Genomic DNA, 72089 nt, shown 5'->3' with positions numbered 1-72089 from the left:
CTGATTGCCATTGTCCCGCAATGCTAGAATTAAAATATGGTTAATGATAATGGTCTCCACTAAAAGTGCATGTCCAGATGACCAGTGAGACCTGAGCAAATTTGCAAAGCTCCTTAGAGACTAAGTCAGGACTAAAACCAAGACCCTGGATTGAAGAAGTTGCTTACCACCAGAGAGTTAAAAGAAGCCCTTGTGCCTTCCTTCTTGCCAATTAAGTTACAATTCATAGGCATTATTCTAGATTCTTGGCCCAGATTTTTCATATTCTTTACAGTTTCGGCACTGATACCTCAGCTGGCTCGCTTTCTTCTTCCTCATCCATCTCTTATCTTTGTTAGAGTGCTTGTCACTATCATCTGTAACTCAAAGACAACTCTAACTCAAAGTCCTCATTTATTCATATTTGTTTCCTGGGACAGGATAAAGAGGCAATAATATTAGATAAATTGAATTTTAACATTTTGGAAACAATTTCTGTCATTACCCAACCAGTCAATGGAACCGAAGGAAGAGATAGACCTTTCTGGGAAAGTAAAATATTACAGAAGGAGAGCACCGTTCTGAGAATTATAATATATGATTTGTCTTCTGATTCTTCTGCTTATGAGTTGTAAGCTGGGACCAGAATGTCAAATTTTCTGAGCCTGGTTACTCACCTAACTAAATTTATTTCTACTATATTGTCCACTGCTCTATTTCTAGCATCCAGCACCATGTCGGGAACTTGAAAAATGCTCAATAATTATCTGCTATAAGCACGCATGCATACACAAATGCATGGCTGACAACATATTACAAAGTAAATTAGTGTTTTTTAAACTATAAAATTTCACTTTAATAAGAGTTTAGCAATTGTTGTAAGATCTCATACAATTTAATAGAAAATATGTGTCTGATATTCTTAGATTAGGTGAAAAATAAAGTGCTACTCGTATTGACTTCCTGAGACTGCTCAGAAGAGATAAGTTTTATCAGCTTCTGACAAGTTCTCCACTAATGACATTTGCTCATGTCTGAATTGCCCCATGGAAAAAAATTAGATGTAAATTTCATTTTACGCAATTGTTAGTATACTGAAATTGTTTGTTACCCAAAATTTGGAGACAGATTAACACATATGATATTTTAACTTAATTTGATATTTTATATATTTAAAATAATTTGTGATAAATTCAGTAAATGCATAATGTCTATATAAATTGTAAGCTACAAAATATAATGAATACACATTAAACCACTCCCTAGAATTATAAGTAATTTCTGTGCATTGTTTAAAGTAAATGCACAATTTAATAATTTTCCCATTTAAATAATCTATAATCCATTAAGCCAATAGTAAATACTAAAATAGTCCCTCTTTCCAACCCTGATCTGAAATGTCATCTTTGTTATATGCCACATCACCTATATACATATAGCTGTTCCTGGACTTTCTATTCTGGAACATTAGTTAAAGTGTATATTTTTTTCCAATTTCATGTCAATAACACACTGTCCTGAATACTGGTTTTACAGCAAATCTTGATATCTAATAAGTAACTCTGCTTATTGCCCTGAGAGATATTGACTCTTCCGGTTATTTTATACTTCCATATAAATATTAGAATCAGCTATTCCACAAGAATTGTGTTTGAATTTTGATTGGAATTTATTTGACTCTATGGATCATTTAGGAAAGACTGACCTTTTTATGCTATTGAATCCTTCCCTTAGTGAACAAAGAATCTCTCTCCATTTTTAGTTCTTTCTTTCTCTTTTCTTTCCTTTCCTTTCCTTTCCTTTCTTTCCTTTCCTTTCCTTTCTTTCTTCTTTCTTTTTCTTTCTTTCTTTCTTCCTTCCTTCCTTTCTTTCTTTCTTTGTTTCTGAGACGAACTCTCGCCTCTCTTTGCCACCCAGGCTGGAGTGCAGTGGCATGATCTCAGCGCACTACAACCTCTGTCTCCTGTGTTCAAGTGATTCTCCTGCCTCAGTCTCCTGAGTAGCTGGGGTTACAGGTGCACACCTCCATACCTGGCTGATTTGTTTTATTTTTAGTAGAGACAGGGTTTCACCATGTTGGCCAGGCTGGTCTCGAACTCATGACCAGAAGTGATCAACCCATCTTGGCCTCCCAAAATGCTGGGATTATAGGCATAAGCCACCACATCCAGCCCATTTTTAAGGCTTTTTAATGTTGTGTGGCAATGGCATCAAAGTGATCACATAATTTATTCTGGGTATATTAGCAGGGAGTAAGTATAGATTGAGAACCTGAAAACATTTTTTAAATCATCTTAGGGTGATTGAGTTAATTCCTTTTATCCTAATGGCTAAACTACACATCAGGGTTAACATAATGGAGGAATAGGAAATTCTTTGATATAGGACTTCTTTATACAGAGATATAAAAGAGCATGTGAGCCAAGCAGGGGACTATAATGTTGGTTCTATGCAGCATGAATGTTGTAAAACAGCAAGAAATTAAAATATAGGAGCAAATTAAAACATAGATTGATACCTCAAAGATAATACATATGAAATTTCATATAGAATTGAGATATTGATGAAGGAGCATAAATACACTTGTTTAACCCAACAGACAGACAGGCTAAATTGGGATGTGCAAATTGGAAAAAATGCTTATAAACGTGTGATATCAATGTTTAAGACTCAAACGAAAGGCTTTATTTACATAAGTTCCCAAAAACTAACTTATAAAACAAAGAACCAATATACACATCACAATGAAAAGCACTACTAAAAACAACAAAATACAAAAATACACCTTTTTAGGTTCAAGACAGTAAGTTGAACTCGGTGAGATATATAGTATATTAGCAGATCACCGAATGGGGATGTATGAGATAAGCATCTCAGTGGGATTAGTCACTTCATCTCTCTAGGATTCAGTCTCTCAATCTTCAGAATGAAGAGCTTTGCCTGCATTATCCTCAAAGTCCTTTCTACCTCTCCATGTAGCTTTGTATGTATATGTAAGCATGTCATTAGAAGTTCTAAGCATTTCAAAATCTCTATTACAATTTAATCTTTAACATATAAGTTATCTAGATTTTTAAAAGAAATTTCCCAAAGCATAAGGATACTTTCGTTTATAATTTTGCATTAAGCCTCCAACTTAATTGCACACTGTGATTACAAATTCAGCCTCAGTGGAAACCACTTGTTGCAAATGTTTAGACTTGCTTCATAGTATAACTGTTCATCTTCAGTTACAGAACTGCTACTGAGATAACATAACTAAAGCCTTTTGGCTCTTTTTATACAAAGCATGATATTTAACTAGGGTTTTAGTGATTTTTAAAAAGTTTCTCTTTCTCCTTAGATAATCAGACCAATGCCTCTCATATGAGATGAAGAAATGTCCAGAAGAAACTATACTGAACTGACAGAATTTGTTCTCTTGGGTCTAACAAGCCGTCCAGAGCTGCGAGTTGCTTTCTTTGCACTGTTCCTTTTTGTCTACATAGTCACTGTGGTAGGAAACTTGGGGATGATTATTTTAATCAAAGTTGATTCTCGACTTCACACTCCCATGTAATTTTTTCTCTCCAGTTTGTCCATTCTAGATCTGTGTTTCTCCACAAATTTCACTCCCAAAATGCTAGAAAATTTCTTATCAGAGAAGAAGACCATTTCCTATGCAGGTTGTTTGATGCAGTGCTATGTTGTCATTGCTGTGGTCCTTACAGAGCACTGCATGTTGGCAGTCATGGCATATGACCGCTATATGGCCATCTGTAATCCATTGCTCTACAGTAGCAAAATGTCCCAAGGTGTTTGTGTCCACCTGGTCATTGTCCCTCATGTCTATGGCTTTCTTCTCAGTGTGATGGAAACCTTAAGGACCTACAACCTCTCCTTCTGTGGAACAAGTGAAATCAACCATTTCTACTGTGCTGATCCTCCTCTTATCAAACAGGCATGCTCTGACACATACAGCAAGGAGCTGTCCATGTACATAGTAGCTGGCTACAGCAACGTCCAGTCCCTTCTGATCATTCTCACATCCTACATGTTCATCCTTGTCGCTATCCTCAGAAGCCATTCTGCAGAGGGAAGGAAAAAAGCTTTTTCCACAGGTGGCTCCCACCTGACAGTTGTCACAATATTCTATGGAACCCTCTTCTGCATGCATTTGAGACGTCCCACAGAAGAGTCCGTGGAGCAGGGGAAAATGGTGGCTGTGTTTTACACCACAGTGATACTCATGCTGAACTCCATGATCTATGGCCTCAGGAACAAGGATGTGAAAGAGGCATTGAAAAAAGCAATAGGAAAACAAACATTGGGAAAATAAAAATGCTAAGCTATCATTAAAAATTTGTGAAGTAATGAGGTATAATATCATTGGGTTAGATGTCACATTTTAGGCTACAGTTGCACAATTCATTTCTAATTTTCTGTTAGGTAGCTGACTCAGTTAAGCTTCCTGAAACCAGCGGGTTGAAACGGGAAGAGTAGAAGATTCCATTTAGGCTTGCACGGTGGCTCACGCCTGCAATTCCCAGCACTTTGGGAAACTGAGGTGGGTGGACCACGAGGTCAAGAGATCGAGACCATCCTAGTCAACATAATAAAAATACAAAAATTAGCCAGGTATGGTGGTGGTTGCCTGTAATCCCAGCTACTTGGGAGGCTGAGGCAGGAGAATCACTTGAATCCAGGAGGTGGAGCTTGCAGTGAGTCGAGATAGTGCCACTGCACTCCAGCCTAGCAACAGAGCAAGACGCTGTCCCCCCACCCAAAAATAGATGCCATTTAGGCAATTTTCTCATTCCTGCTTGTAACAGCAAGTGTCACTTCTTGCAAAATATAGTGGTTTAAACCAAACTGATTTTTTGCTTTATTTTGTTTTGATAACCGTCATTCCACTAAAGTTATTTTGTAAATCATGATGTTTAGGTTTAGTGGTATTTAAATATCAACATGAGCAGGGAGACTCACCCCAGTGCAAGTAAATTACTATATTCTTACTTTCCTTCCATTTCACTTATCATCATACTGTGAAGGATTCTAATATGGCCTCAGCCAAATTACAATATTCCTTAATCTTTAGAGGTTGCTAGAGAAGGGTCAACACTGCTGACGTTAAATCAACAATCAGCAAGTGTGTGCTAAAATTTTCTTATTTAGTTTCTCCATTGATCAACATTATATCTTACAATGTCTTTTTTTTTTTTTTTTTTTTTTTTTGAGATGGGTGGGGTCTCCCTCTGTCACCCAGGCTGGAGTGCAGTGATGCGATCTCGGCTCACTGCAGCCTCCACCTGCTGGGCTCAAGCAATCCTTCCCCCTCAGCCTCCCAAGTAGCTGAGACCACAGGAGCATGCCACCACACCTGGCAAATTTTTGTGTATTTTTGGTAGAGACAGGATTTCAACACATTGCCCAGGCTGCTCTTGAACTTCAGAGCTCAAGCAATCTGACTGCTTCTGCCTCAAAAAGTGGTTGGGATTACAGGCATGAGCCACCATACCTAGCCGTCTTAAAATGTCTTAGCAGCAAAGGCAAATACACCATTATAATCTGTGTCAGAAGAGGGGACTTGTGGTCTTCATGGACCATTGTCATAAGGAAATTTCTCATAAGTGTGAAGCCATGGTGTCAAAAAATTCCAATCCAGCCAGGCACAGTGGCTCATGCCTGTAATCCCAGCACTTTAGGAGGCTAAGGTGGAAGGATCATTTGAGCTCAGGAGTTCGAGGTTGGAGTGAGGTGTGACTATGCCACTCAGCCACTCACTTCAGCCTGAGCAACAGAGCAAGACCCTGTCTCTGAAAAAATAAAATAAAATAAAATAAAATCCAAGTATCAGGAAAGAGTTGGAATCAGATTACTTGGCTGTTTACCCAGCCATCTAAAGATTCTTCTCACCCTCATGGATGATTTGAGGACCTAGAACTCTCCTTCTGTGTTGCTAATGAAAGCACATTATCCAACCATCTAAAAATTGGAAACAGACACAAAACTGGTAGGGCTCACAAGCTGAATTACTGCATAGCAAGAGAAGCAATACCTAGCAAAGATATGCCAAAGATCCTAAGTGCTGACCAAGCCTGATGGTGTTTCTTCTCACATCTAACCCTGCTTTAAAAGTTAAAGGAATGGATAAGGCAGTAATATAAATACAATGACTATCATCATTTTGTTATATTGCTATTAACCAATAATATCTAACCATTAGTTCAATAAAGACATCTTTGGATTTAAAATAATTTTGCCAGTAGAGCTACAATTTGTCGTGTTAATTTTTATGCTTAGGAGAAAAGGGAATATGATCTTCAGTGACCTGTGAGCATTTATTAAAATCTTATTGACTGATAGATGGCCCACACAGTCTTGTGTTCTAGACCTTAATTCTATTGAGTCAATGTTAATGTTCCATGATCACAAATAACTGAAAGAAAATTAAACTGTTTTACCTTCAACACACTCACACACACTTTTATGTGTGTGTGTGTGTGTGTGTTTTCCACAAAGCAATTCTCCAATTCTCTGTGGATATCAACTCTTCCTACAATTCAATTCAGTTCTGACACTATCTACCTGGCATTTGCCTCAGATCACACAAGCTCAGCCCCCACAACACTTCTTTACCTCCCAACCCTTAGCCACTTCAGACACTGATGGCAAATCTGTGATCCACTTTTGCAAGATAGCTCCAAAGTGCTCTATGTTATTTGAAGAAAAAATAGAGTATAAAATTGGAAAAAAAAATTGCCAGGCAGGGTGGCTCATGCCTGTAATCCCAGCACTTTGGGACGTAGAGGCAGGAGGATCACTGAATCCAGGAGTTTGAGATCAGCCTGTGCAATATAGTGAGATATTGTCTGCACAAAAACAAACAAACAAATGCAACAAATCTAGTCAGGAGTGGTGGCACATGTCTGTAGTTGCAGCTACTTGGGAGGCTGGGGTGGGAGAATTCCTTGAGACTGAGAGATTGAGGCCACAGTGAACCTGTATTGTGCCTCTGCACTTCAGCCTGGGAAACAAAGAGAGACCCCATCCCCAAAATAAAACAATAAAAAATTAATAAAATTAGGGAAAAATTAAGAGGACATGATCATCACGTCCTTTGAAAAGATGTCAATTTCATATGCAAATTAGAAAGTCAGGATTATTTGAGGTAGAAGGCCATACTTCTTCATACTTCAAAGATTATTTGAAAATTTGAGGATTTCAATAACTTACAATAGAGTGGGGGTAGGAAGGAGTAGCCTAGAACCAAGTGATAAGTGTGGTGCTGTCAGAGTCCAGGAACAAAACTTTATGTTGGGTTGATTATAAAGCAACATAATCCCAAATCTACTTAACTCTTCAACTATAATATAATAAATGTATTTTTTTCATTTATCCATCCACATGTTTAATGTCTATCATGTGGTTGATATTGTGTGATATTCTTGGAGAACAAACAAAAATATATTCCCTGACTGATACTGCTACCTGATGGTATGAGAAGTAGGCAGAGACCAATCAAAATTTACAAAAATGTTTAATTTTAAAATGAGCTATTGAGGCTTAGGAAGGTTGGATCAGTTCAAAGATGTCCCAGAGGAGAAGGAAAAACAGCCCACCTTCCTGGGCTTTTTAGACAAGGAGACTAATAAAGGCTCATGTAAATGACAGTTCCAAATTGAAGAGTAAAGTATTAGTTTTCTTCAGCTGCCATAACAAAGTAAACACTTAATGGCTTAAGATAACAACAATGTGTTCTTGCACAGATCTGGAGCTAGAAACCCCAAATCAAGGTTTCTGCAAGACCATCCTCCTTTCTGAACTCTAGAGGAGAATCTTGTTTCTTCTTTTTGCTTCTGGTAACCCCAGGCATTTCTTGGCTTGTGGCAACATAATAACAATCTCTGCCTCCATCTTCATGTGGCTGTGTGCTATGGTTTCAATGTTGACTCCAAATCTCATATTGAAATTTAATTTTCATTGTGATGGTGTTAAGAGGTATGACCATTAAGAAGTGATTCAATCAGGAAGGCAAAAAGAGTCAAACACTGTAAAATATTTGAAACAATTTATTCTGAGCCAATTATGAATGACTGTGGCCTGTGACACAGCCCTCAGGAGGACCTGAGAACATGTGTTCAAGGTGGTCAGGGTGCAGCTTGGTTTCATACAATTTAGGAAAACATGAGACCTCAATTAATTTATTAATATCATTGTTTAATTTTAGTGATATACAATATAATCTCAAATTTCTAAAATATTTTGCAGATAAAATCCTACAAATGTCAAACCACAAAACCTTATAAATGTATATACCATTAAAATTAATAAATTAAAAACGTCTGAGTTGCCCTGGATCCTGAGACAGATGCTGCATCTTGGAGTACGTGCTAGAGGCACGGGATGAGTTTGGTGGGTCAGTGTGGTCTGTGTATATCTCTGGGTGTGTGAGGGGTGAGTCCCAAGGTAAGCAAGTAGGATGGGAAATATTATGCACCTTACTGGACTTTCTACAGTATCTAGCAAAATACTTAATATTATGTAATCATCAAAAATGCAATAATGTTTAAGACACTGTGTTCGGTTTCAACCTATTCATAGTCTAGCATTATGAAACATGCACTTAAAATGAACTGTAATAAAATGTGGTAGCTACAATATGAGCAATATGAGCTAAGGGCTGTCAAAATGCAGGAGTAGAGATTATTAATTTTACATGGGAGCCTCCAGGAAGTGTTTAAGAGAAGACAACATTTGCATGATTCAAGTAAGCAACCCTTGAGTTAAGTTACCTTCTTTCTATCTTGGAGAGGACTTTAATTAGGACTAGAATAAGACAAGCTTACTTTCTTTCTATATGGAATGAGTCTTATCTATATTTCTGTGTGCATGTAATGTGTATGTAAAAAATGTTGACTTTCCCCAGCTTATCAGTCACTGATAAGCGTATTTACATCATAAAACCCAGAAAAACCACGAGGCTATTTAGTGTCTTGTAGAGACTGACCTTAAAAATTAAACCTAACACAATATTACTACAGATCAAAATTATTTAATTTGCAACTGAAAAGCAGTCTGTGTTCAGAGAACTGCAGGTTACCCTTTATAATGTGAGGCCCATGACCTCTGTGGATAGTAAACTCTTGGCAATAGGTAGCACAATTATTCTCTTATGCCAACAATTATTCTCTCTAGATGCACTCAGACCTCTAACTTTCACAGTCTTAACCAAGGTTCTTCAACCAAGGTTCTACAACTTCATTTTGTGTCTGAAACATCTCAACATTATTCTGAGAATTACTTAGGAATACTTAGATGTGTACCTCTCCTATCTATTTAGTCATCTATTGAAAACTCAATCACTTTAACCATTTTCGTCAGTTAACAAATATTTTGTGAACACCTACCATGTGCCAAATACTGTTATAAATACTGGGGCAGGGCTGGGGCAATTCAGTCAATGGCCCTTTTATCAAAATTGTATTACCATGGAGAAGGAAAAATGTATGTGTAGAGAAACAAGCAATTTTCTCCAATACTTCAGAAATGAGAATCAACTTTTTTTTTGTGGGAATGTAAACATGGCTGGTGTTAATGCAGTGCAGTGGGGAGGCCAGAAGAGGGAACAAGTTTGAGCTGTGGGAGAAAATTTTCAGGCACCCAAGTAAAGTGACAAGTGCACATGACACTGAAGCAATCCACAATTTTTTGCTATACAAAAAACAGATTTGTGTTCCCTTAAGTCCACAAAGACCACGATAGAATGCATCATGTACACCAGTCATGTAATGAAAATGAGAGTCTTTTAGGATTAGGAAATAAGAAATTTGGTCTCTTTTCCTGTAATGGTTACTTGTTGGACAAAAGGATGAGATAGTTAATGGTACAAATTCTGGAATCAGGAGTCTGGTTCATTGAAAGTGTGACATTGATCAAGTCACTGAACCTCTGAAAGACTCAGTTTCTTGTCTATAAAATGAGAATAATAATAATTGCCTCAGGGTTGAGTTACAATAAATGAGCACAGTATCTGGTGTGTGGTACTTCAAAAATGCATTATTGTTGCTATTATTATTACTACTACTTGGAGTAATATTTTTGTTATTTATAAAATGAGGGAATTGAAGAAAATATATTTTTTTCTGCTTTGATATGCTATATTTTTAATTAGAGGGAATAATACTTGACTTATCTTCCCTGCAAAACCTAGCGGCAGAGAATGTGAAGTATAGAGCATGAACTTGATATATACAGTTTAGGTAACCCCATAAACAGGTTTAGTGTGATACAAATCCCCCCCGCCACATTTTACTTGATTCTAGCACCCATTCGAAATAACTGGAGTTTGGGGAAAAATAAAATTGTAGAAAACTCTAATGAAAAAAACCCACACACTCAACAGCTCGCTTTCTCTCTAGAGATTCATTTCCCATGGGGCCATTTCTACGGGGAAAAAAAAAAATCTTAATTGCTCCTTGCTTTCTAAGGCAAGCAGTTAAGGGAGGCTTCCACTGTGGACTTTTCCCAGTTTCTCTTTCATCAGGTTGAAAGTGTTTACCATTCCCATATATAGCATGCGCTTTTCAACTCTGCAAGCACATTGGGAATATTTCTCGTCATTCTTAGGTTGGTGAAAAATGTATCTATCTGGAATTGTCAGATGGAGCTTGCATTGGAGATTTTATTTTCTTTTATGATTTATAGAAATGCATTAATGATTTTATCTGTTTTGTATGTGTTGAGATACACAAAAGAGAGACACATTTTCAATAGGATTATATTATTTGATAATTACAAGTGAATAATGGAGTGTATCTGATAATTGTTTTCATATTTATTATGTGTTAATAATGTATCTTTTCATATTCACAAACACACAAAGAAATGGATATTATTATTAAGTCCTACTGAGGAACATAAAAAGTAAAAGCAAAACAAAACAAGAATAAAACATGTCCAGTTTTATAAAATAAGTCATAGAGCCTGGATCCAACCAAGCTCTGATGATAGAAACAGAACTTTTTAACTAGGATACTTAATATTGCTTTATACCTGATCTGGAAAAGAATCCATATTTATTGGCATTTTAATTTGAAATAAAGTAATTCAATAAGGGAAGGTCATGTGTGTATTTTTAAATTTAGGTGATGAGGAAATTCTCCAAATACTCTTGACGTCCCCTAATCTCTATTTCTTTGTACACTTTGCACCCCCCAGGATGAAATCTAACCCCTAGTTTCCTGTAATTTTACGATTGCTATTTATCACCTGGATAACCATCACTCAGGGCTCTTGGTATTTAGCTTGAAGGGAGTACTAACAATGCCATCTTCTACATCCTTGTTCGTGCTGAATCACCCCTGTCACTACAAAATGAGATATGACTTTCCAAATAAGAATCCCTCTATTGCCAGCAAGAACATTTCAGGCAGCCGCAGACATAAACTGTTGAATCAGAAATCTGGAGTTATCTGTTGACATGTCTGTAATCTCTGTTTGGATATGAATCTAAGGATCTTAAAGATTTTAACAACTCTGTAACAGATTTTGCAGTCTATATATAAATATATTCTAAGGCAGTATACACAGTTTTTAGATCTTTAACTATTATTCATTTTTAAAAATGTACCCACTAATTAATCCTTCAAATTTTTATTAATTAGACCAAACCTCTGGGGCCACGTAGAATGTAATCTGTTTCAATTAGTAATTTTCTCCTCTAGTCATAGAAAAATGTTCTTTCCAAGTTTGTGGTTGAAAAGTTTTGGATTATTACTATGGATAAATGTTCACTTATTTTCACTATCCATTGAGATTTACCTTCTTGACTGCTAATTTTCTGGGTAACTGCTAACCAGTAATAATATGGATAAATTTCATCAAATTGTGATTGAATACAGTTTAACATTGCAGATTACAAGAAGGGTCTTGGGAATAATTGTTTGCTCTAGAGATAATATATAGCCATTAGAAGGTTTGACACAATCCCATCTCCAACAAATGTATTTCCTGCTGAAAGGCTATCTCAAGATTCTTATTAGATAGATTTGCACTCTGTTCTGCAGAATGTGAATGCTCATTGACAAACTATCCAATTAATGGATATGAGAGAAATATACATAAGCTTTATGTATGTTTATATATATATGTGTGTGTATATATACACATATGTATATACATAAATAGAGGTGTGTAAGTGTGTGTGTGAGTGTAAATTTCTATGTTAAATGAATGATGTGTACAGTAAATAACTTTACTAGGTAGATTGTGAATCACTAAGAGATTTGACAGGACACAAAGATGTCCCATTTGATGGAGAAAAATTTGTGGATTATTCTCCATTATATCTAGTAAGATCATGCCAAGCACTAATGTTTTCTTAGAAATATAATTTGAGAAACATTTTCTAGAAGAAGTTTCCTATATGATACATCTTATATTTGAAAATAAATTTGCAAAATATACAAGAAACCTTCCTAGAATTCCACTGAACCCTTAAAGAAGAATAAATCACTTCCTAAATTTCTGTCCCTATTATACCTCTATGAGAATACATTCAAGTTTTAAAAAGTATTTATTTACATTAGTACCTTCATAAATACTGACATTAATCTGTATGTTTTACCTATTTTTGAATCTCTAGAACACAGCAGTATATGATATCTAGTGGATTATAATTTCATGTTAGAGTTGGGAGTCCATATCCAGGAAATGATTATATAGTGTGAACATGGACAAATAATTCACCCTTTAACTTGACTTTGATGGCTACTATCATCTTTTTTTTGTTCTTCAGTTGAAAATAATGCAAATATGAGATTAGATTAAAAACATTTTTATAACATTTTAGGCTGATGAATTATTTCATCATATGATTTTCTTCTCTAATCATTGAGAATGAAATGATTATTTCATTTACAATGAAAAAGAGATTAGGTAAAAATGTACACTTTTTAAGTTCTATTACAAAGAGAACTATAATCCACTGTAATTATCTTTAAAATATAAAACTCCAAACATGCCGTCATTGGAAATGAGGGATATTTAAGAAGTAATGAAATAATCTTGGAAATATGACTACTCACAATACTTACTACCAGTATATTTCAGTCACTAAACTTTGTATAATTGTTATATAATAGGGACTGTCTACATTTATTCATCACAGAGCCTATTACATAACAGGCACTGAGAAAAGATCTGTGAAAATAATGCAAAGTGTGCTAATAGATATTGTATAAAGGGAGCATCTGAAGGTATAAATTAATAAATAAACATTCTAATATTTCCTTTATTTTACTTTAGTTTTCAAAAAGTTTTGTAACTGATATTGACTTAGAATTCAGAAAATGCTCAATTTCACCGATGTGACAGAGTTCATTCTTTTGGGGCTAACGAGCCGTCGAGAATGACAAGTTCTCTTCTTCATCATCTTTCTTGTGGTCTACATTATCACCATGGTGGGCAATATCGGCACGATGGTGTTAATCAAGGTCAGTCCTCAGCTTAACAGCCTCATGTACTTTTTCCTCAGTCACTTGTCATTTGTTGATGTGTGGTTTTCTTCCAATGTCACCCCTAAAATGTTGGAAAACCTGTTATCAGATAAAAAAACAATTTCTTATGCTGGTTGTTTAGTACAGTGTTTCTTCTTCATTGCTCTTGTCCATGTGGAAATTTTTATTCTTGCTGCGATGGCCTTTGATAGATACATGGCGATTGGGAATCCTCTGCTTTATGGCAGTAAAATGTCAAGGGTTGTCTGTATTCGACTGATTACTTTCCCTTACATTTATGGTTTTCTGACGAGTCTGGCAGCAACATTATGGTCTTACGGCTTGTTCTTCTGTGGAAAAATTGAGATCAACCATTTCTACAGTGCAGATCCACCTCTCATCAAAATGGCCTGTGCTGGGACCTTTGTAAAAGAATATACAATGATCATACTTGCCGGCATCAACTTCACATATTCCCTGACTGTAATTATAATCTCTTACTTATTCATCCTCATTGCCATTGTGCGAATGCACTCAGCAGAAGGAAGGCAGAAGGCCTTTTCCACATGTGGGTCCCATCTGACAGCTGTCATTATATTCTATGGTACTCTGATCTTCATGTATCTCAGACGTCCCACAGAGGAGTCTGTGGAGCAGGGGAAGATGGTGGCTGTGTTCTGTACCACGATGATCCCCATGTTGAATCCCATGATCTACAGTTGGAGGAACAAGGACGTGAAAAAGGCCACGATGAAAGTGATCAGCAGATCATGTTAAACAAAATAAAATCAAATTTGATTTAATTTTATCTTCTATTATTTGTTTGGAAAAAGTTTATTACCCAGTACCTAGGAACATTAAGATAAAGATATTCTGTGGGTTGAAAAGAAAAATAAAAGTGGTACAAATTGAGAAAATATGAGGAGGAATGATTCATTTCTGTTGATGTGAGTATGGAGATTAATTACATACAAATAAATTAATTGAAACTGTGCCAAAGTTCATAGGTGTACTAAGGGAAATTGCTCAAATAGCTGCAACCAAACGACTTTTTCTTATTGAAAAGTGCAGTTGCATGAATTTAAGAAATATTTATTTGCCCACTTAAAAACAAATGTGGGGCAGAAAAAAAAAACCATGATATTTAATTTGGTTTTCCAACATGAAGACATAAAGTATTGGTCTCTCTAATTGTTATGAGATTGTTTATTGTTTAATGCATCTTTCATTATGTTGGGTAGGGTCTGTTCAGAGACTGCTACTTTGAAAATAGCAATACTATTGTATTTTATGTTTTTTAACTTTTTGGTGTTTCTTAAGAAACACAACATGGTAAGTGTCTCTGTTTCACAGACCCCAGGAACAGCTGTGTTTCTACTCTATGATTGCCAGTCACCAGACTGTGGTTTGCCCCTGCTGGTGTCTTCACTCTGACTGAGGAGTTGAAGAATTAGTGGAAGAAGCTGTCGTTGTAAAACCATTGCTCTCCAAATTCCACAGAATAAATTACATTCTACTCATGTGGGATATTTGGTACACCTGTGACCAAGACATGGCACTTACATATTCTAGTTAACTTTTGCATTTAAAATAAATTCAGTATTTAGCATGCACCATTTGTTGTTATCAATAACATTTTATGACATAATAATGGGAACATAATTTCACATCTCTCTTGCACCATATTTCGTGAAGCATAAGGATGAAGCTACAACTTAACTTATTTCATCAAGTCTACATCCTCAGGCCAAATAAATAAATAATCACCTTCTGTTTTGAGGCAAACAATATATAGCTAAAGAAATGTAATTTATACATTTTATATTATACATTTAAATAATTAAAATTATCTGCAAAGATGTGAATATAAAGCAAGATTGGTGTCATCTGAGAGAAAAGCATTCTTTTTTTATTTAACTTTTATTTTAAGTTCAAGGGTAGGTGTGCAGGTTTGTTCTATAGGTAAACTTGTGTTATAGAGGTTTGTGGTACAGAATATTTCATCACCCAGGTACTAAGCCTAGTACCCATTAATTATTATCCTGATCCTCCCCCTCCTCCCAATCTTCACCCTTTCATAGGCCTCAGTGTGTGTTGCTCCCCTCTATGTGTCCTTGTACTCTCAACATTTAGCTCAGACTTCTAAGTGAGAACATGAGGTATTTGGTTTTCTGTTCTGCATTAGTTTGATAAAGATAATGGTCTCTATCTCCGTCCATCTTCTTGCAAAGGACAAGATCTCGTTTTTTTCCTTATGGCTGCCTAGTATTCCATGATGTGTATGTACATTTTCTTTATCCAGTTTATCACCGATGGGCTTTTAGGTTGATTACCTGTATTGTGAATAGTGCTGCAGTGAATATACATGTACATTTGTCTTTATAGTAGAACAATTTATATTCACTTGGGCATATACCCAGGCATGGAATTGCTGGATATTTCTGTTCTGAGGTCTTTGAGTAATCCCCACACTGTCTTCCACAATGGTTAAACCAAGATACATGAGGCCAAGAATCATAAGAAAAAGCTCAACATCACTGATGATTAACAAAATGGAAATCAAAACTACGAGATACCTTCTCACACCAGTCAGAATGGCTATTATCAAAAAGCCAAAAAAATTAGATGCTGGCAAGGTTGTGAAGAAAAAGAAATGTTTATCTGCTATTGATGAAAGTATAAAAAAGCATTCTTCTTTGTCCAATATTGAATTTTATTTACCTCAAGAGAACCTATAAGTGAAATGAACTCATTTCGACATACATACACATAAATCATGGGCAGCATGGTTGAAAGATGTCAAACCTCTAGAGACTTTTAATATCTAAGGTACACAACTTCTTTTGGGATTACTCCAAAGTTGAAAGTAATTTATTTTGTCAATAAAAACATTTATTTGCCATTTTTGGGGAACCCTTGATATGCCAAATTATTTTCTTGTTATTAATAAATTTCAAAATGTGTTTTGAAAGCATTTTATCACCTGCAGCATATTGGCAGGTAAATTTGAACCATCTTTGTTACCTCTATTTTTCAAAGGCGAAATGCGTTTCTGTTTATTCTTTTGAGAGTTAGTTTAGTGTTACATAAAGAATGATGACTCCAGGTCAGTGGTCAAACCATGTTTCTGGTTTGAGTTTCCAAATTTCAAGTGAATTTGTGGATGACCTTGGACAAGTCACTTTTTGTCACCCATCCAGTTACTTTTAAGGTTGTAAACTCTGATCCCTATGTATTTTCTGCCTAATAATTTTCATGAGTCTCGATTTTTTGGCAGAGCTTAAAGCAATTTTCCCATCTGAACTTCAAGATATTTCTGTAAAGTACTTTTAAAAATAGATAGTATTGTCACACTTATTTCTACATCTGTGAGCTTAATCATATTTAAGCATTTCCAACGTCTAAGCATGAAGCCAAGTTATCTCTTTCTCTATTTCTCTTCTGTATTTTTTTCTTCCTGTCTCTCTCTGTCTCTCTCTCTCTCTCTCTCTCACACACACACACACACACACACACTCTTTCTTCTTTTCCAATCTACATTTTCTTGAGATATTGCATATGAAGTCAAAATTCCCTAGTGTCAAACTCATCTAATAGACTTTCTCAATAATAGGTGAGAAGAAATTAATAAATTCTGGGTACTTTCACACTGGAAAAAACTTTGCCCAAACACAATTCTGTTGATGATTTTTCAGACTAAATTGAGGAAGTATATGCTTTAGAGTTTAAATAATCTAAGTTTGCATCCATGTATCCATGTTCTTTGGCTTGATAGTATGTAAACTTGCCAATACTGCATGTTCTCACTTATAAGTGGGAGCTAAACAACAAGAATACATGGACACATAGCAGGGAACAACAACAACATAACCACGGCCTACTTGAGAATAGGGGTGAGAGGAGGGAGAGGAGCAAAAAAATACCTAAAATACCTATTTGGTGCTATGTTTGTTACCTGGTGATGAAATAATCTATACATCAAGCCACTTTGTGTATGTAACAAACCTGCATATGTACCCCAACCCTAAAATTAAAAAAGGAAAGACTTAAAATCATACTTCTCTTTTTTTTTTTCTTGAGATGGAGTCTTACTCTCTTGCCCAGGCTAGAGTGCAGTGGCACTGTCTCGACTCACTACTACCTCTGCCTCCAGTTCAAGCGATTCTCTTGCCTCAGCCTCCCGAGTGGCTGGGATTACAGGCACCCGACATCATGCCCAGGTAATTTTTGTATTATTGTAGAGACGGGGTACCACCATGTTGGCCGGGCTGGTCTTGAACTCCTGACCTCAGGTGTTCTACCCGCGTTGGCCTCCCAAAGTGCTGGGATTACAGGTGTGAGCCACCAAGCCTGGTACATCATACTTATTTCACATAGGAATACTTTTATTCTTCAAGGTAAGGATAATATTAGAATACTAAAGAAGTAGTAAGATAATACTAGTAAACTGTTTAGAGGTAAAACTGCACAAATAATGACAACTTTTTGTGTGCTTCACATGCAACAGCCATTGGGAAGAGAGTTATCCCTATATTATTCTAAGATCATCTCAACCAAAATGTAAGATAGTCATTTCCCTATTCTGCAGATGAGTACACTGAGGCTCTGAAGTACATTGCTTGTCCAAGGTGGCATAGTGAAAGTGGTATACCAAAGGTATAATCCCAGACCTGACTGACTTCAGTAATAGCTTCTACTTGTACTCATTTTACCAATGATTTATTCTTTGAGGCATCTGACATTGGAACACAACCATGAGATGCATAGGACGTGCATTCCTATGATCATCTATCCTGACAGACAGCACTTTTTAGAACAATTGTCCAACCAGAAAGAAAGGGACTCACTGAAATTTTATATGATGCAAGCCAATATTTTGCTGAAATGCATAATTGTCAATGTGTAAATAAAAGAAGACAGAACCCATGTGAAAGTGAGAGATAAGATTATATTATTGATCAAGAATTTTGATCTATTTTATTTAAAAAATCTTCTTCTCATCCACACTCCTTAACTGCTCCTATACCTGAGCTGTGTCTAGAATTTTACTTATTATTTTTTTCATAATTACCTGAATCGTCCTTTAGGGAGATGATCCCAGTGTTCCTAATGTTTAAGACATTATTATAAATAGTGAGAAGTTATCATTTGCTACTCTCTATGCTGAAGGTAGGTCGGCAAGTTTTTCACTCATTACAATAGAGATTGATGTAGTCAAATATTTTAATTTCACTCTCTGTCTTGAAGAGGCAACTAATACCTTATTCACAGACTTATTTTGTTATTAGAGTGTCTTCTTGTATGAAATTATATTATTGGGAACTTTTTGTATTTCTATCCCTGGTTTGTTGAAAACTTTGTAAGAATGAGCTTATTATAATGAAGATTTCCAAAACTCTTCATTTCTCATTTTTTGTCCTCTCATTCTCCTTTACAGACAAAAACTATTAACTTTCATAATATTGTTTAAATATATGTATGAATGGAGTTGGGGATATAGGGTCAGTTGGCATGATTGGTCCAGTAATTTATGCCTTCACTGGTTTTCTTCATGAAAAATTCCTGAAGTGTTAATAGAAATGAATTTCGGGTTTTATTTGTCGATTACAAATTCAACCTTCTTGATTATTTTGATAGATGATACACATTTAGGTATTAAATTAATTTTCTCCCAGAAATCATTATCATCTGATCCTGGGATGATAAACTTGGACAAGCAGAGAGTTGCAGTGATTTACTATCTCAGTGGTTTAGGCTGCCCTGGGGTAACCAAAGCTCTTAAAAGTCCATTAAAGATGAACTATGAAAGAGATAACTTTCACCTATTGTGGAGGATGAGCAAACTGAATTTCAAATGAAAAGAAATATAATGGTAGAAGAGGCTGTCAAAGATGCAGCAATAGAAGATTGTTTGGTTTTTTGTTCTTGCAACTCATAGGTGGGAATTGAACAATGAGATCACATGGACACAGGAAGGGGAATATCATACTCTGGGGACAGTGGTGGGGAGGGGGGAGGGGGGAGGGATAGCATTGGGAGATATACCTAATGCTAGATGATGAGTTAGTGGGTGCAGCGCACCAGCATGGCACATGTATACATATGTAACTAACCTGCACAATGTGCACATGTACCCTAAAACTTAAAGTATAATTAAAAAAAAAAAAAAGTTTTCAGTATACAGAAAAAAAAAAAAAAAGAAATGGAAGGGAGAAAGATATCAAAAAAAAAAAAAAAGAAGATTGTTAAAGACACAACACTAAAATGATTTTGTTTGCATCCCAATTCTGCTAATTAGTAGACCTCTGACCCAGGGAGACTTTCTTAATCTCTCAGTGTTTAGCTTCCTCATTTGTAAAATGGTCATGCAAATAAAACCTGTTTTACAGGACATTTGCATAGAAGAGTTTTCCTGAACATTCAATAACAGCTATTCTTATAAGTATTACAAGGCTGGGACTGTTGCCTCTAGAAAAATATTTCTTAGAGAGTTTTAATTATACTGGATTATTGTATTATGTTTAGTGGATCTAGAGATCATGCATGTAGAAATCATATGTATAACTATTTCTGAATTACTGTTAAATGTAACTACTAAGCAAGACAGTTTAAGGAGTTTCAAGGTAAACAAAACAAACTAATATTAGGTTGGTACAAAAGTAATTGCATTTTTGCCGTTGAAAGTAACGGCAAAACCCACAATAACTTTTGCAGCAACCTAAATGCTAAAGCGCTAATGATTTTGTGTAAAATAAGAAAAGTACATCACACTGTGACTGAAACAAAATGTAGTGTTAGTTTATGTTTCTTAGATGCCTTGATGCTTTATTTCATATATTTTATACTTAATACAGTAGTAACACTAACCCAAGTCAAATTCTGTTAGTAACAGGAAACCAGTAGAGATCAGAAATTTTTACATAGGAAAATCTCTGACCACAGCATCTGCAGCTCTTTACCTAGTTTGACATTTATAACGAGCCAAAAAAGTGAAACTACAATCATGGACATCTATAGCAAAGGAAAGTTGGATCAGAACTAAAACTGCAATGTCTATTATGTTATATATTCAGTTCATTTTATGTATAGTATATTTAAACCCTGTATTGTACATTTTTGCAAAGTGTACATTGTTTTTAAATTATTTGAATTAAAATAAGGACAAACGCAACTCAGTTTCAAGAATAAAACAAATTCATTTACTTTCCTTTTGAAACAATTTCTCCATAGGCAACACAAACTTGGCCTATACTAAGGCAATGCCTAATTTCACGGATGTGACAGAATTTACTCTCCTGGGGCTGACCTGTCGTCAGGAGCTACAGGTTCTCTTTTTTGTGGTGTTCCTAGCGGTTTACATGATCACTCTGTTGGGAAATATTGGTATGATCATTTTGATTAGCATCAGTCCTCAGCTTCAGAGTCCCATGTACTTTTTCCTGAGTCATCTGTCTTTTGTGGACGTGTGCTTCTCCTCCAACGTTACCCCCAAAATGCTGGAAAACTTATTATCAGAGACAAAAACCATTTCCTATGTGGGATGCTTGGTGCAGTGCTACTTTTTCATTGCCGTTGTCCACGTGGAGGTCTATATCCTGGCTGTGATGGCCTTTGACAGGTACATGGCCGTCTGCAACCCTCTGCTTTATGGCAGTAAAATGTCCAGGACTGTGTGTGTTCGGCTCATCTCTGTGCCTTATGTCTATGGATTCTCTGTCAGCCTAATATGCACACTATGGACTTACGGCTTATACTTCTGTGGAAACTTTGAAATCAATCACTTCTATTGTGCAGATCCCCCTCTCATCAAGATTGCCTGTGGGGGAGTGCACATCAAAGAAATCACAATGATTGTTATTGCTGGAATTAACTTCACATATTCCCTCTCGGTGGTCCTCATCTCCTACACTCTCATTGTAGTAGCTGTGCTACGCATGCGCTCTGCCGATGGCAGGAGGAAGGCGTTCTCCACCTGTGGGTCCCACTTGACGGCTGTTTCTATGTTTTATGGGACCCTCATCTTCATGTATCTCAGGAGACCCACTGAAGAATCCGTAGAGCAGGGCAAAATGGTGGCTGTGTTTTACACCACAGTAATTCCTATGTTGAATCCCATGATCTACAGTCTGAGAAATAAAGATGTAAAAGAAGCAGTCAACAAAGCAATCACCAAGACATATGTGAGGCAGTAAAACTGTAGTGGATATTGTTGTCCCTATTATAAATAGGGTCCTGTTATAAATGGTCACATGTAAAAGTCCTAGCTCAGAAAACAGTATCAAAAGGTAACTCTTTCACACACTAAGAGGTCTGATGTAACAGGGTGATGTTTTACCCCTTGTATGGACTCTAATTACTAAGCATATTTTCTCCTATATGTGCGCCAATATTATGAAAGATGACACAATGTTCATTCACAATGTGCTTAAAATTGGGCTAAGTTTAGTCACTGGAGGAACTCACAAATGAGTGTACATACATATATGTTAAGTTGGAAGTATGCTTGTTAGTGTTGGATGTTATTTTGCAGAGTACTTTATACATATACATATTCCTCAAACTAGATTTCATGTGAAATATACAAATTCTCAGAAAAAAGTAAATACTTCATTTCTTTTTCATGGCCATAGAATACTGATGAACAGTTTACCTAAAAAGTGTTTAAAATTTTGAAAATGCAATTATATTTAGAATTTTAAACTAGTGTCTTAACATAATCCTGTTTGTCATCATTTCACATAATTTGATAGTTAATAATGTTTTGTTTCAATGGTCTGTTTTCTTACCCTAACTCTACTCCTTGATGGGTACTCATTTACACATTCTCTTATGTTAGTAGGGTGAACTCTCTCTCACAAAAGATTTTCCTGCCCTAATCATAATGAAAAGATGAGCCAGTATACATTTTCTGACACAAAGTCTGAGCTTTGGCAATACCATATTGTCTTATTAAACCATTGATTGATAATATGATTTGAAAGTTTTCTTTGCTTCCAGCTCTTTTCACTAACATTAAATTCTTTGACTTTGTATATAGCAACTTAAATCAAGCTTTTAATGTCTATAGTTGATAAACCAGATAAGAAGAACTGTTCAACTAAATTGTATGGGACCCTCACTCAAAGGTGACCAACAGAGTTCTAAATTGCATCCCATTTGGGCCTGGTTAAAAATTTTTAAAAGCTCACTGTTTGTCTAGATTGGTGCTTCCATAGCTTACTTGTTCTACATTATATTCTTGTTAAAGACAACAATGGAAATTTGTTTGCCCCAGATGACTCTTGCTAAGTTAACTGCATAAAGGCAAGTGGGAGATAAAGGTGATTGCTGATGAGTGAGTTTATTCGGGATGTGATAATCCAACTACGAGGGTGCACAATTCAATTAGTATGTACAAGTTGACTCTGAGAAGTAAAATATAGTTGTGGTAATGCTTGTAGGAAGATGGACTAATTCAAACACAGAAAGCATTGTTATTCATGCAAATTTACCATGGTTCACTTTCCTAGTAACTTAGAATGGATCTGAGTAAAGGTAGATGGGATACATACTCTTTCATAAATTTACATTCTGAAAGTAAAGTATGATCTGCTTGTATTGAAAATTGTGTTAACACTATGTTTATATTTCTAAACCACCCAAATTTGCTTCTAAAAAGTCAGGATGAAGAACAAAATGCAGGGCTACTCAAGCAACAACTTCTTTTACAGAGATTGGCGTCACAACCTGACATTCTAAGGCCTTATTTTTTGGGTCATTATGGCAGAGCTATTCCTCATTCTCCACTAGTTCATTTTTCCTTTTAGAAATATAAAACCTGCTATCCAACTGTATGTCAGAGTTCTAATCTCTCCTTATTATCCTGATATACATTTGTGGGGGTTTGGGCTTTTTTTTTTTAACAACTTAAACAGCATAAATTTATTATTTCAGAATTGCCATGGATTATGAGTGCAGGGAAAGATAAAATGGGCCTGCTGTTCAGGGTCTTCTCAGGCGGAAATCAATTTCTTGGTCAGGTCTGTGGTTCCACCTGAGACTCTGGGTCCTCTTTCCAGTTCATTCAATGTGTTTTCAGTTTTTATTACATTTGAGGGGCTCATGTCTAAGTTTGTTACATGGGTATATTGTGTGATGCTGAGACTTAGGATACAAATTATCTCATCACCCAGGTAGTGAGCATGGTACAGAACTGTTAGTTTTCCAATCCTTGCCCCACTCTTTCCTCCCCACTCTAATAGTCTCCAGTGTCTATTGTTCCCATCTATATGTCCACAAGTGTCCAATGTTTAGCTCTGGCTTATAAGTGAAAATATGCGGTATTTTGTTTTCTGTTCCAGCATCAATTTACCTAGGATTATGTCCTTCAGCTGTATTTATGTTACTGCAAAGGACATGATTTCATTCTTTTCTAAGACTGTGTAGTATTCCATGGTGTATATACACCACATTTTCTTGGTGATACATAGTGTATATTTGCCACATCCAGTCAACTGTTGATGGACACCTCGGTTGATTCCATGTATTTGCTATTGTTAATTGCTCTGTATTCAACTTACAAATGTATATGTCCTTTTGGTAGAATGGATAACAACAGGAGACAGACAAATTCCTAGGCTGACAGGGTTGGGTCCAGGTGAAACTCCACCTTCAAGCCCAGGACAGTCTAAAGCCTGAAAGCCAACCTGCTAGTTCCAGACAGAATCCACTGACAGAGGGAGAACTCCCATCCCCACCTTACCCACGCTCTTGATTGATTCTTTCTGAATGATGCCTTTTAACCAATCGAATGGTGTCTTTTCCAAGCCCACCAATAAAACAATCAGCATGCATTCCCCAGTCTAAGCCCATAAAAAGCCCAGACTCAGCCTCACATAAGGCTACCCACTTTTGGGTCCCCTCTCACTGTTGAGAGTGTTTCTCTCACTCAATAAATTTTACTGAGCCTTACTTACTCTCCAGTGTCCATGTACCTCATTCCTCCTGGTCTCGAGAGAAGAACTTGGAACTCATGGAACTGCAGAAATGAAAGAGCTATAACACTTCCTCTCACTTGCCAAACTATGGGAGTGAAGAAGCTGCTGGGCACCACTCCCTCCTGCTCACCAAACGACAGGAGTAAGAAAGCCGCAACAGAACAATTTGTTTTCTTTTCAATATATACACAGTAATGCGATTGCTGGATTGGATGGTAGTTCTGTTTCACATTCTTTGAGAAATCTCCAAAGTGCTTTCTGCAGTGACTGAACTGATTTACATTCCCACCAACAGTGTATAAATGTTACCTTTTGTTGGAAGCCTCACCAGCATCTGTTGTTTTTTTGGCTTTTTAACGATAGCCATTCTGACTGGTGTGAGATGGTATCTTATTGTGGTTTTGATTTATATTTCTGTGACGATTAGTGATGTTGAGTATTTTTTCATGTGTTTCTTTGGCCACTTGTATGTATTTTTTAGAAAAGTGTTCATATCTTTTGATTACTTTGTAATGGAGTTATTTATTTTTTGCTTGTTGAATCATTTAAGTTTCTTATAAATTCTGGATATTAGACCTTTTGTCATAGTTTGTGAATATTTTCTTTCATCCTGTAGGCTATCTGTTTCCTCTGTTGATAGTTTCTTTGACTGTGCAGAAACTCTTCATTTAATTAGGCCCCACTTGTGAATTTTTGTTTTTGTTGCAGTTGCTCATTTAGCAATTGCTAAATTGCTGAATGTATTTAGTCACAAATTCTTTCCCAAGGCCCATGTCCAGAAAGATGTTTCCTAGGTTTTCTTCTAGGCTTTTTACTTTTTGAGCACTTACATTTAAACTTTAATTCATCTTAAGTTAATTTTTGTATATGGTGAAAAGTAGGGGTGAGGTTTCATTCTTCTGCATATGAATGGCCAGCAACATTTAATGAATAGGAGGTCACTTTTTTTTTGACTTTCACAATTGTCAGATGGCTGTAGGTGTGCAGCTTTATTTCTGGAATCCCTATTCTTTTCCAATGTGGTGTATGACCATTTCTGTAACAGAGCCATGCTCTTTTGGTTACTGTAGCTATACAGTATAGTTTGAAGTCAGGTAATGTGATACTTCTGGCTTTGGTTTTTCTCTTTTCTTTTCTCTTTCTTTTTTTTCTCACTATTCAGGCTCTTTTTGGTTGCATAGGAATTTAAGAATAGTTTTTTTCTAATTCTGTGGAGAATGACATTGGTAGTTTGATAGGAATAGTGCTGAGTCTGTAGATTGCTTTAGGCAGTATGGCCATTTTAATGATACCAGTTCTTTCAATCCATGAGCATGGACTGTTTTTCCAATTCATTGTGTCATGTATGACTTCTTTCAGCAGTGTTTAGTTTTGTAGTTATTATAGAAATCTTTCACCTCCTTGGTTAGATGTATTCTTATGCATTCTATTTTTTTAGTGGCTATTGTAAATGGGATTGTGTTCTTGATTTAGTTCTCGGCTTGGACGTTATTGATATATAAAAATGCTGCTGATTTTTTTTTACATTTATTTTGTATCCTGCAACTTTACTGGAGTCATTTATTTGTTTAAACAAACTTTGGCAGAGTTTTTAGTGTTTACTAGGTATAGAATCGTATTAGCAGCAAAGAAAGATTGTTTGACTTTTTCTTTTCCTATTTGGATGCCTTTTGTTGCTTACTATTGCCTGATTACTCTGGATAGGACTTTCAGTAGTATGTTGAATAGGAGTGATGTGTGTGGGCATCCTTGTCTTGTTCAGTTTTCGAGGATAGTGCTCCCAGCTTTTGCCCATTTAGCATAATGTTCACTATGGATTTCTCATAGATGGCTCTTATTATTTTGAGGTATGTTTTTTTGATGCCCAGTTTGTTGAGGGTTTTTTTATCATGAAGGGATGTTAGACTGTCACCAATTGTGGGCCCCTCAACTTTAGATTTCCCAGCCTCTAGAACTATAAGACACAAATATTTTTTCTTATTAATTACCCAGACTATGGATAATTTATATGTTATAGCAATGCAGATGAAGAAATTTTTTTTAATTTTTTTAAAATATGTATATGCAAATATCTCTCTTCTAATAAGGATATCAGTCACATTGGATTAAGGGCACACGCTACAATATGACTTCATCTAGTCACATCTTTCATGACTGTATTTTCAAATACATATCATTCAGAGGGATTGGGCTTTAGAACATGTATTTTTAGAGAACACAATTTAACCCATAGTAAGTAACAATAGCTTAAGATCTGTATTGGTTAAAAATGTATAATGGAGGTTCGCCTAGTTTATACCTAGCTAGAAACATGGTGCAGAGAAAATAACTAAGAATTACTGAACCCAAGAAAGAGCTTGTATGAAAATGCTAACAGAGAGAAATAGCCTTGAAGTAGGACACAGTATTAACTAATGTGTCACAGTGTGGCCAAGGACTCACCAAGTGTTAAAGTAAAATGAATCCTATCTAATTATTAACTTGCCCTAGGAAGGAATCTTACGCTGAGATAAAGTGCCAAGAATCAAGTATCTGAAAAGTATTATAAGAACAATTAAAAGGAGGATTAGGGTGCTAAATGCAGTAACTAATGAACCACCAAAACAAAGTAACTTAAAAAGATAGGTTTATATTTCTTTTTTATGCAATCAGGTGATTATGAGTATTAAATAAGGCAATTAGACCCTCAAGATGTGTCTCCCATAATACCATCTAGGGAGTTCAACTCAGTGGCCACATTTTGGAGTATGAAAATGAGGAGAAAGTTCAGGTTTAGTGGCTTTGGCCTTTAGGAGATTATTCTTAACTTTACATATAACTTTCTTCTGATCTATTGTCAAAACTTAGTAACAAATGTATACTTCTGTTCATAACAGTCTCTGAGGATCTTTTGCATTTCTGTGGGATTGGTTATATGCACACAACCTAGAAAATTTAGAGGAAGTGGATAAATTCCTGGAAACACACACCTTCCCCAAATTAAATCAGGCAGAAATTGAAACCCCGAACAAACCAAATTATGTTCTGCAATTGAATCAATAATAAAAATTCTAGCAACTTTTTTTTTTAATAAAAGCCCTGGAACAGATTGATTCACAGGTGTACCAGATGTACAAAGAAGAGCTGGTTACCAATTCTACTGAAACTATTCCAAAAAATTGAGGATGAAGATATACTCCCTAACTCATTCTTAAGCCAGCAACACCCTGACACCAGACTCTGTCAGAGGCACTCACACATACACAAAGGAAACTTCAGGCTAGTATCCTTGAAGAACATAGATGCAAAAATCCTCAACTAAATACCAGCAAAGTGAATCCACGAGCACATTGAAAAGTTAATTCACCACAAGCAAGTAGGTTTCATTCCTGGGATGCAAGGTTGTTTCAACATGCATCAACCAATAAATGTAATTTACAATATAAAGAGAATTAAAAATAAAAACTATACAATCACCTCAACATATTCAAGAAACTATTTGAGAAAAATCTAACATCACTTCATGATAAAAACCCTCAACAAACCGGGCATCAAAACAACATACCTCAAAATAATAAGCGCCATCTATGAGAAATCCACGCTGAATGGGCAAAAGCTGGAAATGTTCTCCTTGAGAACTGAACAAGAAAAGGATGCCACCACTCATCACTCTTATTCAATATACTACTGGAAGTCCTAGCCAGAGCAATCAGGCTAGAGTAAGCAATAAAAGGCATCCAAATAGGAAAAGAAAAAGTCAAACAATCTTTCTTTGCTGCCAATGTGATTCTATACCTAGAAAACACTAAAGACTCTGCCAAAATGTTCCTTGAACTAATAAATGACTTCCGTAAAGTATCAGAATACAAAATAAATGTAAAAATCAGTAGCATTTTTGTATACCAATAACATCCAAGCAGAGAGCTTAATCAAGAACATAATCCCATTTACAATAGCCACCAAAAGATAAAAAATAAAATACATAAGAATACATATAACCAAGGAGGTGAAAGATTTCTCTAAGAACTAAAAACAAAACACTGCCGAAGGAAATCATACATGACACAACTAATTGGAATCAGTATCATTAAAATGGCCATACTGCCTAATGCAACCTACAGACTCAGTACTATTCCTATCAAACTACCAACATCATTCTTCACAGCATTAGAAAAAAAAAAAAAAACTATTCTTAAATTCCTATGGAACCAGAAAGAGCTTGAATACTAAAAAAAAAAAAAAAAAAAAAAAAAAGAAAGAAAGAAAGAAAAAAAGAAAGAAAAATAGAAAAGAAAAGAAAGAAAAAGAAAAAGAAAAAGAAAAAACAACACCAGAAGCATCACATTACTTAAATTCAAACTATACTATATAGCTATGGTAATCAAAAAGCAAGGCACTGGTACAAAAACAGACATATACACCAGAGAAAAAGAATAGAGAATCCACAAATAAAGCTGCATACCTACAGTCATCTGACATTTGAGAAAGTCAGAAAAAAAAACCCTCCTATTCATTAAATATTGCGGGGAGAGCTGGCTATTCATATGCAGAAGAATGAAACTTGACACCTACTTTTCACCATATACAAAAATTAAGGTGAATTAAAGTTTAAATGTAAGAAGTCAAAAAGTAAGAAGCCTAGAAGAAAACCTGGGAAACATCATTCTGAACATGGGCCTTGGGAAATAATTTGTGGCTAAATGCATTCAGCAATTTAACAATTGCTATGTTAGCAATTTGCAACAAAAACAATAATTCGTAAGTGGGACCTAACTAATTAAATGAACAGTTTCTGCACAGCCAAAGAAACTGTTGACTAAGGAAATAGCCTACAGGATGAAAGAAAATATTCACAAACTATGACAAAGGCCTAATATCCAGAATTTATAAGAAACTTAAATGAATCAACAAGCAAAAATTAAATAACTCCATTAAAAAGTGGTCAAAAGACATGGGCAGTTTTCTAACATACACAAGTTGCCACAGAAACATATGAAAAAATACTCAACATCACTAATCTTTGTAGAAATGTAAATCAAAACCACAGTAAGACACCGTCTCACACCAGTCGGAATGGGTATCATTAAAAAGCCAAAAACAACAGATGCTGGAGAGGCTGCCAACAAAAGGTAACATTTATACACTGTTGGTGGGAATGTGAATTAGTTCAGTCACTGTAGAAGGCACTTTGGAGATTTCTCAAACAACTTGAAACAGAACTACATTCAACCCAGCAATCCCATTACTGTATATATATCCAAAAATAAAAATAAAAAATAAATTGTTCTGTTGTGGCTTTCTTACTCCTGTAGTTTGGCAAGCAGGAGGGGGTGGTGACCAGTGGCTTCTTCACTCCCATACTTCAGTGAGTGGGAGGGAGTGGCACCCATTAGCTTCTTCACTCCCACAGATTGGTGAACTGGAGGAAGTGTTACAGCTCTTTGACTCCTGCAGTTCCATGAGTTCCAGGTTCTTCTCTCAAGACCAAGAGGAATGAGGTACATGGACACTGCAGAGTAAGTAAGGCTCAGTAAAATTTATTAAGTGAAAGAAACACTCTCAACAGTAAGAGGGGACCCAAAAGTGGACAGCCTCACATAAGGCTGAGTCTGAGCTTTTTATGGGCTTAGAATAGGGAGTGCATGCTGACTGATTTATCGGTGCGCTTGGAAAAGACACCATTCAATTGATTAAAAGGCATCATTCAGGAAAAAAAAATTGAAAGAGTGGGTAAGATAGGGATGGGAGTTCTCCCTCTGGTCAGTGGATTCTATCTGGAACTAGTGGCTCAGTTTTCAGGCCTTAGACTGTCCTGGGCTTGAAGGTGGAGTTTCACTAGGGACTGAACCCTGTCTGCCTACGAATTTGTCTCTTTCCTGTTGCTAAAAGTTCTACATGTTGATAATTATGCATTTTGGCAAAATATTGGTTTGCATCATATAAAATTTCAGTGAGTCTCTTTCTGGTTGGACAACTGTTCAAAAAAGCACCATCTGTCAGGATAGATGATCTTAGCAATGCATGTCCCATGCATCTCATAGCTGTGTTCAGATGTCAGATGCCTCAAACAATAAATCACTGGCAGAATGAGTAAAAGTAGAAGTCATTACTGAAGTCAGACAGATCTGAAATTATACCTTTGCTATACACACACTTTCATTATGTTACCTTGGACAAGCGATGTACTTCTGAGCCTCAGTGTACTTATCTGTAGAATAGGGAATCTATTATCTTACATTTTGGTTGAGATGATCTTAGAATAATATAGGGATAACTCTCTTCCCAATGCCTGTTGCACGTGAAGCAGACAAAATGTTGTCATTATTTGTGCAGTTTTACCTCTAAACAGTTTACTATTATTATCTTACCACTTCTTTAGGATTGAGGTTAATATTATCCTTACTTTGAAGAATAAAAGTATTCCTATGTGAAAAAACTATGATGTTAAATTTTCCCTTTTTTAAATTTAGGTTTAGGGGTACATATGCAGGTATCTTATTCAGACAAACTGGTGTCACAGAGGCTTGGTGTACACATTATTTCATCACCCAGATAATAAGCATAGCACCTGATAGGTATTTTTTTGCTCCTCTCCCTCCTCCCACCCTCCATTCTCAAGGAGGCTGTGGTGTCTGTTGTTCCCCTCTATGTGTTCATGTATTCTTGTTGTTTAGCCCCCACTTGTAAGTGAGAACATGCAGTATTGGCAAGTTGAGATACTATCAAGCCAAAGAATACGGATGCAAACCTACATTATTTAAATTCTAAAAAGTATACTTCCTAAATTTAGTCTGGAAAATCATGAACAGAATTGTGCTTGGGAAAATTTTTTTTCAGCTCCAAAGTACCCAGAACTTATGAATTTCTTCTCACCTATTATTGAGAAAGTCTATGGGATGAGTTTGAAACTAGGGAATTTTGACTTCATATGCAATATCTCAAGAAAATGTAGAAATCAGAGTCTACAACCTTAAAAATAACTAGATGGGTGACAAAAAGTGACTTGTCCAAGGTCATCCACAAATTCACTTGAAATTTGGAAACTGAAACCAGAAACATGATTTGACCACTGACCTAGATTCATCATTCTTTATGTAACACTAAACTAACTCTCCAAAAGAATAAAGAGAAAATGCATTTTACCTTTGAAAAATAGAGGTAACAAAGATGGTTCAAATTTACCTGCCAACAGGCTGCAAGTGATTAAATGCTTAAAAAACATATTTAGCAATTGATTAATAATAAGAAACTAATTTGGCATTTCAAGAGTTCCCCAAAAATGGCAAATAAATGTTCTTATTGCCAAAATAAATTACTTTTAACTTTAGTCCCAAAAGAACCTTGTGTACCTTAGATATTAAAAGTCTCTAGAGGTTTAACATTTTTCATCCAAAGACACAGTGACACTATAATTGAATCTAAATTAGCAATTTGTTTATCTATGCAAAAGGTTTTAAAATGTTGCCCATGATTTATACGTATGTATGTGGAAATGAGTTCATTGCATTTTTGGTTTCTCTTGATGTAAATAAAATTCAATAATGGACAAAGAAGAATGCTTTTTTACACTTCCACCAGCAGTGTACAAACGTTCCTTTTTCTTCCCAATCTGGCCAGCATCTGATATTTTTTTGGGTTTTTGATAATAACCATTATTACTGGTGTGAGAGAGTATCTCGTTGTGGTTTCAATTTGCATGTATTTAATTATCAGTGATGTTGAGCTTTTTCATATGATTCTTGGCCTCATGTATCTTAGTTCAACCATTGTGGGAAACAGTGTGGTGATTCCTCAAAGACCTAAAACAGAAATATCCAGCAATTCCATTCCTGGGTATATGCCCAAAGGAATATATATTGTTCTACTGTAAAGACACATGTCCATGTATATTCATTGCAGCACTATTCACAATAGCAAACACATGTAATCAACCTAAAAGCCCATCAGTGATAGACTGGATAAAGAAAATGTACAGATATGCCATGGAATACTATGCAGCCATAAGAAAATAAAAAAAAATGAGATCTTGTCCTTTGCAAGAACATAGATGGAGCTAGAGACCATTATCTTTAGCTAACTAATGCAGGAGTAGAAAACCAAATACCTCATGTTCTCACTTAGAAGTGTGAGTTAATAGTTCAACCATTGTGGAAGTCAGTGTGGCGATTCCTCAGGGATCTAGAACTGGAAATACCATTTGACCCAGCCATCCCATTACTGGGTATATACCCAAAGGACTATAAATCATACTGCTATAAAGACACATGCACACTCATGTTTATTGCGGCACTATTCACAATAGCAAAGACTTGGAACCAACCCAAATGTCCACCAATGATAGACTGGATTAAGAAAATGTGGCACATATACACCATGGAATACTATGCAGCCATAAAAAATGATGAGTTCATGTCCTTTGTAGGGACATGGATGAAATTGGAAAACATCATTCTCAGTAAACTATCGCAAGAACAAAAAACCAAACACCGCATATTCTCACTCATAGGTGGGAATTGAACAATGAGATCACATGGACACAGGAAGGGGAATATCACACTCTGGGGACTGTTGTGGGGTGGGGGGAGGGGGGAGGGATAGCATTGGGAGATATACCTAATGCTAGATGATGAGTTAGTGGGTGCAGTGCACCAGCATGGCACATGTATACATATGTAACTAACCTGCACAGTGTGCACATGTACCCTAAAACTTAAAGTATAATAATAAAAAAAAAAAGAAGTGTGAGTTAAATGTTGAGAGCACATGGACACATAGAGGGGAGAAACACACACTGAGGGCTATGAGAGGGTAGAGGTTGGGAGGAGGGAGAGGATCAGGAAAAATACCTAATAAGTACTAAGCTTAATACCTGCATGACAAAATAATCTGTACCACAAACCTCTATGAAACACGTTTACCGATATAACAAACCTGCGCACCTACCCTTGAACTTAAAATAAAAGTTAAAGAAAAGAAGAATGCTTTTTTCTCAGATGGCACCAATCTTGTTTTATATTCACATCTTTGCAGATAATTTTTAATTTTTTAAATGTACAATACAAAATATGTAAGTTACATTTCTTTAGCTATATATTGTTTGCATCAAAACAGATAGTGATTATTTACTACTTTATTTAGCCTAAGGACGTAGACTTTGATGAAATAAGTTAAGTTGTAGCTTCATCCTTGTGCTTCATGAAATAAGGTGCAAGAGATGTGAAATTATGTTCCCATTATTATGTCAGAAAATCTTATTGATAACAACAAATAGTGCATCCTAAATACTGAATTTATTTCAAATGCAAAAGTTAACTAGAATATGTAAGTGCCATGTCTTGGTCACAGGTGTACCAAATATCTCACATGAGTGGAATGTAATTCATTCTGTGGAATTTGGAGAGCCATGGTTTTACAATGACAACTTCTTCCACTAATTCTCCTACTCTTCAGTCAGAGTGAAGACACCAGCAGGGGCAAACCACAGTCTGGTGACTGGCAATCGCAGAGTTGAAACATGGCAGTTACTGGGATCTGTGAAAAAGAGACATCTACCACGTTGTTTCTTAAGAAACACCAAAAGTTAAAAAACATAAAATACAATAGTATTGCTATTTTCAAAGTAGCAGTCTCTGAACAGACCCTACCCAATATAATGAAAGATGCATTAAACAATAAACAATCTCATAACCATTAGTGAGACCACTATTTTACATACTCACACTGGAAAACCAAATTAAATATTTTGAATTTTTTCTGCCCCAAATTTGTGTTTAATTGGGCAAATAAATATTACCTAAATTCATGCAACTGCACTTTTGAATAAGAGAAATTCTTTTCATTGCAGCTAAGTATTTGAGCAACTTCCATTAGCACACCTATGAACTTTGGCACACATCACCATTTCAACTAATTAATTTATTCATATTTAATTAATCTCCATACTCACATGAACAGAAACGAAACATTCTACCTTATGTTTTCTCCATTTGCATCACTTTTATTTTTCTTTTCAACCCACAGAATATCTTTGTCTTAATGTTCCTAAGTACTGGGCAATAACATCTCTCCAATCAAATAATAGAAGACAAAATTAATTCAAATTTGATTTTATTTTGTTTAACATGATCTGCTGATCACTTTCATCATGGCCTTTTTCACATACTTGTTCCTCAGACTGTAGATCATGGGATTCAACATGGGGATCACTGTGGTATAGAACACAGCCACCATCTTCCCCTGCTCCACAGACTCTTCTGTGGGATGTCTGACATACATGAAGATCAGAGTAACATAGAATATATGACAGCTGTCAGATGGGACCCACATGTGGAAAAGGCCTTCTGCCTTCCTTCTGCTGAGTGCATTCGCACAATGGCAATGAGGATGAATAAATAAGAGATGATAATTACAGTCAGGGAATATGTAAAGTTGATGCTGGCAAGTATGATCATTGCATATTATTTTACAAAGGTCCCGGCACAGGCCATTTTGATGAGAGGTGGATCTGCACAGTAGAAATGGTTGATCTCAATTTTTCCACAGAAGTACAAGCCGTAAGTCCATAATGTTGCTACCAGACTCGTCAGAAAACCATAAATGTAAGGGAAAGTAATCAGTCAAATACAGACAACCCTTGACATTTTACTGCCATAAAGCAGAGGATTCCCAATCGCCATGTATCTATCAAAGGCAATCAGAGCAAGAATAAAAATTTCCACATGGACAAGAGGAATGAAGAAGAAACACTGTACTAAACAGCCAGCGTAAGAAATTTTTTTTATCGGATAACCGGTTTTCCAACATTTTAGGGGTGACATTGGAAGAAAACCACACATCAACAAATGACAAGTGACTGAGGAAAAAGTACATGGGGATGTTAAGCTGAGGACTGACCTTGATTAACAACATCATGCCGATATTGCCCACCATGGTGATAATGTAGACCACAAGAAAAATGATGAACAAGAGAACTTGCCATTCCCGACGGCTGGTTAGCCCCAAAAGAATGAACTCTGTCACATCGGTGAAACTGAGCATTTTCTCAATTCTACGTCAATATGAGTTACAAATCTTCATAATAACTAAAATGAAATAAAAAATTAGGACTTTTTATCTATTAATTTACACCTTTATCTCTGCTCCTTTTATATAATATCTATGATCACACTTTGACATTATTATTTTCAGCAAATCTTTTCTCAGCTCCTGTTATGTAATAGGCTCCACAATGAATAAATGTAGACAGTCCCTATTATATAACCGTTAAACAAAGTTTAATGGCTGAAAACTGGTAGTAAGTACACCTTGGAAATACACCTTTCCAAGATTACTTCTAAATATCCCTTATTTCCAATAATGACATGTTTGGAGTTTCATATTTTTAAGATAATTACAGGGGATTATAGTTCTTTTTGTAATAGGACTAAACAAGTCTGCTTTTTAAACCTAATCTCTTTTTCATTATTAGCATATTCTCAATGATTAGAGAAAAAAGCCATATGATGAAATAATTCATCAGCCTAAAGTGTTATCAAAATATTTTTAATCTAATCTCATATTTGCTTTCTTTTCAAGTGAAGAACAAAAAGCAGATGACAGTAGCCATCAAAGTCAAGTTAAAGGGTGAATTATTTGTCCATGTTCACACTATATAAACATATCCTGGATATGGACTCCCAATTCTAACATGAAATTATCATCCACTAGATATCATATACTTCTATGTTCTAGAGATTCAAAAATAAGTAAAACATACAGATTACTGTCAGCATTTATGAAGGTACTAATGTAAATAAATACTTTTCAAAACTTGTATGTATTCTTATAGAGTTATAAGAAGGACAGAAATTTAGGAAGGGATTGATTCTTCTTTGGGAATTCACTGGAGAGTTTCTTTGATATTTTGGAAATTTATTTTCAAACATAGGATATATTACATTTGAAAAATTTTTTAGAAAATATTTCTCAAATTATGTTTTAAGTATATTAGAAATATAATCAGTGCTTTGCATGATGTTAATAGATATAACGGAGAATAATCCACAAGTGTTCCTCCATCAAATGGGACATCTTTGTGCTCTGTCAAATCTCTTAATAATTCACAGCCTCCCTAGTAAAGTTATTTACTCTACACATCATTCATGTAGCTTACAAATTTACATGCACACACACTCACACTCACACACATACATGTCTATATATATGTCTATACATATGTGTGTATATACATATACACACACCTATATGTATATTCGCATACTGATAGCTTATATATTTCTCTCATATTTATATGAGAGAAATTCCATGAATTAGATATTTTGTCAATGAACATTCACATTCTGCAGAACAAAAAGTGTAAATCAATCTAATAAGAATCTTGAGATAGCCTTTCAGCAGGACAATATATTTGCTGGAGATGGGGTTGTTTCATACCTTCTGATGGCTATATCATCTCTAGAGCAAACGATTATTCCCAAGACCCTTCTTGTAATCTGCAGTATTAAACTATGTTCAACCACAAGTTGATGAAATTTATCTATAATTATTACTGGCTAGCAGTTACCAGAAAATTTAGAAAGCAGGCAGGAAGGTAAATCTCATTGCATAGTGAAAATAAGTGCAAACTTACCCACAGTGAAAATCCAAGTTTTCAACCACCAAACTTGGAAAGAACATTTTTCTATGGATAGAGGAGAAAATTACTAACTGAAACAGAGTACATTCTACATGGCTCTAGAGGTTTGGTTTAATTCATAAAAATTTGAGGCATTAATTAGTGGGTAAATTTTTACAAATGAATAATTGTTAAAGTTCTAAAAACGATATAAAGTGCCTTAGAATACCTTTATGTTTAGGCTGCAAAATCTCTTACAGGTTTGTTAAAACAGTCTCTAAGATCCTTAGATTCATGACTGAACAGAGATTACAGACATGTCCACAGATAATTCCAGATTTCTGATTCAAGATTTTATGCCTGCAGCTGCCTGAAATATTCTCCTTTATGTAATTTTCAAAGACTGGCAATAGAGGGATTCTTACTTGGAAAATCATATCTCATTCTGTAGTACTAAGGATGATTCAGCACAAACAGGAATGTAGAAGATGGCATTGTTAGTACTCCCCATAAACTAAATACAAATAGCCCTGAGTGATGGTTATCCAGGTGATGAATAGCAATAGTAAAATTACAGGAAACTAGGGGTTAGATATGATCCTAGGGGGTGCAAGGTGTACAAAGAAATAGAGAATTGGGGACCTCAGGGGTATTTAGAGGATTTCCTCACCACCTAAATCAAAAATACACACGTAACCTTCCCTTATTGAATTACTCTATTTCAAATTAAATTACCAATAAATATGGATTCTTTTTTAGACCAGGTATGAAGCAATATTAAGTATCCCAGTCAGGCCAGGCGTGGTGTCTCACGCCTCTAATCCCAGCATTTTGGGAGGCTGAGGGGGGTGGATTGCCTGAGGTTGGAGTTCAAGTTCAGCCTGGCCAACATGGTGAAATTCTCTCTCTACAAAAATACAGAAATTAGCCAGGTGTGGTGGTGCACTCGTGATCCCAGCTACTTGGGAGGCTAAGACAGGATAATCACTTGAACCCAGGAAGCAGAAGTTGCAGTGAGCTGATATTGCACCACTATACTCCAGCCTGGGCAACAGAGCGAGACTCCATCTTAAAAACAACAGCAACAACAAAAAAGTATCCTAGTTAAAAAGTTCTGTTTCTATTGTCAGACCTTGGTTGGATCCTGGCTCTGTGACTTATTTTATAAAACTGAACATGTTTTATTCTAGTTTTTTGTTTTGTTTTTAAGTTTCCTGTTCCTCAATATGACTTAATAATATCAATTTAATTGAGTGTTTGACTATGTTGACTATGAAAAGAGGCATCACATATTAACACATAATAGATATAAAAAATAATTATCAGATGCTCTCCATTAATCATTTGTAATTATCAAATTATATAATTTTATTGAAAAATATCTCTCTTTTATGTATCTCTCTCACACCCTACACACATAACATAATAGATAAAACCATGAATGCATTCCTATAAATCATAGAAGAAAATAAAATCTACAATGCAAGCTCCATCTAACAATTCTAGATAGATGCATTTTTCACCAACCTGAGAATGAAGAGAAGTCTCTCCAATAAAGATGCAGAGTTGAAAAGTGCGTGCTATATATGAGAATGGTAAACACTTTCAACCTGACAAAAGAGAAACTGGGAGAGGTGCAAAGGAGAAGACTCTCTTGTTTTCCTTAGAAAGCAAAAAGCAATTAAGATTTTTTCCTTAAAAATGACCCTGTGGGAAGTACATCTCTAGAGAAAAAGCCAACTGTTGAGTTTGTGGTTTTTGTTTTTGTTTTTTTTTTTTGACTGTTCTACAATACTATATTCCCCCAACTCCAGTTTTTTTGAATGGGTACTAGAATTAAATAAAATTTGGGAGGGGATTTTTATCATACTAAACCTGTTTATATGGTTACTCAAACTGTACATATCAATTTCATGCTCTATGCTTCACATTCTCTGCCATTTGGGTTTTCCAGGGAAGATGAGTCAAGCGTTATTTCCTATAATTAAAATTATAGCATATCAAAGCATAAAACAAAATCTGTTTTCTTCAATTTCCTCATTTTATAAATAACAAAAATATTACTCCAAGTAGTAGTAATAATAATAGCAACAATAATGCATTTTTGAAGTAGCATACTTCAAATATTTGTGCTAATTTAATTATTGTAACTCAACCCTGAGGCAGTTACTATTACTCTCATTTTATAGACAAAAAACTGAGTCTTTCAGAGGTTCAGTGACTTGATCAATGTCACACTTTCAATGAATCAGGAACTAGATTCCCGATTCCAGAATGTGTACCATAAACAAACGATTCTTCTCTAGAGTTCAGAAAGGAGGATGGCCTTGCAGAAACCTTGATTTGGGGTTTCTAGCCTCCAGACCTGTGCAAAAACACATTGTTGTTGTCTTAAGTCATTCAGTGTGTGGTACTATGTTATGGCAGCTGAAGAAACTAATACTTCACTCTTCAGTTTAGAACTGTCATTCATATCAGCCTTTATTAGTCTCCTTATCTAAAGCCTAGGAGGGTGGGCTGTTTTTTCCTTCTCCTCTGGGATCTCTTCAAACTGATCCAACTCTTGGACTGTGGTTTTTCTATACCTCAACTCAATTTAGGATGCTACCTACTAGTGATGGGGACAGAGGGCAGAAAAATTCTAGACAGATGGGGCAGGTCCCTAGTGAATTCCCACCTCAAGCTGAAAAGCTTGAGACCATGGCCCAAAGTGAGAACTTCCATCCTTGTATTCCTGATGGAATGTTTGCTTTTCCTAAACTATCCATGGCCCAGCCCTGCCCCATCCTGTGCCTATAAATACCCCAGACTCAGCCGGCAGAGTGGATAAGCAGCTGGATGTTGGGGACTATAGCTGGACGTCGGAGAGAAGTGGCTTGACTTCAGCTTGATGGTGTAACTTTGGAGAAGAATCCAGCTGGAGTGGGCTGGACTTCAGAGGAAGATTACCTACCCTCCCCATCCTCTTCTCAGCTCCCCTTCCCACTGAGAGACACTTTCACTGGCAATAAAATCCCCTGCATTTACCATCCTTCAATTCACTTGTGTGACCTCATATTTCCTGGACACTGGACAAGAACTCAGGAGCCATGATTATGGATACAAAGGGCTGTCACACTCGCCTTTGCCCTCCCTGGTGGAGGGAAGCCACAGGCCCAATGAGCTGTTAACACTTAAGCTATCCATGGAAGACAAGCTAAAAGAGCACTGTAACACACCCTCTGGGGCTTCAGGTGTCACAGGCACCCAGCCTGAATGCTGCCGTGTAGCCTGCACAGAGTTCACTCCTGCTGGTGCCCAAAATTGTTTCTCCAGCTCCTGCACGTGTTCACCTGTGCACTCTCTCCCATGAAGAGTGGAATTCATTGGGGACCAAGTAAAGGGAGTTTGATCTCACCAGCACTGAAAAAGCCAGCTGGTCCCAGTGCTCCTGCACTCCAGTTCCTGCCTTGCTCACTCCTGCACTCCTCCCACAAGGAGTTGAGAGTGGCAGGCTGAGTAAATGAGGCACACCTATGGCGAGTCCTGTGAAGGCGTCAGGGAAGTATCCTGCTTCCGTAGAAGGGCAGTAGAATCTCTTTTCAACGATTCAATAGCCTTTAAATCCTACCCATGTTGCCAAATTCAGGTTCAACCCTTATTGCCTATGATTAGAAAAATCGTTATTTTGTCATTATAAGTGTGTTCTCACTCTGGCTTCAAAATTAATTTTCTGCTTTTTACACTACCTCTGCAAAATAAACTTTCGAGCCTAATGTCATAATTATAGCTCATTCCTTTTGTCCAGAATTTGTACCTTGACAGTAATTCATTTAGAACACCTCCTTTCTGCTTTTATGATAATGTTCAGATTGGGTAAGGCAGATATAAAAATGCTTTTAAAAAATACATAATTTAATACAATAATATTAATGTCTTCACATTAGTATCTAAATTTAACCATAAAACCTGTTTTAAGATAACTTGAACTAACTTAAGCTAATGTGATTTTCAAAGACTTCTAATTAATTCCTAATACAGCAATTTTTGCCAATATTTACTAAAATATCATATGAGATTTTTATGTATAGCACACAGACATTTTGGTATTTTCAATATTTGAAAATATATAATATTTGTTGCTTTCTATTTGTGACAATTGGCACAGAATTATCACTTGCAGTGGCTATATAAAATTTAGTTTCGGATTTATTTAAATAAATGTGATTTAATTTAAGATAAATATGCTTAGCACACAACAGTCCATGTGATTTGTCAATGTAGGAAAAAAGAATGTGGAAAAAATGTTCTGAAAACACAACTCTAGGCCAAGTTAACATAGTCACATACATATACACACAAACACACATGCACACACCAGCCTGTCTTATGTATACAGAGTCAGTGTGGATGTATTGTTCATAGAATAATATATATGCATATATAATATACAAAGTTTTACCATATACAGTAACTTCAGGGGATATTATCTGCCTCATAGGCACTGCTTCTCATGAGTTTTATATGTTATCCACCTTGCTTACAATGTTTCAGAGATCAGTAATTTCCGTAATGTTCAGAACTATTAAGTAGTATAATTAAGGCTTGAAGTCCAGTACATCTAATGTGAAAGTTTCTGTTTTTATATTACCGATTAATTTCAGTCATATAATATGCAAACGTGTTAGGAGGGGACTCAGATGTACCATGTGCTTCCTACATTGTAGAATGAAATGTTTTCCGGGACAGAGCCAGCTTTGAGTTTCTGAGTTTTATGAGCACCATTCACTCAGGAGTTCATAATGTTAAAGCAGCTTTGCCTCTTTTGCCCACCATTCAGAACTGGTTTTGAGGAGTCCATTTGAGAGAAGTCAGAATATTATCTAATTTAACTTAACCAGTACATGGTACAAATGAGCTTTGACATCAACACAGTAAGATTCCAAGAGCTACCTTCTTCCTGCTTAGCTAAGGTGCCACCCTTGGAATGCTGGCAAATTTTAAGTACTAATCATACCTGGATCTGAATCATGAGCTTGTTGGTGAGATGATAGCAATAATAGAGTGAATAACAAGGTTAATCAGGTCAGGATAGAAAAGGGATTGTCTGTTACTATAACACACACTTTTAGCATGGCTTTTTTTAGAGTACAATTAACATGTCAGAATGAGTTGCTAAATCCATTCTAACACTATCAGAATATGTAGGTCATAATAATGCAGTATTATAATTCAGAACATGGATTTAATTAAAAACTAAATAAATCTACTGCGGCACAACATATTTTGGCATTTTGTGATTTTTCTCTAATTAGTAAAATAATAAGCTATTATAAAATATTTTATTCTTAACTTGTTAGAAATAATCCAACATTTTTAGAACAAAATACTAAAAAATATGTGTTGAACAAGACAATATGGCTACTGTAAAACTTTTTACTTATTGCTAAATTAACTTTTTCTGATAATACTCCTTAAAGTGTTGTGTCTTTACATGTTGCTTCCAGTTTGTCTCCTTTCATTTTTTTTAAAATAACTTCCATAGCCTTTTACACCCGCCTCCTCCACCACTCCACTGAAAATCTTACCAAGGCCATACACGACCTCTATGTTGCATAAAACGATTGTCAAGTCTCCATCACATGCTGTTTATCCTGTCAGCAGTATTTGCCAGAGCTAGTCACTCTTTGATTATCTTTCCTTATGTGGATTCCTACACTCTCCTGATTTTCTCCTACTTCTCTGGATGTACCTTCTCGATTTTATTGCTGTTCCTTCTTCATTGCCTTCTCTTGTTAATATTGGAGAGACACAGATCCAGTCACTTCTCTGCCATTTTGTCTTTTTATAGCTGCACATCTTCCTTTCCTCAATAATTTCATTCAGTTTTTATACACACCACACACACACACACACACACCCAACAGGTCCTAGAATAACAATCTTTTGTTCAGCATCATTTTATTATAAAGTTGACTAAAAATTAAACATCAATCTTTGGCCAGAGCCACTGTCTGTGTGAAGTTTGCGTGTTCCCCTCATGTCTGTGTGAGTTTCCTCTGGGTAACCTGTGTGTTCCCACATCCCAGAGATGTGCACGTTAGACGAATTGGCACATCTACATGGTCTCAGACTGAGTGTGGGTGTGTGAGTGTGCCCTGCCATGGAATGGCATCCTGTCCAGGATCAGTGCCTGTCTTGTGTCCTGAGCTGCTAGATAGGGTCTGGCTACCTGCCGCCCTGAACTGGAATAAGCAGGTAAATAATTATCTTACTTGCTTTTATTAATGTTTCTTAAATCTATCTATCTATCTATCTATCTATCTATCTATCTATCTATCTATCTATCATCTATCTATCTATCTCACATTTATTTTGTGAGATAATTAGAAGTGTATTGGTATTTATTTTAGAAATTATTCTACCATAAAGACATATGCATGTGAATGCTCATTGCAGTGCTATTCACAATAGCAAAGATATGTAATCAACCTAAATGCCTAACAATGACAGATTGAATAAAGACAATGTGGTACATATACACCATGGAAAACTCTGCAGCCATAAAAAAGAATGAGATCATGTCTTTTGTGAGACTGTAGATGGAGCTGGAGACTATTATCCTTAGCAAACTAACACAGGAATCGAAAACCAAATGCCCCATGTTCTCACTTATAAGTGGAAGCTAAATGATGAGAACTCATGGACACAAAGAAGGGTACAACAGACACTGGGGTCCACTTAAGGGCAGAGGGTGAGAGGGGAGAGAGGAGCAGAAAAGACAACTACTGGATACTGGACTTAATACCTGCTTACAGATGAATTAATCTGTACAACAAACCCTCATGACACAAGTTCACTTATATAACAAACCTTCACATGTACACCTAAACCTAAAATAAAAGTTAAAAAAATCAATTTATAATGTATCCAAAAGAATAAAATGCCTAGGAATATGTTTAACCAAGAAAATCAAAGATTTGTGAAATGAAAATTATAAAACATGGCTGAAAGTTAATAAAGGCCTAAATAAATGGAAAGTCCTCTCATGTTCATGGATTGGAAGACAGCGTTATTAAGATGGCAATAAAAAGTGATCTACAGATTCAATGCAATCTCTATCTAGATCCACTTTTTTCCAGCAATGAAAAAGCCAGTCCTCAAATTTACATGAATTTGAAAAAGAAGAAAAAAAAGAAATTTGGTGATGTTTTTGTTACCAGAAATATGCCGTAGGAAGTTAACTCTTGTTTACATCAATTAGCTTCTGATAAAATTGATCTCATTATACTTTGTTTTGTGTCAAGTCACAGTTTCCAAGAACCTATCATTGAAATTAAGTGAGGACCGTGTATGTGTGTGTGTGTGCATGTAAAATTTCCCAATTACTTCCTTATGTCAACACACTCCTCTGAATTCTATACTCCTATATTCAACATCCTATTTGACAACTTTACTTGGAAGCATATTAAACATCTCAAATTTATTGTCCAAACTGAACTCTTGGTAAACCACCTCAAATCGGCTTCTTTTTAACTTTTCCTATCTCAGTGCATGGAAACTTCATGGTTGCATCAGGCAAAATTGTTAGAGTAAGGCTTGACTCCTGTTGCTCCTATCTCACATTCACTCTGGTAGGAATTCTGGCTCCAGCATTCAACTACATTTTACCAACTGCACTCTTATTCTGTGGTCTTGCTTACCATTTTTTGTAATACAAATATTTTTCCAAGTAGGTTTGTAGTTTCTATGCTTTCCGCCTACAGTCGACTGTTTTTGTTTTTTTGTTTTTGTTTTAACACTGTAGCCATAATAATCCTTTTAAACAGAATTGCCTCCACACAGAAATTCTGCAATGGTTGCCCTGTTTCACCCAAAAATTCAAAGTCCTTATGACAGCCTGTAAAATCTGGCATGATCTGGCCCCTGTTAACTTTCTGATTCTTGATCTCTTAGTGCTACCTTGAAATCACCATTCTTCTATCCACTCTGACCTCAAACACTCCGGGGCCAGGGCAGCCGTGAGTATTTGTACTTGCTTTCCCTCCCTGGAATAAGTCTTTCTCAGATATTGCTATGCTTTCTCTCACTTACTGACACTTCCATGGTTATAAAGTGTGAGAGCCCTGGAGGTGGACTATCTGGCTGTAAATCTGGCTCTGCCATTACCTTCTATAAGAACTTGGTCACATAACATCTCTGTGTCTTATTTTCATCATCTTTAAAAGAGTAACAGTAATAGTAAATGCCTCAAGTGCTGCTTTGAAGACTGGGTTAAACTGTGTGAAGATCTAGAATCCTGCTGTATAAGGATTCATTATAATAGTACTACCACTGTATTCCTTCCCATATACCTTTTTTCTCATAACATTATCACTATATAATATTCTAAAATTGTTAGCTTATTTGATGTCCTTTTGATATTTTATTTTATTTTTTTAGATGGAGTCTTGGTCTGTCTCCCAGGATGGAGTGCAGTGGCGCAATCTCGGCTCACTGCAACCTCCGCCTCCCAGGTTCAGGTCACTCTCCTACCTCAGCCTCCTGAGTAGCTGGATTTACAGGCATACACCACCACACCCAGCTAATTTTTGTATTTTTAGTAGAGATGGGGTTTCGCCAAGTTGGCTAGGCTGCTCTCGAACTCCTGACCTCAGGTGATTTGCCCTCTTCAGCCTCCCAAAGTGCTGGAATTACAGGCGTGTTCCACCGTGCCTGACCTCTTTTTGATATTTACTGTGTCTGCAAACATTTTGGTCTCCTTTTCACTGTTTTCTGTAGTGTCTGACACAAACTAGGGACTCACTATGAAATTGTTCAAATGAAAGAATCTCTTAGAAAGCTTTGACAATTTCACTCACAGAACTGCTGTAAGAATGCCCATTTTTTTCTGCACTATTATTAAGCATTATAAATTTGCCAAGTTGATTACTTAAAAATGCTGTTTCTTCTTTTATGTGTATATGTTTGATCATTAATAGAAATTGATATTTCATGTTTGTTATTTATTCACTTTTTTCTATTTGAGATTGTTCATGATTTCTATGTATTTTCACATTGTTTTTCAGATTTATTTAGTGATTTATAATACTATGTTATTTTAAAATATCGGAATATGTTTTCATTTACTGAAATCTTCTCCTTACTGTTTCCTGTGCATAAATTTTTGTTGTTGAGTTTCAAAACAGAGAAGCTTAAATGAGTGCAAGTATACCCATTAAGTTCTTTGTTCTCTCCCCTCTTTTAACTCTTCTTTCTCTCTCTTTCCCCTCTTTCCTTTCTTCTCTCCCTCCTATCTTTCCCTCCCTCCCTTCCTTCCTCCTTTCTTCCTCCCTTCCTTCCTCTTTTTCTTTCTCTTGGCTATGCTTGAGTTTCTCCATCATAACATTGTATCAATATTAATCTGGAGCAATTTTATGTCTTTTAAAAGTATAATTAACTCTTTAATTAGTCATAATTATTTTTATAATAACTATAAATAACTCATTAATCAATAATTTATTTTACTATGGGGAATAAATCAAGGATTCCACATTTTAACTTTATTTATTTCCATAAAACTGGTTGATGATCAGAGCCTCATTTGGTGTTTAAGACACCTTTTTCTGTTTATTTAAAATAGTGAGTACCTACTATGTGTCAAACACTATATTATATGCTTGAGACACAATGGCAAGTAAATACAGAGAAGACCCATGCTCATATGTCACATATTTTGATGGGGAAGGGATATTAATGCACAGTGAAATAAATTTTCCCAAACTATAATCAATTATGAAAAAAAAATTGTGTTGTACTAGGAGAACCTGTAACAGAAGGGCCTGGTCTAAAATAGAGGTCAGTATCATTCTCTTGAGGTATGATTATGAGTAGGAGCTCACAAAGCAATAATAAAATTATTTGAAGTACTCCTACAAACCTGGTTTGCTTCTCTGATTTCTCTATTGTGCCATTAACAGAGCGACTCTTTCCCAACTCTTCCATCACAGTTTAAAGATTATTATAGATTGAAAATGACTTACTAAGTGGCAGTGTATTTTCTCACCTAATATTCTGTTTTTTCAAAAAAATATAGTCAAGATCATACATTATATTTTTTTAAATAAATATCTGTGTATATACACCCCCTGCATATATGTGTATGTGTATATGTATATACACACATAATTTTAGAATCTCTGTTATTTTCTAAAAGAAAACTCATTTTGTTATTATAATTGTACCACATTTATAAATTAACTAGAAGGTAGAATTGAAATATTTATGATATTAGGTATGTTCCTTCATGAAATGTACTGGGCTTCTTTATTGTATGTCCCACAGTAAACCTTTTAAAGTGTCTTTGTGTTAGTCCTATCATTTTTTATTATAACAATATTCTGCTCATTTTCTCCTTAGTATAATCAGAAGTATTTTTTATTGACAATGATGCAAGATTAAGCTATTACATGTAGAGTTGTATATATATATGCATATGTATGTGTGTGCATATATATATATTTTTATATATATATATATTTGTAACTGGCCACATTAATAAAACTTTGTTAATTTATATACATTGTATTGGCTTTTATATATTGCCCAGAAACAATAGAATACCTGTCTCCTTTTTGTTAATAATTATTTCTTTTATTTGTCTTCTTATCTTTATTGCATTTGGTTTCTTTCTTTATTTCATGTGGCTTCTTACTTCCTAGTCTCTATTTTTCCTACTGCCTACCACCCTCATAAAAATTCTTAGGCTATAATTTTAAAAGAAAATTAATTGAGGTAAAAGGAATCTCTCTCTTTCCTGATTTTCATTAAGACATTTCTACTTTTTCTCCATTAAATATGATAGTGACTACTAATTTGTGACAGATCATCTTTATTATTATGTTAATATTTTTCTTATTTCTGTTTTCCTTGGAGCTTTATTTATGATGAGGAATTAATTTTTATTAAACACTTTCTAAAAAATGTATTAGGGGAATAATGCATTTCTTTCATCTCATTAATTTTTTGAATCACACCACTAAGTTCAACAATGAAAACTCATTAGCACTTAGAATAATCTTTACATTTAAAAATACCAAGCAAATAGATATAGCGTCTTAAAAATTAATTTAATTTTTTTACCATTTAATTATATCAGTGATAGCAGCAGGAGGCAGACAAATGTCTAAGCAGATGGAGAGGGTTCTCAGTGAAAGGCCACCTCCACACCAAAGACAGTCTAAAGCCTGAAAGCCAAGCTACAAGTCAAATCCATGAACCAGATTAAGAAACTGTCTTCCCATCTGGCAAGGTTTTCTCTGATTCATCTTCACCCATCACCTATTTTACATATGCCTACCCTTCCTTATTTGTTTTCTTACACTGTCATGCTCAACTTTGAGTCATGCCTTTGTTTTAACTTTTTTTCATACTCACAAACCAATCAGCACACTCTCCCCTATTCTGAGCCCATAAAAGCCTTGGACACAGCCACACTGCAGAAACCACCCAACTCAGGGGTGGGGGACCGCCCCCTGACACCCATGTCCCCTCTCTGGTGAAAGCCATTCTGCCTCTCAAAAAAATTCTTCACTCATCCTCACTCTTCAATTTTCAGCATATCCTCATTCTTCCTGGACATAGGACAAGAGCTTGGGAACCACCGAACATGGGTACAAGCTATAGCACAGGTGGGCCAAGTTGGTGGGGTACCTCCAGCAGAAGGCCCAGGGCTGAGCGTGGCCCACATGTGGGGGCATTGCTGGCTGTGGAGGTCCCTGGATGGCAAAGTGGCCTAGAAAAATCCTGTGTCAATAGTATTGTTAATATCTATCTTTTCTCTCTGACAATATCCTTTCTGCTGCTAATACATGAGCATTTTTGTTGAAAATATAATCATGTTTGCTAGTGTGGACCATTGCTAATGTATAGGCAGTGTGCTTGGCTAATATATTGAAACTTTTCTAATAACTTTTCACAAATTATGTCAACTTACCCTTTATAATAACCCTTGATTTCAGGTTTTAATATTAATAATATATATTTTCTTCTGCTCTTTATTTACATGTGAATAAAATAAGGTCAGTAGAAGGAAGACTAGGTGCTCAATGTCACACAAGTTGTGTAAGTTTGAAACAGAGAATATAGTTTTCTCACCACCTCCCCCACATCAACCACATGAATCTTTTAACCATTTGTTATACAGATTTCCATATTAATGTTTTATTTTATTTCTAATTTGAAACTCAGCTTATCTCAGACTTTTTTTTCTTTTCTCAATTTTTGCAACTGAATTTCTAATGCACCTTGTTATAGTCTTTCTTATTTAATTACAAAGTGGTATAGCACTGTGCATGAATAACGCTCTGCGTATACCTTCATTTGTAAGTAAACACATTCAGAAACAATTATGGCCCTGATGTTTTAAACTGCAAAATTAAGATTTTCCTTCAAGAACATTTATTTTAGTAGTTTTAACTAGAGTGATTTATTTTGATATGTTTTAGTACAATATTTGTTATGCAATAAGATATTTGTGGCCTGTTATATTTCTAGAAAATAATTAGACCATAGTTATAAGCATTTTATCTTAGTTCAGTTTATAATGTATACTCTCAAAATATGCAGTAACCAATGATCTGCCCAACTGTTGAAGCTAATAAATCATCAACCCCATTGAAACTGTGCAGATGTGGCATATGCTATGTTATGTTACTAACATGTGTGTCTCCACATTTGATATTTACATCCTATCTACATGTGAGTAGGCCTTTAACTTGTTGTCTGTCTTGTATTTCTTGTTCAAGAAAGAATGAAACAGCCCTTAGTTTCCTTTAATGCGTTCTAATAGGGCATTCTTACCATAGAACATGTCAAAAATTTTTATTGTGATAAAAGTTATAGTTTGCCATTGAATGTAAAAACATTAATTGGTGATTATATTCCCAAATTACTTTATACAGATTAATATACACTGGCTCACCAAAGAATTTAAGAGCACCAGTGTAAAAGGAATTAGTTTAGCAATTCTATTTCTAGCCAGACTTCAAAAAGTCAAAGTATCTGGAAAAATTAAGAAAAATGCCATTTTATGTAACTGCCATTCTTCCTCTGTTGATTTTAATTAAATAATTGCTGATCATTAGGTAAAGATAAATGAAGTCAGAGTTTGCTTACACATTGATGATGAAACTGTCTCTCTGGGTCTCATTACAAAATTCTTCATTGCAGACACAACTCCTTACCGTAATTGCTATAAAAATTTGATTTACTTACTAATCAGTTTCCAAGGGCCTTATTAAAAGGATTGGTTTCTCAGCTTTTTCATGGGGACATATTAACTGGAACCAATCTCAACAAACACAAAGTTTCAACTTTTTCATTAAGATTAATGAATATGCAGTTTAATTTGAAAGTGTTGAGATAATTATCTTCTTCCTCAGGGATGGTCATTTCCTCTACTTTGAAGCACCTTCCTTTGGGAGACAAGGTATTGTAGTGGGAAAAGAAGAGGATTTGGAGCCAAACCTAGGTTTGTGCCCAGGGTCTTCTCCTATTTACCCATGCGCTCTTGGGAAAGATATAAACTCAGAGGCTCAATTAAGAAATGAAAATACTACTTACAGCAGAGGACTATTTTAAAATGTACAGTTATAGTGAATATTAAATTACTTTGCAAACTAGAAATTAATGATATTATATGGATTGTGAATAAAATAACATTAATTATGATGACAGTGTTTAACATTTAGTCAATGCTTATTGTGTCTTACACAAGGTGCTAAAATATTTGTATATATTATATCATTAATCTTCATAAAAACATGAAGATATAGGTAAAATGAGTCCACATTTTGAGTAAGAAAAGAGGCTCAGATAATTTAAATACTTTGCCTCAAGCTACAGCTGATAAGTGTTAGCGAGAATCCAGATGTGAATATAGATTAGATATTTTTGGCTACTATTGTGCTTATTCTCTCCCTTTCTATTTTATTTTTTCAAAATTTATTCTAAGATACTAAAACATGCATTATGATTGTGTCTCAGTAAACTGTAACAAATTTGCCATTCTCATGTTGTTTGTAATAATAGGATAAACATTGTATTAGACATACAGATAAGAGACAGACAGATATATACATACATACCTACATACATACATGCACATGACAACAATTCTTTGCCTGGTCAAACCTTTGTGTGGCTCCTGAGCCTTCTCCTAAGCCCATCTATGTACCTGCTTGTAAAATTCAATTTTAGCAAATAACCCCGCTAAGTCAGTTTAACAAGAATCCCCCCACCCATGATATCTGATCTCTTTCAATATCTGATCAGGTTCGTTATCTTCCACCATTCCCTACGTAATGTCTGATCACCCTGGCCTGTCTTCTGCAAGAATCCTGTAAGGTTGGTTTAGCCAGAAGCTTCTTTAACAATTATGTTTTCTCTTAGTCATTTTCCACTCACTGACCTCCACTCTGCCCCCTGGCTATACATTTCTACTTGCCCATGCCCTACTCAGAGCTGAGCTCAAACTCTCTCCCCTGCTGCAAGACCCCATTGCAGTCATCCCTGTATCTCTGCCAGTGGTCCTGGATAATTTCTTCCTTACTGTTGTTTAACAAGTGTCATTAGATATTGTTTTTTAATTTAATACATGCACACACTTATGCATATATTATTAAATTCCTCAACTAAGACTATCAGTCTTCTAACTATGAATCCCAGTAACACAATCCAGGGAATAGTAAACTAAATACATAAATATCAAAATTTTCACTTTTTTTAAGTTTCATACACACAGCCTGTAATGTTTTTTTTTAATTTTGAATTTTATTCTGTTTTTCTTAATTTTCCCACATTTTAGCCTCTTTGAAGGTTACTACATTGTATTTCATTGTGTTAAGCCCCTATTTCATTGAAGGACTTTTTGAAAATGCTACTTCTGATTATATCAATCTTATATATCTGGTTGGTGCAAAAGTAATTGCAGTTTTGCACCATGAATTTTAAATCATTATAACTAGGCTCAAACAAATCTTTATTAATCAAACTAGAAACAACTATAATCAACACATTTTTGCCAATGAGACATAAATTTGCTTATTCCTGTAGTGTAAAAATCCATGCTTTGGGATTCGACGAACTCTTAGAAAGCATTTTCTGCATCCTGCTGGTTGTGGAAGCGTTTTCCTTGCAAAAAGTTGTTGAGATTCTTGAAGTGGTAGTCAATTGGCGAGAGGTCAGGTGAATATGGCCGATGAGGCAAAACTTCATAGTCCAATTCGTTCAACTTTTGAAGCGTTGGTTATGTGATGTGCAGTCAAGCATTGTCGTGGACAAGAGTTGGGCGCTTTCTATTGACCAATGCCGGCTGCTGGTGTTGCAGTTTTTGGTGCATCCCATTGATTTGCTGCGCATACTTCTCAGCTGTAACGGTTTCCCCGGGATTCAGAAAGCTGAGGTGGATCAGACTGGCAGCAGACCACCAAACAGTGACCGTGACCTTTTTTTGGTGCAAGTTTGGCTTTGGGAAGTGCTGTGGAGCTTCTTCTCAGTCCAGCCACTGAGCTGGTTGTCACCAGTTGCCATATCCACTTTTAATCGCACATCACAATTCGATTGAGAAATGGTTCGTTGTGTGGAATGGGAAGATGATACTTCAAAATGATGATTTTAAAAAATTTTTTGCTCAGCTCATGTGGCCCCCACTTGTTGAGGTTTTTCACCTTCCAATTTTCTTCAAATGCTGAAGGACCGTAGAATGGTCGATGCTGAGTTCTTTGGCAACTTCTCATGAGGTTGTAAGAGGATGAGCATCGATGATTGCTCTCAACTGGTCATTGTCAACTTCCAATGGTCGGCCACTGTACTCCTCATCTTCAAGGCTCTTGTCTCCTTTGCAAAAGTTTTTGAACTACTACTGCACTGTACATTCGTTAGCAGTTCCTGGGCCAAATGTGTTGTTGATGTTGTGAGTTGTCTCTGCTGCTTTATGACCCATTTTGAACTGGAATAAGAAAATTGCTCGAATGTGTTTTTTTGTCTAACAACATTTCCATAGTTTAAAATAAATATAAAATAAACAGCAAGTAATAAGTCATTAGCCAAAAAAAAGCAAGAAATGCACATTAAAATGATGTATAACATAATCACATTTATTTAAGAATGCATTCCAACATCAAACAACAAATTTCAACAATGCAAAAACCGCAATTACATTTGCACCAACCTACTATATAGCACTATACAGCTTCTCTCTGCTATGGGACTTAGACTACACTCAGGGGTATGACTTATGAGGCTTTATGTTGCCATAGTCCTTTCTTTGTAACTTCTTTCCCTAATGTTTTCCTCCTTGCCTACCACAAAACTTCTCCTTCATTGGCTGTGGCTGCATTTCTTGTCTTTGCACTTGCTGTGTCACTTAAATACTTTTTTTTTTTTAAATTATACTTTAAGTTCTAGGGTACATGTGCACAACGTGCAGGTTTGTTACATATGTATACATGTGCCATGTTGGTGTGCTGCACCCATTAACTCGTCATTTATATTAGGTATATCTCCTAATGCTATCCCTCCCCCCTCCCCCCACCCCACAACATGCCCCGGTGTGTGATGTTCCCCTTCCTGTGTCCAAGTGTTCTCATTGTTCAATTCCCATCTATGAGTGAGAACATGCAGTGTTTGGTTTTAAAGCCTAACATTTTCTCATCCTTCTAGTACAAGCTCAGAAGTTAACTTTTTAGAAGAAATTTACCATATGCACTCACCCTTCTCCTTACCTGATCTCCAATAGAAAAAAAAATTTAATTAACCATTTTTCAGTGTATTATCAGTGTCTTCTTGTGTCACTGTTGTATTTTCATACTGTGTTATAATTCTCTCCACATCTGTTTCCCTTATTAGGCTAGGAACTATCTGAGGACAGGAATTCTGACCGAGTTATCCCTTTCTTTACCTCCAGTGTCTTATATATTATGGTGACTCAGTTTGTTATTCTTATTTATCTATTTATTTTAGCAAATAGTGGACCCATTTGAAAGGCATTCAAAAAACCCTTATAATAATAAAATATTATCATTTTAATTAAATTTTCAAGCCAAATCATTTTATTTCTTTAGGGCCTTTTTTTATTTTAATATTTTTGATGTTTAATTCAACAGGCACTTTACCTAATAGATCCCACTCTAAGTAGTTTTTTTCCCACTGTATTTTAAAATTTGTTGTCTGCAATACATAGGGGTTTCATTTTTATTAAAATTTCAACATTCTGATTTGTTGATTTCCTTAGATTTTACTGATCACATAACTTGTAAAACATATTTTTATTTTTTCTTTAAAAAATCTGTGTCTTACTTTTCCTTTGTGTAGATTTGTCAGCCTCTATGATAATACTTTTAACAGAGAGGTACTGATATTTCAAACCCCAAACTAATACAACTATTTTAAAAGTTGTAATCTCTTTATGTTTTTACTATATAAACTACTTATTATATAAAAAACTATTAAAAACTTTTTTGTGGACATTTTCAAACAAATATAAAATTAGAAGAACTTTTATAGAAATCTCCCTATAACAATTAACCAACTTAAATTTTTCTCAAAGGTCTTAGAATGCACCCACCTGCACCTAAATACATAGAGGTGATATTATTTCTAAAAAAATTCCCAAAGCATTTAATTATCAAGAAAAATGTTAGATAAATTGCAAGGAAATTAGAGAATTATTGATCAGATTCCTGTGAAGAAACAACCCACAATAATTCAAATAAAGAGAAATAAACAAACATGGGATACTGAGTACCTGGGATCTAACCATGAAACTATTAGCACCTCAGTGGCTGAAGGGACTCAATGGGAATCCAGAACCCAGTGATAGGTAGGGTGTGAGTGAGAGGTTGCCTGAAAGGAAATGAGGACAGGGATGCCTCTACTGCCAGGCATCACTTTAGAACTGTGACAGCCATAGTTCAAGAGCAGAGAGAGAGCAGGGATAATGTATCCTGGTCTCTCTCTCCTCATCCCATCTGATCTCCTGTTACAGGTTCCAATTGGCTGCAACCTATTGAATCCAGCCATCAAGTATTCCTTAGAGATGTAGTCCATGGAAATCAGTAACTTGATGTTTAGAGAAGAGCAAGAAAGAAAAGTGTAAATTAGTAGTTATGTTTCTGGAGTTAGTGAAAGTCCCAGTTCGCTGCTGTGTGGCCTTGAGCAAAGTGCCTGACCTTCCTAGACTTCAGTTTTCACCTTTGTAAATAGGGATGATAATACTACTTATAGTGTTGCCAGGACTAAATATGCTAATATATGGACCTCTTAGAATAGTGCTTGGCACAATATGAGTGACTATAAATGAGTTTATAGTCTTATTTACAGTGAATATTATTACCAGAGTGAATATTATTACTACAAAAGACTGTGGTGTCCTATTCTTCACTCATAGATGAAATTAAGAGAGATAATTGTGAGAGCTCGAGGAGTCTTGGTTTCCCCATCTGTTTAAATAACCATGTTAAATTAGATGATCTTAGAAGGCCAGATAGAGAATGATGCAAATAATTACTTGTAAGACCTACCTTAAGAAATTAAAAGCAAGGTTTAAAACACACTTTTTCTCTCATTTGATTTCAACTGGGTTTGTGTGTGCTTATATTGTACAGAACAAACTACTTTTAAAATTGACTGATAGATAAGTCAATTTTAAAATATTTATTTTCATTTTTTTATAGTAAGACCTGTGCTAGGATGCAGGAATACAGTGGTGAGCAAATTGGAAATGGTCCCTGACCTCACAGATCTTACAATTGACTGAGAGAGACTTAAAATAAATGGTCACAAAGGAGCGTATAATTATGACCTGTGATTATTCCTTCCAAGAAGAGATGCATGATGCTGAGAGAATTGGAAGAGAAACCCAAACTAGTTCAGTTTTCAGCAAAAGTTTCCCTGGTAAATGATGCTTAGTTTGAATACCAAAGGATTGGCAAAAGGGGTGAGAGTAGGGACAACATTTAGGGAGAAAGAAAACAATATTCTGAATCTTGAAGCAGCAAGAAACTTGCAACATCAGAAGAAATGAGAAAAGCTACTGTGTCTAGAACAAAAGTGAATTTGAGGGAGAGCAAGGTAGAGCTGGAGAAGAAAGTCTTAGATCATGCAGGAACCTGAATACGATTGCATAAAATTTCATCTTTATTCTAACAATATTTGGAAGTCATTAAAACTTCTTAAATCAATATGATTATTCAATGGGGTTTATGTTTCAATAAATTTATTAGAGACAATTAAAATGATATTTTAGCCACTTTAGAAAAGATGATGTTAGTTGGGATTGGAGGATGGCAACGGAGAGGGAAGGAAAAGCATGAATAAGATGAACATCTAAGAGGTAAAAAATTAGACATAAAACGGGGGAAGTAAGGAAGACAAAGAAGTGAAGGATAAATACTAGCGTATGACTTGCCTAGTAGGATAGACAATAGGGATAAAGCACACAGGACACTGACTAAATTTGAGGTCAAGATATTGGGAACTTGGCCTTGGGAATGTAGAATTTTAGTTGCCTTTGAGCCATGCAACTTAAACTCAATACTAGGTATTTGGATATAGAGCTCTGAAGCTACAGGAAGTGGTAAGATAGAGAAACAAATGTAAGAATCATTGATAATTGAAGTTGTGGGTATAATAAAACGGTCTACAAAAATGAGGAATGGGAAAAACTAACAGCTGAACTGAGGATGCCAAATCTGCAATTAGTGAGGTAAGAGAAAAACAAAGAAAATGTGGTGGCATCACACAAGACAAGTGAGACATTGTACAACATTTCCAAATTTCAGAAGAAATTCAGCTAAGAATGGACAATTTTCCATTGTATATATCCATAGTGAGACAGTCGGTTAACCTAGAAAGGATTGGTCTCAGTGATAAGTGGGAAGCTGGATTTGAAAGAGCAAAGGATTGTGAAAAATTGGAAACAATAAACAACTTTTTTGAGAATTCTGACTAGTGCTACAGGTTGTGTTTTACATCCACATACCTAATTCATATATAATAGTTTCTTAGTTTGTAATTTGAGAAGAAACTGAACTTCACCATTAATAACAAATAATATATTTTTCAATATTGATTTAGAAAAAGCATGAAATGAGTCAACAGGACTTCTTTTGTTCAGGTATACTTTTTTTTTCTTTCTTCTGTTTTTTCTTTTAATTTTTAGGTTTATGGGTACATGTGCAGGCTTGTTATATAGGTAAACTTGTGTCACAGTGATTTGTTGTACAAATTATTTTGTCACCCAGGTACTAAGCCTAGTACCCAACAGATAATTTTTCTGATCCTCTCCCTCCTCCCACCCTCCCAGGGTCTGTTGTTTCCCTCCATGTGTCCCTGTATTCTCATCATTCCGCTCCCACTTACAAGTGAGAAAAGGTTGTATTTGGTTTTTTGTCCCCGTGTTAGTTTGCCAAGGATAATGGCCTCCAGCTTCATCCATCCATCTTTTATATGTCTCACATTTCCTTTATTCAGTCTACCACTGATGGACACTTAGGTTGATTCTATGTCTCTGCGATTGTGTATAGTGCTGCAATGAACATATGTGTGCATGTGTCTTTATGGTAGAAAGAAGTTCTTTTTTTTTTTTTTTTTGAGATGGAGTCTCGCTCTGTCACCCAGGCTGGAGTGCAGTGGCGCCATCTCGGCTCACTGCAAGCTCTGCCTCCCGGGTTCACGCCATTCTCCTGCCTCAGCCTCCCAAATAGCTGGGACTACAGGCGCCCGCCACTGCGCCTGGCTAATTTTTTGTATTTTTTAGTAGAGACGAGATTTCACCACGTTAACCAGGATGGTCTCGATCTCCTGACCTCGTGATCCGCCCGCCTCGGCCTCCCAGAGTGCTGGGATTACAGGCGTGAGCCACCGCGCCCGGCCAGAAGTTCTTAATGTACTACAAAATCAATGTCTTCCAATGTTCTAAAGTGATATAAAATTAAAAAATAAGGGTATAATCCTTTATATTGAAAGATGCTTTTAGAAGATGTAGAGAGACAAATCAATCAGAAAAGATAGATTCAGTGGCAAAAAGAAAAAAGGTATGAACAGTAAGAAAACGTAATGAGATGAGATGTAGAACTTAGAATGATGAGTCATATATGTGTCTGTATGCATATACATGGGTGGTGGGAAAGAGACAGATACATGAGGAAATGAATTTTGAGGAGTATGTAGAAATCATTTTCATTAAAGACAGCATAATGTACACCAGAAAGATTTAATAAATTTTCCAGATTCACCTAGATAGAGGTTGAAACTGGTAGTAACGGTTTTGGTTTTCTTGTCAGCTTTTGGAGTATCTTGGTTTTATTTGTGTTTCTGATTCTGTCTTGCTTATTAAAACAGATATCTTTGAACATTTACTGCCTACCCGACAGTTTACCGAACTTTTCACATACATTAACTCATTCAATACTCTCAAAGACATTATAGAGAAGGTATAATTTTACTTCATTTTAAAATTGAGGAGGTTGAGGCTCAAAAAGTCATAGACCTTTTCCCAAGATCTCATAAGTAAGTTGCTCAGGATTTAAGTGTTCATCTTATTACTTCACAAAACTTGATTCTTAATAAAAATGAACTGAGTGTTATGGTTTATTATATCATTTCCAGTAGTAGATCACACATTTGCCCTCATGGATATGTATATAAGTATTTTTGAAGTATGATTGTCTCAGGAATACAGGTAGTTTGAAGGATTAAAAATTTTTTTCAATGTAATTTGTCCAGCTCATCTCACATTGAGAGAAACATAGGAGGAAACATCAAGCTTTCAGATACCTCTAGAGGTTCAAGTTTAGATCCAATGGGACCTAGGAACTAATAAATCATCTGAGTAACTTCCAAATGAGCTCATTAGGAGTCAAGATCACTGCTAAGCAGGTAAGTGAGTCTTTATATGGAGCCAATAGGCATCCCTCCACCCATGCCCCAGATCTTCATTAGAAGCCTCTCTCTTCGGTAAGCTTTAATGTTAAATGGATTCAGACTGCATCCTAACTGTATTTCATACCTTCACACTGTCTGCTTTTCCAGAACTGTCTAAAGGATATCTATTCGTATTTAAAATAATACTTCATTGCTGTATTTTAAATTTGTATTTGAAATAATACTTCACTGCTGAGGCAGGAGAATCTCTTGAACCTGAGGGGCGGAGGTTGCAGTGAGCCAAGTTCGCGCAATTACACTTCAGCCTGGGCAACAAAAGCGAAACTCCATCTCCAACAAAATAAAATAATAATAATAATAACAATAATAATACTTCATTAATCCTCAGTGCTATCTCTCTCTCTCCTCCTTACAAACATACACACACACACACACACACATGCTCTCTCTCTCTCTCTGTCTCTCTCCCTCTCTCTCTCTTCTTAAATGATGACATGATAAGTCGAGCAGAGAACCTCTTAGAATTTACCATCCTTTCTGCAATAGTTCCCACAAAATAAGAGTTGTTACTATATGGACGATGGAGGAGAGAGATGTATGCGGATGTGATTTTCTGACTAAAATTCTTAGGAGATTCATTTACCAAGAATGGCCCTCCTTAAGTTCTGGAAATGAGATTTTTAATAATCCATCCTTAGCCTTGGCAAACACTGAACATAAGGTACAATTTTCCCTTCTAAATAAGAATGAATACTCACTATACATTTTTGAATCCTATAACACAATAAAGTAGAAACCTATTGGCATATCATTTACCGAATATTGCTTCTCAGGTGAAGTATTCGGCTTTAACCAGGGCTCCAGTGTAATCCAAATCAAACCAGGGCTTCCCAACCTTTTTCCATGCCATATCATGCCATTTTTGCATGCGTTGAGTTACATAGAGGGAACACCCAATGGTTCAAGATGTCCTCAGGTCTGAACACCTATAGCACACTGGTGGCGCACAGGGTGCCCCTGCAGCCTGTTGCTAAGATCTGGTGAAGAAACCAAGCTTGTTGCAGCCCTGGAATGAAGAATGCTTGACCTGAAAAAGCCCTGAACACCCTGATAAAGAACAAGGTAGAACATGAATAGCACTAGGCAATGAGTAAATCAGAAAATGTCTTGATGTCTTGATTGATAGGGCAGTGGAAAGGCAAGAGGAGGTCTCCATTAATCTGTTGCTTTTCCATTATTGAATATATTTTTCTATGCAAAGCATTGCCATTGTATTAGATGCCAAAGTGTTTAAAACCTGAGAGATATGTCTCTAATTCTTAAGAAGCAAGGCAAGCCCTTCAAGAATTAGTGTTTCAGAGAGAGATATAATCCATGTTGCAACTGAGTTTTGAGAATCTAGATGGGCAAATATAACCTATGGAGATTTGACGATAGCAAAATAAATAAAACTGCTTAATTTTAAAGAACTAGCCAACTATCAGAAACGCCTAAAAAAGACAATTGCTAATTAATTTTGGTACTCACCAAAATAATTAGAAAAACCAATATTTTCTTCAACATGCATGGTTAAGTGAATATCTAAAATTTTTGTCCAATAGTTTAAATAGGTACTAAGATGTAATTTTTCAATGCAGTAAATATTGGCATTTAAAATTAAATATAGATTTAAACGAATGCCTAAAATTAAATGTATCTTAATATAAAATAATTAACATAACCTATATTTTTCTAATTTTGATGAGTGATGATTAAATATAAATTTAACTTGTAGTTGAAAATTGTCTTATTAATGAGATGGGAGTCATATTAATGGTGTCTTGATAAGAAGGATTATCCAAATGCTGAAGTCTTTTAGAATCCAGGATATTTTTTACACCTGGGGGCAAGAGATCATAAGATTCCAGATGGATGAAAAGTATGCCTTTTCTTTATAACATGGGAAAATGAATGATTTTGAAAATAGAAAACAAAAGAGAACCAAGAGCACAGGTACTTTCTCAATCAAATCATTTTCAGAAAAATGGAAAGATAGAAATAGAGGAACTGAAGATTAACTTTCTTAAGACTATTTTTGTGCAGTTGGGATTTCACTGACATGGTGGAGTGTTGTACTCAAACTAATTCACAGGTTAGGCAAACAAATCCCAAAAAGAAATTTTGAAAATATTTCCAAAAAATTTTAGATAATATTTTTGAAAATTTTGAAAATATATCTGAACTCTGCTTGCCATTCCAAAAATCAAATTTGCTCTTTAGATTACTGATTCTCAAACATGGTTGTACATTAGAATCACTTGGGCCTCGGTGCCTCCAAGATGTTCTGAATAAATGGTATTGGATGCCCCAGTATTGTCATGTTAAGAGCTCTAGATGATTCCAATATGCAGTAAAGTTTAAGGCAAAACTTGCTTTAGGAAGATGAAGTGAAGGAAGAAACATTAGTGCTTATGAAAGAACTCTTGGTTTGAAATATGGAATTGATTTTAGATTTCCCCTAAAATTAAAATATGAAAATGACCAAATGGGTGGTGAGACTTTGGGATGGTGATTAATTCAAAAAAACCCAGACAAATGAATTGGAGGCTATGAAGAAAAATTGCTTTTAAAAACTTAGAGGAATTAATAAAATAATGTAGAGAGTTGTAAGGTAGATACAAAATCATAAATGCTGTATTTTTATGAGCACTGTAACAGATTTTTATAAGTAATTTTATTTCTACGTGATTTTTAAGTTTATTGAATTTGGAATGTAAACTCCAGTTTAATATCCAACTTCGCTGTGGACTTTGTTTTTCTACCATAATGTGCTGTATGTATCTACTTAAACTTAAATATTCCATGTTACCTAATAGCATGTGTCCACCATAGTTAACGTTCTTACTGATACATCTATTTTCTCATGTGGCTTTTTCTCATTTGGTGTGACATGTACCTTGGAACCACCACAAATCTTGTAGTTATATAAAAGCAGTAACACAAGAAGTGCTAACATATAGATGGACTTCATTAAGTAAAAAATAAAGTGAAATAAATGGTAGATAAACCTCTTTCCCTGACACTATTTTTCAGTGAAGGTGGTCTATTTACTTTTACATTGTGGGATAGCCTTATAATTATCCTCAATTAGGGTTCAAATTATAACTTCACAGCTTGAATTGACATAAAATCCTTTGTGAAAAAAAATTGAGCATATTCAAGTCCCATATGTAAGTCAGATAATTCTCACTTTTGAATATTCATGAACGAAACAGTTATTTACTGAGAATAGTGATATATATGTATATATGTATATGTCTATGCATCTGTGTGTGTGTGTGTGTGTGTGTGTGTGTGTGTGTGTGTGTATGTTTTAGGAGTCTTCTATTTTACTTTGACCTGGTATATGAAAACTTAGCAATCTTTGGAAAACTATAGTTTTCATGTTTGTCTTCTGTAAGCTTTAAACATTTAGTTTGACACTTTAGCCTTGTTCTTCCATCCCTGTGATTAAAGCTTAAGCAACAAACCACTACACTTGGGCAGCATAAGGATGATTAGAAATATGGGCTCTGCTGTCAGTTATACATAGTCACACTAATACTCTGTGACCATCACCAGGAAGTCGGATTTTTCCAATGTTTATAAGGAGTTATGGGTGAGAGCCTTCCTCATAGGGTAAGCAAGAGACTATCTTAATTCATGTAATGCACTCAGAATATCTGATAAGGACATCACTCAATTGCAACAGATAAAATAATAATAGTACTAATCAATGGAATATGAAAGACAAAGTGGTTAGATATGATGATCTCTCAAAGCATTTTCTAGTTAATATTTCATGATTCTATTTTTTGAAAAATAAAGCCAGGACCAAAATTAAAGTTTAAATAGGCTAATATTGGGCTTAACAAGATGAATCCTCTTTTTTTCAGGGCTGGTAGAAATACAAGTAATTATAATTATCCTAAAAGATGCATCAAAAACTCCACCCACCAGTATATGTTTCCATAAAACTTTTTACAACTGAATGTTTCCTTAGAATATGTTTCTAAAAGTACAACCAACTAGAGTAAGCGCCTTGGATATTTTAAGCCCTAGAAATATACTGACACATTTGTGGAGGAAATTATTTATCTACATGGGATTTAACTATGATAAACTACTTGTGTTAACACTTTGAGCAATATACTTCCAAATATGTTAAATTTTGATAAACTATTTGATTTGTGTTAACTCTTGGGGCAACACACTTCCAAATATGTTAAATTTTGAATTGGAAAAATGTCTTTTTAATTCATATGTAAATAAAATTGTGTGTTTTCTCATATTTCTGATCAAATTTCTTTCCATTTCTAGAGCATAAATTACTTATTCTATATAAATGTGGGAAGGAATATAGCAAATTGAATAGTTCATAGCAGCTCTAAAATTATTTTGATCTATTTTTGACATATTTTATGGAAGCATGCACAAAACCGAAAAATAAGGAAATATAAATGTGGTCACATCTATAAATTCAATATTTTTGTTCTGTTATATATGCATGGAAAATATATAAGATTTTTAATGGCAGCAAAACATTGAAATATTAGTGTCAGTTGTCACAAGCGGTTTCATACTATGTAATTTTAACCAACATCTTCTCTTATTTTCTAAAATTACAAAGCAAAATATTTCTTAAGGTGGTCTATTTACTATTCTGCAAGTAAAAGACTCCCCTCCCTCAGGCAAGATTGGCCTCTGTCATTAGAGAGGTAAGATGTATGTTTTTGCCCACATGATGATATGATTCAAGGCAAGAAGACAACAATCATCACCTTTACCCAACACTGACAGGGAACATGAGAAGTATCATTTTTATTTTTCAACTGCGACAAAATCTACAAAACCTGTTAGGATAAATGGCTGAAGTTAATATCACTTATGTCACTGTATTCATTCTGAAAGGAATTACCAACCGGCCAGAGCTTCAGGCCCCGTGCTTTGGGGTGTTTTTAGTTATCTATCTGGTCACAGTGCTGGGCAATCTTGGGTTGATTACCTTAATCAAGATTGATACTCGACTCCACACACCTATGTACTATTTCCTCAGCCACCTGGCCTTTGTTGACCTTTGTTACTCCTCTGCTATTACACCGAAGATGATGGTGAATTTTGTCGTGGAACGCAACACCATTCCTTTCCATGCTTGTGCAACCCAACTGGGTTGTTTTCTCACCTTCATGATCACTGAGTGTTTCCTTCTAGCCTCCATGGCCTACGATCGCTATGTCGCCATCTGTAGTCCCCTGCATTATTCAACACTGATGTCAAGAAGAGTCTGCATTCAACTGGTGGCAGTTCCATATATATACAGCTTCCTGGTTGCCCTCTTCCACACTGTTATCACTTTCCATCTGACTTACTGTGGCCCAAACTTAATTAACCATTTCTATTGTGAAGACCTCCCCCTCTTAGCTCTGTCCTGCTCAGACACACACATGAAGGAAATTCTGATATTTGCCTTTGCTGGCTTTGATATGATCTGTTCCTCTTCCATTGTCCTCACCTCCTACATCTTTATTATTGCCGCTATCCTAAGGATCCGCTCTACTCAGGGGCGACACAAAGCCATTTCCACCTGTGGCTCCCATATGATGACTGTCACTATTTTCTATGGCACACTGATCTTTATGTACCTACAGCCCAAATCAAATCACTCCTTGGACACAGACAAGATGGCTTCTGTATTTTACACAGTGGTGATCCCCATGTTAAACCCCCTAATCTATAGTCTAAGGAACAAAGAAGTGAAAGATGCCTCAAAGAAAGCCTTGGATAAAGGTTGTGAAAACTTACAGATATTAAAATTTTTAAAAATAAGAAAACTTTATTAAACAAGCAGGAAATAAATCAAACTTTTTCTTGTAATTATTTCCCAATGAACTGAAAATGTAGCTGTTACTTTAATGGACCTTGACATTTTCTGCAAGAACCAGGCAGATCATGAAAAATCAGTACGAATTAAAGCATTCAATTCGGGCCATCACAGTCTTGGCAGACCACTGAAACCACGTTCAAATACAAACAGAGACACACTCATATATGCAAACACTCATAGGTGTATTTAAAGCAAAGGCAGCAGCATGTTTTTGTTAGAGTTTGGGATGCTGAAACAAGATTGAGTTTGAAAACTCTTTCATATTAGCTCTGCAACCTTGGAAAATTGAGCTAAATTTTGTGTGGCTTTGTTTCCAAGTCTGGGAAATGATAGGACCTAACTCATTGCTCTTTTTTTAAGGATTGTACAGGTTAATATTTATGAAATGCTTAGAAAAATATCCAGTGATAATAAGTGTTTTGGAAGACTTAGGTATATAAATGTTTGTTATATAAAGTTAGAAATGAATTTATTTGACCTGGCACAGTGGCTCACACCTGTAGTACCAGCACTTTGGGAGTCAAGGGTGGGAGGATTGCTTGAGCCCAGGAGTTCAAGACCAGCCTGGGCAACATAGCGAGACCTTCTCTCTCTCTCTCTAAAAACAAACAAATAAACAAACAAACCAAAACAAAAAACTATTAAAAAATAAATTCATTAAGGTCTTCAAGGCTAATTAGTCAAGTAGTCCTACTTACTACAATCAAGTAAACATATGATATGTGTGAAGTTTTGTCTCTAAATTGAAGGTCACATAACTAGCAATATGAAAATTCTAAAAGCAAATTTAGGTTTATCTGAATTCTTTGTTAACACTGTGGGTGTTAAGAATGAGGTTAATTGGATTTAAATGTGTCATTATCAGATTTTTAAAAAAATATAATTGGAAGAACATGTTTTATAAGAAATAATTTTTAAAATAAACACCTTCATTGTACTTGCATATTTGTTCAATTAGAAAGTACCCTAGGTTATTATGTAATTTATTTGTGCCTGCTATTTATTCAGTCACCCTTGTAGATGATGACATATGATTAAAAAAAGTGATATGATATATTTTTATTGTTTTGACATTTCAGAAAAAGTAGTAGTTTAAAATTATCTTATTTTTTTTTCAATTTTACAAGGAGATTGTGATACTTGCAGCCATTATATAAAATACAATTTGAGCTTTACAATATACTGTGATTATTTCCTCTTCTGTACTTTCTTTGTAAATGACTCAGATATGCTACCCTGAGGTGCTTTTAGAACCTTGTGAGTGGAGTGAATTACCTGGCCTTTAAAACAGGTTTAACAGAGAAACCTGGTTTTTCTACCCTCCACACTTTGTCTTGTGAGTGTATATTTATATGGATGGATATACACAATATTCTCACATATCAGAGCCACGACAAGAGTCATAGACAGTCTCTCTTTTTACAGGTAGTGAGATTCAGGTCTATGGATCCTGAAAATTCACCTGGAGGAGATTGGTCTTCTGTGGTTTCACTGCACCTGCCTATTTGATAGAATTATTTACAGTAGCAATGTTTAAACATTAATTGAATTCTTCATGTCTTTACAGAGTTATAATTCCCTACTATTAACAATCACATATTGAGATAAACCTAGGTTTTCTAAGGGAAATGAGCTAAGAAATTCAACTTTACTCAATAGACTTTTTTTTTTTAATGTTTATTCTTGAGCAGATATACGCAGTTCTGTGCAGCCTCTAAAACTATCATCTGAAAATTGCTCCAGGTCGCTGAGTTCATCGCCTAAAACACCAGTCCTTCAGCCAAAACATTGAAATAAACACTGTTCAGTCTCCAGGCATATTTAAATAAATACTTGTATTTGTCACCCTTCTGTTTGTGATCTCTATGATGTTTCTGTATCTAGGTATAGAATACAGAGGCTGACAAAAAATATAGGTCTTTAGCGGTGTCTAAGATCAGTGGAGAACATGCTTGATTCCAGAAAGATTTGACCACAGATTTGAGTTTTGATACTTCTAGTGTATAATATGTGAAGCTCAAATACCTTATAAAACAAGAAACTTGCTTATTCCACAAGCTACAGTATGAGTATGTAGTAGAAACGTGTGTGAAGGCCTTGGCATGATGGCTGGCACCTAAAAGAGCCTTGGTAAATATCAGCTTTATTATTATTGGTGAACGACCCTTAATGCATTTTCTTGTAAACAAAATTTTTATATAATTTATTTTTGTATCTACAACTGATTAGTGGTCCACCTTGAATAAATACTCATCTCCATTCAATGTTATAAAAATTAGCTGAGGCAATCCGTTTTAAACACTTCACCCAGAATTTGATACCAGAAAAGCACTCAGTAGACGGTAGCTCATTCGTACTTTGAAAAATTAGGAGTTCAATAAATTCGTAATTTGTTAATCTAGTCTTTGTTAAATTAAACAAAAGTGGTTTTATTTTTTAAAAATGCATATTTTAAGTAACGAGTATGAAGGAACCTAAAAGAGTTGTTTTAAAATATGTGTATCAATACACACACACGATGAAATTTAAAAGAATTTATTTTAAAATACCACAATAAAATAGCTCCTTAACTTTTATATTTTCTTTTTGTTGATTTTAAAATAAAGAATATCATATTGCCAGCTATCTCAAACTTTATTACTTTACTATCCAAGGCCAAATAAGAGAAATAATTGGTATAATAACAATGTCAATAATTAAGTGTAATACACACCATATGTGAAGTACCAGCTGTGTGCTAGGAACTTTGCAAAGCTCTATATTTATAATGTTATTTAATCTTCACAATCAGTCCAAGAGATAAGAAACTACAAGTGCATTTTGAAGATGAGGAAACTAGGTACAAAATGTGAAATAATTTACCAATGACAACAGTTGATTATCACAGAAACTAAAATTATTAGTCAAACTGTTTGAAGAGTCCAGTTACTAATCAGATGCTTATATAGAGCAGGCAGTGAAATATAATGGTGTGAAATGGCTCTAGTGGTCCAAATGGATATGGAATTCATGGTAACTCTGCTAGTGCTACCCTTCCCAGTAGAATGCAGAGAAAGTAGAGTGCTAAGGAAATTATCCAGTCTTAAAACCAAGAAAAGCATCCTTGCTATTTAAACTTTGACACTGTTTCCAGATAATCTGTGCAGCAAATTTGAAATGTAAGATAACAGATGTTGAACTTTAATATAATTCAAATATCACACATGATTTAAATAAAACAGCTATTTCTCAATGCTGTTTATTTCATTATTGATGAAGCTGTGTTGTTCAGAGAGGAGTAAGATTCTCTCTCTCTCTCTCTTTCCTTTTCTTTTACAATTTAATGACATAAAATTTACCAAATGCATTTTATGTGGAAACTATAGAAAACGACACAGTGGATGAAACATACCCTGAGTGATGTTGAGCAGCCAAACTACGGAATTTGGCTCTGTCATTTACCACCAATGTGACTCTAGATAAGACACAACTCAAAGTCCTGGGTTTTGCCTCTGTCTAGGGATTTTTAGGTTATTGGACAGCCAAACATAACTTTTCTATAATTCTCTTTAGTGCATTTTTTACCTCCTGATTTCTTAAGCTATAGATCAGTGGGTTTAACGTAGGAATCACTACCACATTAAACACAGAAGCAACTTTATCCATATTCAGGGAATGGCTTGACTTGGGCTGCAGGTACATGAAAATGATTGTTCCATAAAATATTGTGATGGAGGTCAGATGGGAAACACAGGTAGAAAATGCTTTCTGTCTCCCTTCAGCAGAATGTATCCTCAGGATGGCAAAGAAAATGAAACCATAAGAAATCAGCACAATTACTAGAGAGCAGAGAGTATTGAACCCAGCAATGATTAACAACATCAGCTCTTTGACATGAGTGTCAGAACAGGCCAGAGCCACTAATGGAACATCATCACAGTAGAAGTGGTTGATCACGTTGGAATCACAAAAAGACAAGTAGAATGTCGCCACTGTCTGTACAAGTCCCACAGTGAATCCATACACATATGTGCTAGCAATCAGTTTAATACAGAGTTTTCTAGGAATGAGAATGATATAAAGTAAAGGGTTACAGATGGCAACATACTGATCATATGCCATGATTGAGAGCAAATATAATTCACAAACTACAAATGTGATGAAGCAGCATATCTGAATGGCACATGCATAAAATGTTATACTTTTAACTTCACACAGAAAATTTACCAAGGTATTTGGGGCGACAGATGAAGTAAAAGAAAAATCAACAAAAGCCAGACGGCTGAGGAAAAAATACATGGGTGTATGAAGCTGAGGACTGATTTGAATTAGCATAATCAAACCGAAATTACCCATAAAGCTAGCTAAGTATACTACAAGGAATATACCAAAGAGAGTGACTTGAAGCTCTGCATTATCTGTGAGTCCCAAGAGGATAAATTCATACACTGTTGAATGATTGCCTTTGGCCACTGAGTAGGTATAAAAGTTTTCTTCCAGAAAACCCTTTAGAGCACACATTCTGAGTAATTGTGTTCCCAATGGAAATAATCAAGCAGATGTTAGGAGATGATTCTGACCTGCCCTGATCTTATGTTGAACACATTGAAAGGAACATCTTCAGGCTAGTTCTGCTTTCAGAATAAAATAATTTGTCCCAAGTAGAAATTCCAAAACATGCATTTCTGTGGAGATTTGTAAAGATAGAAAGGTGACATGTTAAAGGTTTACATAATTGAATGATCTATGTCATGTCTTTCTTTTAATAAGAGAAAATCAAGATAGAGAGTTATTTGAACACAGATAACAAAAAGCATTTTAAAATTGCTAGGGCTGGACGTGGTGGCTAACACCTGTATCCCAACACTTTGAGAGGCCAAGGCAGGAGAATCACTTGATCCCAGGAGTTCAAGAACAACCAAGGCAACGTAATGAGACCTTGTCCCTATTAAAAAATATTTTTTTTAATTAGATCACTTTAAATAAAATTGTACTAATTCTTCTGGAAAATTTTAATTCACAGGAAATAATAAGTTTAAAAAAATATTGCACAGTAGGTATATGAAAGGTCCTAAAAAATTATGGGTACAAATAATCTCTTTATAATACATTCAGAATTATTTTTTTATTTTTATTTTTTCTTTTATCTATCAATAATTCTTAGTTTTTCTTCAATTGCTATGTACTCTTTGTGAATTAAAGATAGAAAAATGCTTAAAAATGTGAATAGACTTGCTTTTAAAAATATTCATAACAGCATTATAAATGCATTAAGTGATCCAAAAAACATATTTGTCATGTTTCTTAAAACATCCAAATGCAAAGCAGGAGAAGTAAACAATTCTAGAATGAGTGTGTAAAACTATAACCTGGTTCCTGGCTAATTAAAAGTAGCCAGCATTTAATGATCTTCACTTGAACAGAAGTGATATAAATTTAATTTTTTGTTATTATTCTAGCTTAGATTATCTTCACATCTAGCCTATGTAATGGCCCTATGACTATTATCTTTATTTTCACATATGGAAACTGAAGCTGAGAACTTAAGCCCTCTTCATGCTTCATGACTGGCATAAGGTGAAGCAGAATAACTCATTAGCTAGTCTGTGACTCCCTAACCTCAATCCATAGTTGATGCAAATTATCAGAAAGGCAAAAATTTCTTCATCAACAAGAGATCAAGGCAACTTTGATAAAGCAATCAATGAATTCGTCCATGCCAAGTGCTTCAGGTAGTGACTATCTCACACTGTTTGCCAAGTAAATCAATTTTAGCTCTTGATAGCATTAATACTATTTAGATTGAGGCTTACTCTGCAGAAGCCTGTGAGTAATCTCTTCATATTGATGATTGTAGGAGCTTAATCTTTTTTGGAATATTTTGAAGTGTTCTTCCATTGCCTGTCTAAATTGTAATCTCCCTATCCTTACCTCTCCTGGCTCTTACTCTTTTCAGTACTTACATTGCTGTGCTGAATTGAAACCTGTGTGCCTTTTGCTCTGATATTACCTGACTCTCCAACATCTTGAATCATTTGATTTTTCATTTCTTAAAATAGAACTTGGCTACTCCTTGAAAATCTGTTTTTCCTCAGGACATTTCTATGCTCAATTTAAAATTCTCCACACATTTCAAATATGGCAGGTGGGATAAGGCATTGCTGATGCTTGGAAAATTGCTGCATATTGGTAATTACATCTTGCATTTGTGCCAACTCCCTTGATGCTTTGAAGCTTACACACTTATATGCTTTGTCACTGTATTAGTCCATTCTCACACTGCTGTAAAGATACTACTCAAGACTGGGTAATTTACAATGATGGTGGAAGAGGAAGCAGGCACTTTCTTTACAAGGCAGCAGGAGAGAATGTACATGCGAAGGAGGAGCTGTCAAACACTTATGAAACCATAAGATCTTGTGAGAACTAACTCACTATCATGAAAACAGCATGGGGGAAACCACACCCATGGTCCGATAAACTCCCACTAGGTCCCTCCCTTGACATGTGGAGATTATGTGTATTACAATATGAGATGAGATTTGGGTGGGGACACAGACTCAAACCATATAATTCTGCCCCGACCCCTCCCAAATCTCATGTATTTTCACATTGCAAAACCAATCATGATTTCCCAGTAGTCCCCCAAAGTCGTAACTCATTTTAGTGTTAACTCAATATTGCACAGTCCAAGTATCATCTGAGACAAAGAAAGTCCCTTCTGCCTATGAGCCTGGAAAATCAAAAACAAGTTAGTTTCTTTCAAGATACAATGGGGGTACAGGCATTGGGTAAACACACTCTTTCCAAATGGGAAAAATTGACCAAAACAAAGGGGCTGCAGGCCCCATGCAAGCTCAAAATCCAGCAGGCAGTCATTAAATCTTAAGGCTCCAAATTAATATCCTTTGGCTCCATGTTTTACACCCATGTCATGCTGATGCAAGAGGTGGGCTCCCATGGTCTTGGGCAGCTCCACCCCTGTGGCTTTGCAGGGTACAGCCCCCCTCGCAGCTGCTTTCATGGGCTGCCATTGGGTGTCTGAAGCTTTTCCAGGTGCATGGTGCAAGCTGTCAGTGGATCTGCCATTCTGGTGTCTGGAGGATGATGGCCCTCTTCTCTGGGCTCCACTATGCAGTGCTCCAGTGGGGACTCTGTGTGGGAGCTCCTACCCACACTTTCCTTTCACACTGCCCTAGCAGAGGTTCTCCATGAGGGCTACACCCCCGACAGCAAACTTTTGCTTGGACAGCCAGGCATTTCCATACCTCCTCTGAAAT

The 72089-nt window shown here is 35.6% G+C and overlaps 5 protein-coding genes and 1 pseudogene across 5 annotated transcripts; 4 read left to right on the top strand and 2 right to left on the bottom strand.

Annotated features, from left to right (window-relative positions):
• The first annotated feature begins 3346 nt into the window (after positions 1-3346).
• On the top strand, positions 3347-4297 carry LOC100611069 (olfactory receptor 5M5-like; annotated as a pseudogene).
• Positions 4298-13310: 9013 nt separating this feature from the next.
• On the top strand, positions 13311-14234 carry LOC466565 (olfactory receptor 5M3-like). The gene is given in 1 exon segment (XM_063783562.1): positions 13311-14234. A coding segment is annotated over 1 exon segment (924 nt).
• Positions 14235-20716: 6482 nt separating this feature from the next.
• Positions 20717-21649, top strand: OR5M9 (olfactory receptor family 5 subfamily M member 9). The gene has a single exon (XM_521963.5). It carries the CDS (start codon positions 20717-20719, stop codon positions 21647-21649), a length of 933 nt encoding a protein of 310 aa, XP_521963.3.
• A 12879-nt stretch (positions 21650-34528) lies between these two features.
• LOC100608661 (olfactory receptor 5M3) lies at positions 34529-35449 on the bottom strand. Its single transcript, XM_009440403.3, is given in 3 exon segments — positions 34529-34713; positions 34716-35185; positions 35187-35449. Coding segments are annotated over 3 exon segments (918 nt in total).
• Positions 35450-63811: 28362 nt separating this feature from the next.
• On the top strand, positions 63812-64786 carry LOC466563 (olfactory receptor 8U3). The gene has a single exon (XM_521962.6). The coding sequence runs from the start codon at positions 63812-63814 to the stop codon at positions 64784-64786; it is 975 nt and encodes a 324-aa protein (XP_521962.5).
• Positions 64787-68340: 3554 nt separating this feature from the next.
• Positions 68341-69330, bottom strand: LOC112204807 (olfactory receptor 5AL1). Its single transcript, XM_024347541.3, has one exon. It carries the CDS (start codon positions 69328-69330, stop codon positions 68341-68343), a length of 990 nt encoding a protein of 329 aa, XP_024203309.3.
• Between the last annotated feature and the right edge of the window lie 2759 nt (positions 69331-72089).

Source organism: Pan troglodytes, chromosome 9, assembly GCF_028858775.2.
Source record: "Pan troglodytes isolate AG18354 chromosome 9, NHGRI_mPanTro3-v2.0_pri, whole genome shotgun sequence".
NCBI classification, from domain to species: domain Eukaryota; kingdom Metazoa; phylum Chordata; class Mammalia; order Primates; family Hominidae; genus Pan; species Pan troglodytes.
The sequence above is the reverse complement of the archived record's forward strand: the minus strand, read 5'-3'. Positions and strand labels throughout refer to the sequence as shown.

Coding starts and splice junctions, on each gene's coding strand:
- OR5M9 (XM_521963.5), top strand. CDS start 20,717: ATGCCTAATTTCACGGATGTGACAGAATTTACTCTCCTGGGGCTGACC.
- LOC466563 (XM_521962.6), top strand. CDS start 63,812: ATGGCTGAAGTTAATATCACTTATGTCACTGTATTCATTCTGAAAGGA.
- LOC112204807 (XM_024347541.3), bottom strand. CDS start 69,330: ATGTGTGCTCTAAAGGGTTTTCTGGAAGAAAACTTTTATACCTACTCA.